General features: G+C 43.7%; 1 protein-coding gene and 1 long non-coding RNA gene across 3 annotated transcripts; one reads left to right on the forward strand and one right to left on the reverse strand.

Moving 5' to 3' along the window:
- The first annotated feature begins 18,346 nt into the window (after nt 1–18,346).
- On the forward strand, nt 18,347–58,875 carry ANKRD55 (ankyrin repeat domain 55). 2 transcript variants are annotated; one of them, XM_088652699.1, is made up of 11 exons: nt 18,347–18,718; nt 28,528–28,650; nt 32,189–32,319; nt 33,072–33,181; nt 37,894–37,954; nt 40,314–40,442; nt 44,037–44,221; nt 45,560–45,727; nt 49,395–50,056; nt 52,053–52,154; nt 56,786–58,875. In XM_088652699.1, exons 1-11 carry the CDS (start codon nt 18,679–18,681, stop codon nt 57,055–57,057), a joined length of 1,983 nt encoding a protein of 660 aa, XP_088508825.1. In that variant the 5' UTR covers nt 18,347–18,678; the 3' UTR covers nt 57,058–58,875. The 2 variants fall into 2 exon arrangements, with proteins under 2 accessions (XP_088508825.1, XP_088508826.1); XM_088652700.1 differs by having other exon boundaries at nt 18,521–18,718; nt 56,791–57,094.
- On the reverse strand, nt 39,612–60,328 carry LOC148684449 (uncharacterized). Its single transcript, XR_015945986.1, has 4 exons — nt 60,202–60,328; nt 59,584–59,733; nt 56,945–57,032; nt 39,612–40,522 (listed from the first exon to the last, which is right to left on the reverse strand). It is a non-coding gene; the product is annotated as an uncharacterized LOC148684449 (long non-coding RNA).
- Nucleotides 60,329–60,948: the final 620 nt, after the last annotated feature.

Genomic DNA, 60,948 nt, shown 5'->3' on the forward strand with positions numbered 1-60,948 from the left:
GGTACCATTAATCTATTTTTAAATAAACAGGGGGGGGGGGGAGTTTGTAATAAGTGCTTTAAGCTGAAGAGGAAATATCCTGAGCTGGAAAAGAACACCTATGTCCTAGCCAAGCTCTTTGAACCCTGAAAAGGGTGTATATAATAATTTATTGTGGATTCCCTCTCCCCCCCCCGAAAGTCTGCCAAAAACAAAACTCTTTCACAATCTTGCCCCTCTTAAAAGAGGATTTTAATAGTTGCTGAAACTGCATAAAAGAAGGAAATACCACTTGAAATCACTTCTCCTTTTAAAAAGGATTATCATGTTGCCATTGGGGAGGGCGATGCACAGCTTGGAATGGGCAATTTCCATCAGGACTATGGTGCAAGGGAGAAAGATTAGCCCCCTCCCTGCATTCTACTGGGCTCCCAACCTTGCTACAATAGGCAGTTACACATTTTACATAATGTCTGGTTTGACCCTGATTTTTGAGAACTTGCCATCTTATGCATTCACTTCTAAATGGCTACAGTTTTTACTTTGACCCCATGGCTGGTCCTACCGGCTCATTGGGTGGCAATGTCAGGTCTTTCCTTTTGTGTTTCTGGGTCCTCTGCTTTCTCACCTGGAGAGGCCTCCTGGTTGTTAGAATCGAGAGAGGGGCAAGATTGTTTTCTGCTGCTCCATAGGGTAGGACCTGAACCAAGGGATTCAAATTATGAGGAATGAGAGTCCAATTAAACGATAGGAAGAGCTATCTGGTGGTAAGAGCTGTTCAACAGTGGAGGAAACTGCTTCATAATGGAGTGGACTTTCATTTGAGGTTTGTAAAAAGAGGTTGGGTGGCTATCTCTCAGGGATAATTTAACCTATGTAAGTCTTACTATGTGGGAAAGCACATGATCCTGATCTTTGAAGAGTTTGTAAGTAAAGCAATGTTTAACTTACCAAACGTGTGGGGTTTTTGTCTGTGCTAGGGGAAGTGGGAAATTCAAGGAACGAAGAAAGGCATATTTTAAAGGTCTAACAGCCTACATTCCCACACTTTTCTTTGCTTTTTGTGATTTTAAATCTCTGCTGGAGGTCTCTCAACCAAAGTGTACTTGCCCCAAACCTGGATCTTGGCATCCAGGAAATTCTCTTTTTGTATGCCTATTTTTCCTTGCCAACCAACAGATACAACTAAGTCTAGTGCCATCTAGTGATCAAACCATATAATGACACTATCCACCCAGTATTTATAAGTTACGTGGTTTTAAAAAAATTAGTATGACATCAGGATATCATGACAAAAATAGCATCTACGTTGAGCACATTTCAGTGCTAGGATTCTTGAATACACTCTATTCTGTCCAGGACCCAAGGAACCATGCAAACAATTCCATGAGCCAAAAGAATCTTTGGGCTTGTGTTTCCCAAAAAACAGTATTATATACTGCCTAGCAAGATGCTTTTGAAACTGAAGGGACTTAAAAACCAAACATAAAAAATAAAATAAAAATGTCCAGTGGCACCTTAGAGACCAACTAAGTTTGTTCTTGGTATAAGCTTTCGTGTGCATGCACACTTCTTCAGATACCAAAAAAAAAAAAAAAAACAGTTTAGGGTGTGACATGAAGACAGGGTCTGATGAGGAAGGGTGAGGTGAAGACTTGTTAGCTGAGCTCTTAGATTTGAAAGGAAGTGATGAATTATTCACTGCTGTCTTTCTTCTGCTGTTATTAGATTATAGTTTTTTAATATATATATATATATCTTTGACTTAGATTTTATGGTCTTGTTTTCATATTTTATTATTGTAAGCCACCTGGGGCCTTATCAGCAAAGGGAAATTTATAAGACTGATGACAGGCAAGATAGGGCAACTTTATACATTCCTACATGTGAGATAGGTTACTACAGACTTATTTTCAAAATATATTTGACCTATATTTTTATCGTCTTGTTTTTATATTTTATTCTTGTGATCTACCTGGGGCCTTATCAGCGAAGGGAAATTTATAGGACTGGTGATAGGCAGGCAGGCAGATAGATAGGGCAGCTTCCTATGTTCCTATATGTGAGCTAACGTACCACAGACTGCATGCCATGGGCCCTCAGGCACAATTTTTACTATCCCTGTTGAAATAGGATATATTTTCAGGTGGTGAGAAACTTAGATATGGAAGATTTTAAAAAAATCAAGGCAATGCCTATTTTTCTGTAATGGCCTTTTTTTTTTTTTTTTGCTACACACTTTGTAGTGATTTCTACATTTTTCCAAAACTCTCTCCTGCTATCTCAAGCAATTAAACATTTGGATTAGCTGGATAAGGGAGGCCACAGAAAATGCATGATGAAAATGGAACAGATGCCCTGGAGGCATATTGTGCTCTGCTAACCTCTTGGTGCTCATTTTCTTCCCCACCCCCACCCCGCCTCTAGTTAGGAATGTACATTTGTTTCAGACTGGTCAGTGTTGGCGATGCTCTTCATGTGCACGGGAATCATCCAAATGAACTGTAGACAGTCTGTTCCTTTGGGGCTTTATTGCATTTCGGCTGATGTGTCAGAAGCACGTCTCACAAGCAGCATTATATAGTTCAAAGGCAACGTACCATATCATGGGTGAGGGTCTGGGAATTATGATTAATCCAGATAAAGTTGGGATTATGATAGTGGGGGCGGGGAACCCGCCAAGCTGGCTAGCAAGGGAAATATGGGTCCTGGAAATAATCAGTCCTATCTGTTAAGGACGGTATGTGTCCCAGCACGTGGGATGGAACGCAAGACCCATCAGACCCAAACAACATGGCCACTGTTCGGGGAGGACGGGTGTTGTCAGGGCAGGCTCAGGACATTTTGCAGCCTGAGCCAAGAAGAAGAAGAAGAAGAGTTAGGATTTGATATCCCGCTTTATCACTACCCTAAGGAGTCTCAAAGAGGCTAACAATCTCCTTTCCCTTCCTCCCCCACAACCTTACCTTCCAAGTCCCAGACTGCAGAATCCGGGACCGGCAGCCGTGTGACATCGGAAGTTGCGTCGACATAACTTCCGGTGTCGCTTTGCCCTTCTATGGGCACCAAAAATGGCCGCCGCCGGCTTCAAAAGCAGCTTCTACGCATGACCGGAAGTGCGTCGACGCAACTTCCAGTGTCGGCCTGCCCATCTATGGGCACCAAAAATGGCCGCTGCCGACACATTTTTTTCTGATTTGCCCTTCTATGAGCACAAAAAATGGCCGCCAGCAGGAGAAAATAACGGAGAAAAACGGGAGACGAAGTGATACGGGGGACCACCGGGAAAAGGTAAGTAAAAACGGGGGTTTCCCGGGGAAAACGGGGTACTTGGCAGCTATGCCCACAACCCTGTGAGGTTGAGGTGGGGGTGAGAGACTTCAGAGAGAAGTGTGACTAGCCCAAGGTCACCCAGCAGCTGCATGTGGAGGAGCGGAGACACAAACCCGGTTCCCCAGATTACGAGTCTACCGCTCCTAACCACTACACCACACTGGCCAAGCAACAAATGCCTCCCCCCCCCCGGCACCAAATGGAGACACAGAGATCTTTTTGCCACAGCCATGTTATTTCCTGAGAAATAAAATCCCACAAGCACCTCTTCCTAGCAGTAAAAATACAATAATAAATTAACTCTTTACTGCCCTTTTGAAACATCCAGAAACAGCTGCCTGAACCAGTCACTTCACTCTGCCTCATGGTAGGGCTGGGGTTGGGAGTCCAACAACTTCTGGAGGGCCATAGATTCTTTATTTGGGGGGGGGGTGAAGTCACCTGGGGGGACTTTGGGGCCCAGCAATGGCAAAGTGGCAGGTGTGGTCATAAGAAGAGGATCTGACCCAAGGACCATTTAGTCCAACATTTTGTTCTCATGGTGGTCAACCTATGGGAAGCCCACAGACAACCCCTGCTTGCAACAGTACTTACGATTTGCAGCAACTCAGAAGCATACTGCCTCTAACCATTGAGCGAGAACATGGTCTCTCCATGAATTTGCATAAGCGTCATTTCCAGCTGTTCAAGTTGATGGCCATCACTGCATCTTGTGAGAGTGAATAGTTTGAACTATGCACTGTGTGAATAAGTGGTTTCTTTGCTCTATCCAGGAGTGCCTTTGGCCTGCTTCAGTGTAGCCACTGCTGGCAAGACCTTTTTATCAGTTGCTCCTTCCCATTCCCCAAGGAACATACTTGCCTCTTCTTTGCTGGCTTTTAGGGACTTGTTCACATTTGAGCATTATTGAGCTTTTTCTCCATTTTCTCAGTTTCTCCACTTTTCCTCCATTCCAATTAGAATGGAGAAATCTATATCCACACATATTTGAATTGTTATACCATGTTGTTCTCCATTAACAATGATGTTACCTTTTCTGTTTTACTGGGGTCTGTCCATAAAATGCAAATTTCAGTGGCAGAACATCTGGGTGTTGCTTCAAGAAGCACTTTTGCAAAGGGCTTTCAGAAAGCTCTCCTGTTTGGGGCTCCACAGATTCAGCGGGAGCATGGGGTTTGGCTGAAGGCCCTTTGCAAACCAAATGAACACAGAAGCCATTGCACGTTCCCAAGTGTAGAAAATAAGTAAGTAAATGTGGAATCCGTATTGTGTTTCTTATGTTGATCCCCTTTTCGTTGGGCGAATATAAACCGCTTAGAGGTTTCTGCTAAAAAAAGGAAGCAGAATGTCAATGAAATAAACAGGATTGCTGCCTAAAATGCCTTCAAATTATTAGAGAGGAAAGAACTGATGATATGCTTGTGGTACATGCTTGAGCTGCATCTTAGCTCTTCTGTACTAAACAGAAAAGCAGACAACCAAATTGCCATGGGTCTTGCAACAGCTTTATGGTCTGCAAACATTCCTTGCTGTCCGAACACATGTACAAAGCTGCACAGGGAATTTCCTCCTCTGCCGCTCCTCCCCCAAACAAACTGCTAAACGGCATATATATATATATATATATATATATATATATATATATATATACATACATATATATATATATATATATCTGGTATAAATCTGTTTCAGAGATAACAAGACCTAAAGGAGGTGCAGCAGGTGCTGAGCATTGGAGTACCATCTGGACCTGTCAAATTCCAGTCAAAATAATCTCCTTGGTGCTTCAATGATGGGTGGAAGGGGGAATCTCGTAGTAGGAGCTCATCACAATTCCACTTGACCCACTGATCCCCCCCCCCAGGGAAACCCACTGTTTACCACTGAATTGGTGCAAACATCAATTGGGTTTTCTCCAGAGTGGCATTTGCTCTTATTTAGTGCCAAATAGTGGGTTTTCCATGGAAAAATGGAGGAGCAAATGCAAAATCATTCAGACTCGAGCCTAGAAAGCACAGGAAACTGCTCAGCCCTACCGTATACTCTCCAAGCATGGCACAAATGGAAATGTTAACAAGCCGTAAGTCTAAACCACAATTAATTGAGGCAGAGCAGGGAGCTTGAATGGAAGCATCCATGTTGTTTGTTTGCTTTTAGAAATTGCAACACCACTCTGGAAACATTGTTACAGGGCCTAATAATACCATCCAGACATTATGATCCAGAGTTATTCACCTGTATTTGTTTGTTTGTTTGTTTCCATTCATAACCAGATCCAGGGCCGGCTCTAGGGGTAGGCTGGGTGGTGCGGGGCGCCAGGGGTTGCTGCACGGCGAAGCCGCGCGAAAACCACACTGTGCGCTGCGCCCGCCCACCAGCCGTGGGAAGAAACGGGGCGGGGCGGGGGCGCCGGAGTGATCCGCACACCACGGCCCCAGGGCGCCAGACCCGCTTAAGACAGCCCTGACCAGATCATTCACTGAAAAATCCCAGGTAGAAAATACATATTGTTGTATTTCGCCCCAATCTCCAAGCAATGCAAGATTCAAAGGTTCTAGGCCCTTACACTTAAGGGTGGAGCTGTGGGTTAAACCACAGAGCCTAGGGCTGCCAATCAGAAGGTAGGCAGTTCGAATCCCCGTGACAGGGTGAGCTCCTGTTGCTCGGTCCCAGCTCCTGCCAACCTAGCAGTTCGAAAGCACGTCAAAGTGCAAGTAGATAAATAGGTACCGCTCCGGCGGGAAGGTAAATGGCATTTCCATGCACTGCTCTGGTTCTCCAGAAGCGGCTTAGTCATGCTGGTCACATGATCCGGAAGCTGTACACCGGCTCCCTCGACCAGTAAAGCAAGATGAGTGCCGCAACCCCAGAGTTGGTCACGACTGGACCTAATGGTCAGGGGTCCCTTTACCTTTAGGCCCTTTCCCAGGGCTTGCTTTCCTCGGAATGTGGGAGACTGTGGTGTCTTTAGGATATATGGATTATTTACACATATATACAACCTGAACCTGCAATGGAGGCATTAACACACCAAGAAAGTGTCGCTTCTCCCATAGCAACAGACTTAGCAGCAGAAGTCAGGCATGGATCTGCCTTTCAGCTGCCCAGTCTGTAGTCTGCTTCTAGCTTCTGGCTTTTGTCCTTCTAACTACCAGGTGAGGGAGGGGAACCCACCTACTTGCCCTCTGGCACAGAGTTACTTCCTTGTTACCTTAATGACCTACACCTAAGGGCTCTTGTGGCTCTTGCCTGGCTAATTCAACAATTGAATCCTTGCTGTGTCCAGGAATTAGAAGGCTCCCTATTCTCTTTCAGCCTGGGTCAACTTGTAGCTGAGGGAAGTCATTAGGACGTCTCTCTTGAGATCCAGATCACTCCCTGCCTGCCTTACTCATCCCTTCCGCTGCTGTATCTAGTTGTTCAGCATCCTGTTAGCAATGAACTCCAACCTGGCCTGCCTCTTGGGCTTCTAGTTACCTACAACTTCTCCAGCTGCTGGACCCTGCCAGCACTTGAGAGCTGAGGGCTTGGCAAATACACACAGCATGAAATTTAATCTAAACTGCTTTTGCCGGTGTTTTTACATGACAGTATATCCCTCTGGAGCACACTTCCTTGTGTATGTGATCACATAAACTGCAGGAAATCTGGAGAGAGACCAAGGGCATCTTCATCAGGTTGTGAAACTTCCTTACAGTATGTTTCTTGACAGGACTTTCCTGCTTGCTTTTAAATAGCACACTTCTTTCGTACAGCTTTCCTACTCAAATTCCCCCCCCCCACGGGCTTCCAAATTTTGCACTAGTGCCCCCTTCCTTTCAAACTGGAGCATAGACACCTATCACAGCATCCTAGGGAGAATCCTAACTATGGTCACATCCACAATGTACATTTAAAGCACATTTAGAGCACATGGCCTCCCCAAAGAATCCTGGGAACTATAGTTTTTTCAAGGGTTGTGGGAACTGTAGTTTTGTGAGGGGTAAACTACAGGTCCCATTATTCTTTTGGGGTGCTTTAAATGTATAGTGCGGAGTGGATGATATCCATATAGTTAAGCTGCATGTTTGGGTCCACTGACTTTCATTTCAACTTTGACAGATCTGATCTGCCTTCTTCCATTTGCTTTGAGCAGTTTCTGTAGTTCTAATATACTTCACTGGGGAACTGAGCCTGGCAGGTGGGCAGGGCAGAGACGCAAACTTGGAAATAATAGCTATAATCTAAACTGAAATACACCTCACAATAGTGGGGAAGACTGTGACCTGTGTGCTTGCTGAGGTACTCACTGATGATGGGTAACTTCAATGCTTTTCCTGTCCTACCTTCATATAGTTCAGTTGTCATGGAAAAAGGTGAGGTAAAAAGTAATAATGATGGTAATGATGATGATGATGATGCAGGAAGCATGCACAACCTAGCACTCAGACCGCCACAAAAGCTTTCCTCTTCACACTTTAATAATAATAATAATATAATAATAATTTATTATTTATACCCCGCCTATCCGGCTGGGTTTCCCCAGCCACTCTGGGCAGCTGCCAGCAGATTAAAAACAGAACACCATACATTAAAAACTTCCCTAAACAGGGCTGCCTTCAGATGTCTTCTAAAAGTCAGATAGTTGTTTATTTCCTTGACATTTGATGGGAGGGCGTTCCACAAGGCAGGCACCACTACCAAGAAGGCCCTCTGCCTGGTTCCCTGTAACCTCACTTCTCGCAGGGAGGGAACCACCAGAAGGCCCTCAGAGCTGGACCTCAGTATCCGGGCTGAACGATGGGGGTGGAGATTCTCCTTCAGGTATACTGGGCTTACTTTCTGCACAATACTACCTGGTCAAGGGGCCTACTTGGTGTAACCCAGGAATCAAATGCTACGGTGAGTCACTGGAGGCCAAGAACCCGCAAGGAAGTGTCTGTATTGCCTGGGTGTTTTTATCAACTGTGCTAGTCTGTTCCTATTCTCCTGAAAGGCAGTTCGTCTGGCACTTCCACCCTGTCACTAATGCCAGGTTGGATTCAATAACATACCAGCAAATCTAGGTTTGTGCAATCAAAGTGGGCTTGGTGCTCTTGCACAGCACCCCACCCACCCCCCGGCACCACACCAAAATTTCAGTCTCTGTGATAGTGAAAGTGATGAGGAAATGCAATGGAAAGTGTAACAACGGCTTGACACAACATCATATCACCTCTCCACAAATATCTGAATGAATGCACAATAATAGTTTATATCATCTAACTTCCTAGCAAACGTTGTGCAAACAAATCAGGATGCATGCTCATTCAACATGTTGTCTGGAAGTGAGCTTATTCAACAACTGTATCTCCTATAATCGAACTTCCCTTCCATAGTCAATATTAATACCAATTTTGATTTTGTTGACAGGGTGAGTGTGAACTTCCCCCGTACAATAATTTGGTTTGAAAAACATTCTCACATAGCATTTCAGTATTTTCATTTAGGTCCTAAACATGCTATGAGTTTGCTATTTGTTCTTTCTTCCAAACCCTTAGACTTCAGTTGCAGGAGCCCTTCTAATTAACAAGCAGTATTATCTAGATAATCTCATTAGATGCTATAAGCATATCCAGCCTACCAATGACTGAAAACATGTCACTAAAATACAGTTCCATTAGGAAGAACCGGGCTCTGTCCATCCCCCAAAATTCTCAGTGGGCAAAGCCGTGTCTTTTATGTTTGTGGGATCTTTTGAAAACAGTGATTAAGCTACTCTGTGCTCAGAGACCATTCAGGCAGCTTCAGCAACCTCTGTGTCAATAAGTCTGTACTGTATGTACACTCATAGTATGGCCAACACTTATAATTTATTAGACCTACTAAACATAGGAGAGGCAGAGCAGTGCTGGTCACGTGATACTTGGAACAAGAGCTGGAGCAGGAGAAAACAAGCTTGCTCCATCTTCCATGTGGTGACCCTTCAGATATTTGAAGATGGCTATCATGGCTCTTCTTAGTCTCTTCCAGGTTAAACATACCCAGCTCCCTCAGCTGTTTCTCATAAGGCTTGGTTTCCAGATTCTTGGTGATCTTGGTTGTCCTTCTCCAAGTCCTTCTTTTTCACAAGTTCTCCTTCTTCCTATCTACAGCTACTTCTCCTTCCTGCCTGATGCCCCCCCCCCATTGAATGCTCCAGATCACTCTGGACCACCCAACCCATGGTGATCTGAGACTGTCTCAACCTTACACAACCACTGTCTGGATCACTCTGAACAGGCCTGATTTAGCTCAGGCCTCAGCCCAGTCTTGTATACAGCCTTAGGTCTTATCACTGTTCCTCAGTGAAAGTCCTAGCTCATTTGTCAAACTGGGAAGAACCATCTGGATTTGACTGGCCATTTCTGCCGCCCCCCCACCCCCAAAAAAAATTTTCTTTGTTTTAAAAAGGAACAGGCGGGGGAGGTAATCATAGCTGCCAAGTTCTCCCTTTTTTAAAGGGAAATTCCCTTATGCTGAATAGGCTTCCTCACGAGAAAAGGGAAAACTTGGCAGCTATGGAGGTAATTGATTTGCAAATGCCTGTTGATTGCTGAGATATCAAGATATCAACTGGCCACCATAGCATCCTATAGCAGAGGATGCTGAACAGACCCAAATTTCTCTCTTGAACATAGCTGCCAAGTTATCCCTTTTTTTAAGGGATTTTCCCTTATGCTGAATAGGCTTCCTCGCGAGAAAAGGGAAAACTTGGCAGCTATGCTCTTGAAGCTCTTAATATATTGTGCCTTGCTTTAATTGCTTTTTTATATTACATTCTTTCAATAAATATATTTAAATAAATAAATATAAAGAAACAATTCCTTGTTCTGTCTTCACTGGGATCAACTTTGATAGCTTATTTTTCATGTTTATAGGTGAATTATTCATCTAGTTGCTCTTTTTGAAAACAATTAAAAAGCACTCCATTAGCTCAGGTATATGGTCATCCTCAGTTCAGTTGAAAAAGTTCATATGTGGTATGATTGATTATACAGACCAGTCTTATAGAAGGAGCATCACCTGCCTTGATTATTCCCCTCACCTATTGTTATAAGAAGCCTTTGGGGAGGGGTGGAGAATCTGAATAAAATCTGAATGAGTGAGGATGGGGTTTCTATTCTCCCCCTCTCCCTCTCCCCCCCCTCTCTCTCTCTCACACACACACAGACCTTCCTCATAATTTGAACACTAACCTTATGTTTGTCTTTCCTACTTGCATTGAAATTTAATAATTGTATAACAAAGCAAGAACAGTGCAAAAATGAAGGGGAAAACTACCCACCCCACACTGTTTAACAACAACAACAAAAACCCATGCAATTTTTGCAATTTTTGAAATCTATGTACATAAGCATACTGTACAGGCAATTTTGGTGTCAAGTGCATGAAAAACAGGTGAGAATACATTGTCTCAGAGTTCAACACTGCAATGTATATCTTTTAGGATATCAAAAAGAAGCAAAAAAAGTAGCAAAGAGCAGACCTTTTATGCCATCTGGTGGAACCTTATTTTATATGCATCTAATGACAATGTGCAAGGATACCTATCGATAGCTGCCTCAGGAATATGGAAACCATGAGGAGATATAGATAATGTATTTATTTTGTATCTTGCACTAATTGATAATTATTATTGAGGATTTAGCAAAGCTTATAAACATGAACCAAACAGATTCAAAGATGTCCATTTTCTGCCCACAGGCAACCTGACATAGATCTAATGTCACCCCATGAAAATCCTTCCAGTTGTGAGCTTTGATGGTTATTGTATGTTTATTTTATGCTTGGGAATAGGAATGCAAAATGGAAGTTTTTTATATTCTCTGTTTTTACATGTTTGTGTATTTTTATTACAACATTTTTTTCTTATGCAACGTGCTTCGGGATGTTTGTTCATACATACATTCAATAATCCAAAGAAACAAACCAAGCAAAATTCCAATCTAATCTACAGCTACTGACTTTGCAAATAATAGAATAACATTTAATAGTATTCGCTCCATATCATTTGCATGATACTCAGATGCATAAGTAACTTGTACAGTTTGGGGGAGTTAATAATAATCTTTGATCAAGAGATTAGTTTTAACACCAAAACAATTGAAAAAGTTTTTATTTTAAAACTCTTATAAAGTTGATCAGTTCAATATGTGCAGTTGCTACATGTTTAGCTTTCCTAAAAGCTAAATTTGTGGAATTTGGTTTCCCAAATCCTCTTTTGGACTGTTTTCCTGGTTGCTGTAAAGTGTTATAGTGTATCACATACCACATGACTGGTGGAGCCTCTCTTAATTTTTCAGAATTACTTGCTATAATAGAAACATTATTCTGACCAGCTCCTTTGGCCACTATTGCTGTTCTTCAGGACTGAAAACTTGTGCCAATCAAAGTCCGCCATCTCTTGGAATTCTAGAGCATTGCACACATTATAGAACTCTGAGGCAAAGACCTTGTCAAAACAGTGGTGGTGATTTCCAAAAAATTGCAACAAAAACTAAGCTGGAAAGCCCAGGCACAATATTTGCATATATGGCACTGGAGGCAAAGCCTACCATGGAACTCAAAAAAACCATGAACTCAAAAGTGAGGCCTGAGAACCATTGGCCAGTTATTCCTGTGGAGCAAATTAGCACCCCAGGAAATCAATAGCTAAACATTCACATGGTTGAAGTCCATTGACAACTAAGGCTGGAGGAAGGACGAAGACCATCAGTGGCTTCTAGTCATGAAGGCTGTGTCTGCAGGGGAAGTAAGAGTGCAATTGGCTTATTTTGGATGAGCTATAATCACAAAATTCTCCTCATTTGTTTTGCCTGAGATTTAGGAAAGCAGATCTAGCCAATTAGGACAAGATGCCAAAACCCCATTATCTACACTCTTGGTTTTATTTTATGATGGTCTTCCTTGGTGGAGATGTAATTGCTGCCCCATGGAAAGCTGTTTGCCTGTCTAGTATATTAATGTGGCTGTGATTGCCGAGTAGCAGACAGGAGTTCGTGATCTTTCTAATTCAGGTTTTATTTCATACATAAAAATGTGAGATATATTTTCCTCCAGTGTGTAAATGTTTCATACTGCAGCTATCATGACTGCAATTTGTACATTCTCCAGCCAATATGCACATTCTCCTGTTAGTATGCATAGACTCCAAGGTAAAAAAGGTAAAAGAACCCTGGACAGTTAAGTTTAGTCAAAGGCGACTACGGGGTTGTGGCGCTCATCTCACTTTCAGGCCGAGGGAGCCGGCGTTTGTCCACAGACTGCTTTCTGGGTCATGTGACCAGCATGACTAAACCACTTCTGGTGCAACGGAACACTGTGACGGAAAACAGAGTGCATGGAAATGCCATTTACCTTCCTGCTTGGAGCGGTACCTATTTATCTACTTGCACTGGCGTGCTTTCGAACTGCTAGGATGGCAGGAGCTGCCTGGGACTGAGCAACAGGAGTTCACCCCATTGCAAGGATTCGAACCGCCAACCTTCTGATCAGCAAGCCCAAGAGGCTCAGTGGTTTAGACCACAATGCCACCCACATCCTTTATAGTAGCCTTCATAGTCTCCAAGAAGCATTCCTTTCCTGCCGTTTCTCTAGTTCAGAAGTGTACAATCTGCACCCCACTCACCCGAGTCCCTCTAGCCTACTGTCATACATAGCTCACAACAAACCATTATGCAGCTTGTAAGCTTAAACAGCTAATAAGCTTTGCCAATTCATACCTTTTTGTGTGTTGAAACCCCGAAACCACCCCCTCGTTGATGGAATAAGACACAAGGAGACGGATATTAGTTTAATGTTATTGGGCAAATTTAGGCCACAACTTTATTGGTTACAGAATGTAAGCGGTATTGGCTTAGGAATTGGAATTGACCTGACTATATCTGACTCCTGCCCATCACGCAGGGAGTCCTGTAAGGGTCAACCACTGATAGGGGGAGCCCTGTCAATGCAAACCAACTCGAGCTCTCCCAGGGTTCCTGAAGGGGTCGTGGCATGGCCCTAGCCCCACCCCAGGATTCGGACAAGATCCACACCCCTGGGTTCCTTTAACGGAATACCCTTAAGCTTGGAGGGGCAGGTGATGGCCACACCTCCGCTCCCCCAACATAAGATCAACCAATGCCTAACCGCCAAACCTTACAAAGTTGTGACGATTGCTACGAGGTAGGTGAAAACCAAATGGCCCGTGCCAATTTGCCAAGTGGAAAAATTCCTACCAGGCCCCTCATCAGCGACCAACCAAGGTACATAGCAAGGGAAATGCCAAAACCTGAAAATTAGGGAGGGAGGTTGGGAGATTGAGGAAGCGAGCCAAGAGGAAGCTCTCCTACTCACGTCTCAGTTTAAATGGGGCCTGGCCACACCTCCCCAGCCAGTGGATTGGCTGGCTGGACAATGACATGGGAACCTCCAGGTGACGCGGGACTTCATCCCCTGCCCCCAGAGGGGAGTGGGTGGCCACGTGGTCCACCGCAACTCCTCCCTACTGGGAAGAGGAGCGGATTTGCTTTCCATTCCATTCCGTTATGATTGACTTAATCGTAGAATTGTACAGTTGGAAGGGACCCTGAGCGTCATCTAGTTTAACCCCCTGCTACGGTATGCAGGAATCTCAACTGAAGCATCCACGATAAATGGATTTGAGCCTTTTCTCCAATATTTTGCGTAACACAATCTTGCTGCAACAATCCTATAAGGTGTTTGTTCCCTTTGTTATGCAGGGTGCTTTCCATATTAGTTAATACACATAAACAGTGTCAAGATCTAACTACTCTGACTGTTCACTCTGTTTCGTTTCTTATTTGGGACAAAGCCTTCTCTGGTTTGCTACCCATAGCTCCAGCACAGTGGTTTACTTAAAGAGAGTGTTGCAACACTGTCTACGATTACAAAATCTAAGAAATTCAACTGGGAACATGCATCCTTTCAACATTCTTCAAAGCATCGTTGAAAAATTAGGAAGTGAAATCCAAAGAGGAATCGGATCCTGTTCCTCCTGCAGATGAGAGACCAGATTCCAGCTGTGTAATGAAAACTCAATTGCTACATACAAATTATAGATGAATGCCCTACAGGCTCTTTAATTTTTTAACTCTGTTTACTGAAGGTTGATACCACATGTCTATATAAAGGAAGACTCTCATACATTTTTATGTGTTTTTCAGAAACATTTAGAAGCAGACTGTCTCTGATTTGAGACAACTAAGTATCAGGTGCATATATCTCATCCATTCACCACATTTTTGAAAATTTGAGATTGATGTCCTTCATTCAGATTGATAGCCCAACCTGTCCCAAAGACATGGGATACTGCAGCAATAATCTCTCCCATGTAATGCTTCCAATGAGATTTTCACCCTGTCACTGTCCAGTCTCACTTCTTAATACTATTAATGTTAGTATTAGTGTAATCCATTATTCATCATCACTGAATATTTCAGTCCCAGAGCTGCTGAAGATGGAATGAATCCAACTAAATTTTACTCAGAGTAGACCCATAGAAAGTAATGTTAGTCATGACCATTAATTTCAATGGGCCTACACTTAGTAGGACTAGGACCAAATACAATGCAATGAAATCAAATAACAAAAATCCAAATGAAAATAAAGATGAATAAAAAATTAAATGGCATAAAAAGTCCAGTGAATACAAGAAATAGATGAACAACTCCATCATAAAATCAGATAGCAGTGAGGACAACAATTAAACTTTTCAATTTAACCAGAAAGGAAACGGGATATATAATGACTAAAACAATCAAATGGCCATAGGCACACTTCCCATCCCATCTCTCTGTTACTATTTTTTTAACATGGATAACCTGTGCAGGGAATGGCATGGAGGCTGCAATTCTGCAAGTCCAGCCACTGAAAGACATCAGAGTAGCCTAAGCCGTAACCAAATACACTCTGAAATGCTGCCTATATGGCATACAGTCAGCATCTCTGTGGTATTCCCATTGTTTTCAACTTAATCCTTTTGCTTCCTCTGCTCCTTCTTGGAAGTGCTTGTTAAATTGGAAAAGTAAGCCCCTGACTTGGAAGTAATCAACAGGTATGGTCCCAGTTGCTGCTATTTTTATTTATTTATTCTTTTGCTTTCCTTTTGATGTGGCCTCTTAATCCAGGCATAAAGGTCCAGCCATGGACGACTCTGGGGTTGCGATGCTCATCTCGCATTATTGGCCGAAGGAGCTGGCATTTGTCCGGAGACAGCTTCCAGGTCATGTGGACAGCATGACTAAGCCACTTCTGGCGAACCAGAGCAGCGCACAGAAACGCCGTTTACCTTCCTGCCGGAGCGGTACCTATTTATCTACTTGCACTTGACGTGCTTTCGAACTGCTAGGTTGGCAGGAGCTGGGACCGAACAACGGGAGCTCACCCCATTGCGGCGATTCGAACCGCCAACCTTCTGATCAGCAAGCCCTAGGCTCTGTGGTTTAGACCACAGTGCCACATCCTAAAATGAGACTAGAAAATGGGATTGTAACCCTTTGCTTTTGTTTTAATCATTCAACTCTACCACACACCCTTGGGGCATATAAACCAGCGGCTTTTTGCCTTAGCAACCAGGGATTTTGAGAATCCTTAAAGAAACCTCATTCTTTCCACCCAGGGACACACACACCCCACCATTCCTCTCTTCTAACTTTCATTTCCTATCTCCTTAAGCTGCTGAAGAGGTACAGTACTCTCAGCTCCAACACATCAAGGCACCACCTCAAAGAAATAAGGAAAGGTATTTTAAAAATTACTCCTTGTCTGAAAACATGGAGAGCTGATGCCAGTCTGTGTCAGTGCGCTAGATAGACCAACAGTCTGCTCAGTATAAAGCAGCATTCTGTGTTCCTAGCCTAGAAGAAGTGCAAAGGGTTTTGCAGGTGACTCAGGGACTGCTGCTACTGCACTGCACTGCACATCACTTGTAAGGCGGCAAAACATTCAGGAGAAGATTCCAGGCTGCTTCAAGGAAAGGGACTGAAGCAATCCAGGCTGGAAAAAGGTGTAAGGGGAAATTAATGGCTTCATGTGGCATTTCACCCTTTATTTCCAAGTGATTTTGCAAAGCAGGTTCATTATTTAGTACTACATAAATGGGTTTGGGGGTGGGGAGTAAGTCACTCATGGCATCACTTAGGGTTGCCAGGGCAACAGCATCTCAGTTCTTCAGGCTCACACAGGGGTGGAGGGGTGTGCAGGTGATATCACAAGACTGCTAACTCTTCAAAGACAAAGACAAAACAAAACCTGGTACCAAGGTAGATAGCCAGCAGTAAAGAGACAAGAAAACCAAGCTGTGTGAAGGCCTGCAAGACTGAGGGCAATACGTGACGTCCTATCAAGATTAAATCATGCTTTGGTTCTATTTAAATGAATAGGGCTTAGTCATGATCCAACTCACTTGGCCCCCTACTGCAAGCCCCCGCCCCCCCAAAAACCACTCTTTTAATAGGCTTTTTCCCTCTGGAAAAAATACAAAGGATTTTTAAAAAGAAAACAACTTATGCAACATATTTTTTATTTAAAAAAGTGGTAAGTGAAACGCTTTTCATAAAGCCCATTACACTGAGAGTAGAGTTCCTCATTCTAAGATTCAAAGGCAGTTATGTTAATACATTGCTACTGCATTTGTGAGGATTACTAAATTATGCTCTCCAGCTTTTCATAGATGACGACGGAGACATACTCTCTCTACCTCTCTTTCAAATCAGAACCAGTGAAGGTGGTGAAGGTCCTGTGTGAGTGTTTGGAGGCGGTTGGAGGATGGATGGCGGCTAATGGATTGAGGTTGGAAGGGAGCAGGCCTTTTCTGCAATGGCTCCCCACTTGTGGAATGCTCTTCCCAGCAAGGCGAGGCTGGTGATTGATTGATTGTTTAATTTCTATACTGCTTAATACGGTATATTTAAAAGATCTCTAAGCAGTATACAAAAAAAATGAAGCAACAACAGGTAACTTTTAAAAATATTACAATAACACATAGTTACATATAGAAATGTTACATTAATGCATTTAAATATATAAATCAATATCAATTCATTTTCCTTCTGACGCACCCTCCCTCACAGCCTCCAGGTTCTCACCCAGGCTCCAAACAAACTCTCAGCTCACCCACAAGATCTCAGAAGAGTTCATGGAAACAGTGGACATCACCGTAGTCTCTCACTCTATGCTTTTTATGTCTCTATATTGTAAACTGCCCCGTGATCCTCAAATGAAAGGTGGCGCTGAAATTAAAGAAAGCATTAATAGACAATACTGAGCTTGGTGAGCCAGTGGCCTGATTCAATAGAAGACAGGTGTCTATGTTTCTATGTGGGGCCCAGGGCAGATGTAAATGCAGGCTTCAATGCCAGGATGCTTGGACCCCAGTAGCTGCCGACAGCTAACGGAAGAGGAAGGGAGCTGATTTTCACCCCTTTCCCTTCCCACTGCAGTCCCCACCCCATGCTCCCTTCCCCCACTGTTCTGAGTATTTGCCCAAATCTCTGGAGCTGAAGGCAGGGGCTGGAAATGGGCATTGCAAATTTAAGCAGGAAGTAGACGTCAGCAAAAACTGCCTGCCCTCCTCTTGCTTTCATGGAGATGTCTCCTAGAACAAAAGTCTTACAATTGGATCCCACCCTCTGCATTGCATGCGACTTTCAGTTTGAACACATGGCAAGCTATATTAGAAATCAACAATCCTGAAATCATGTATATTAAACAATGCATGTTTAATATAATATACAGACTGCCATTCTAAATATACCCAATGGGCTTTTTCCAAGTAAATATGCATAAGATTGTGGGCTGATTAACCCAGGTTGCTAGGTATTTAGAGTTAGTGGGAGGGGGGAATATTGTTAATGGGCAGCAGAGTATACCCTTGCAATATTCAGAGAGAGAGAGATGACTCTTTTTGCCCCAGTACATGCTGTTTCACCTGAGTAAGGAGAACATCAGCTTGCAAACGGCACCGCAAGCTTTGCACATGCTCTGTCTGGCGCGATGGATTCTCATTCATCTGCGGAGACTTCAGTTTAAGCACGGCATTCTTGCAGCTGACGCTGCATTCTCAGCAGTGCCCTTCTCAGACACAGGATGAAAGATGGTTTATTTTCCCTGTGAAATGATGGTACCTTAGGTCATTTCCAATCAACATTTCGAATAGGGTCTTTTACAGATGGAAGATATTGTTCTTTGTCCATGACTGGAGTGTGGTTGCCTTTCTGATAAGCTGCAGCCATAAAGCAAATTTAATCCAGAAAGGAAGACTGGCGGCAGCAATCATTGAAATGCGTTGTTTGCTGGTGTGATATATGGGCTATTGCTACGGCGATTGCAGAGGTGAGGGGGGAAATGCAATAGGCAACCATGGATTTTAGTACTTCATCAGTGTTTGATCAACAGAAAGGTAAGCTGTTTGTATTTAATGCTAATGTTCATTCATGCTCATATGCCTGTTGCTGTTGCATTCTCATTCACATCAGACAGAACATTTCATGTTACATGTGGGAATTCTTAGACCATGTGAATTTCATGTCGAACTGTTCAATTCAACTATCTGCACATGTTGATTTTAAAAGGGGGATCTATTTCAGTTTGTTTTAAAGGCAGCCATTTCAGTATGCTACAGTATGGAAATGGTTAACCAAAAGAGGTACGTTCTACTGAGAAAACTGACTGTGTTTGACATTTTCCTCATATTTGACAGGAGATTTCTACTTTTACAGCTAGTTTATCTGCTTTCTGGGTTTCTTAGGCTTCTTGGTTTAAATAAAATATTATGAATTAAGTGCAAGCAGTTGAAAATTCAGTGGCTGGAGGTGCTCTCATCTTTCAATAAATCCTTAAATTAATGGCATGGGTACTGACAAACTACAAATGTCCAATTGTATATTCCAATCCGATAAGCAAAGGTGCATTTTATCCAGGAAAGGTTACTATAGAAATAAAATCGCTTGCTCTAGTGTGATGGCAGAATTTTATTTCTTGGATTTCAATTTAATTTACTCCATGATTCTTTATTCTAAATGCCCGATTCCAAAATGTCAATGACTTTTCATATGACTTCTGTACCCACCAAATGATCTGAAATCACGTCAGGCATTGATATTGCACCAAATAACAAGAACGAAAGGACAAGGTGTTGATGATCGTCCTCTGGTCTTGTGTTTGCACCTGCAAGTTGTATATGTTTGCTAGGAAAGCAGAATCAGGCCCATAGTGAAAAGCATCTTGGCTCTATGACTTCGTGAAAGGGCACAAGCATAATGTTAGAAGAATGGATGCTATCTGCTCAGTTTCTTTGCCATGTCAAACCAGTTGTATTATTTTATCTATAGACCAGTTTTCCGTGCTGAAGTCTCTGCACTATCTATTAATTTTTAAGAAAAGGCTAGTCATTCTAATCCACTCTAGTCACTGAGATGGGCATGCAGAGCTCTTCTACCTACAAATGCTTCTCCAGTTAATTTGACCAAGGGAGCAAAGCCATGAAAGATTTCCTTTGAGTATGTGGATCTGCCCACGTCATGAATGTGAATGGAGACAGAGTGTGCATAAAAGCATAAGAACTGCTGTATCAGACCGAAAGTCTATGCAGTCTGGCACTCTCTATCTCCAGCAGCACCCAATCACACGCAAACAGGAGAAGCTGACAAGCAGAGAATAATGGAGAATCCTTTGGTTCCCAAGCATCTTGGAAAAAGGAGTGTCTAATAGCCTAATTCTCTTGGAATAAAGAAACTCATTTCCCAGCTAATGAGGCTAAAAGCCACCGACGTACCTGTCCTTCATGAATTTGTCTCATCTGTGCCTAAAGCCATCAGATCACTAGACCTTTGCATCTTCATCACATGGCAAGGAGAGGGGGGAAGATAACTCTGGATCCTGGAAAGTGCCTCTGAGCAGGGGCGTACCCAGGATCAAAACTAGGGGGGGCAAGGGGCGGGGCCAAGGCATGGGAGGGGAGGGGCCACAAAGTGGGAATGTGGGCGGGGCTACAGAGCCCAGGTGAAAATAAAATAAACAGTAAAAACTACAGCAAACTGATCACATATTTTAGGAAGGGGTCCCCAGAGTTGTTGACCTTAGGGAACTGACACCACACTTGCGTATTATACCCCAGAGGACAGGATCACACTTCAAAATGACCTTAACAGATTAGACAACTGGGCCAAAGCAAACAAGATGAATTTTAACAAGGAGAAATGTAAAGTACTACACTTGGGCAAAAAAAAAATGAAAGGCACAAATACAGGATGGGGGACACCTGGCTTGAGAGTAGTACATGTGAAAATGATCTAGGAGTCCTGGTAGACCACAAACTTGACATGAGTCAACAGTGTGATGCAGCAGCTAATAAAGCCAATGCAATTCTGGGCTGTATCAATAGGAGTATAGCGTCTAGATCAAGGGAAGTAATAGTACCACTGTATTCTGCTCTGGTCAGACCTCACCTGGAGTACTGTGTCCAGTTTTGGGCACCACAGTTCAAGAAGGATACTGACAAGCTGGAACGTGTCCAGAAGAGGGCAACCAAAATGGTCAAAGGCTTGGAAACAATGCCTTATGAGGAACGGCTTAGGGAGCTGGGTATGTTTAGCCTGGAGAAGAGAAGGTTAAGGGGTGATATGATAGCCATGTTCAAATATATAAAAGGATATCATATAGAGGAGGGTGAAAGGTTGTTTTCTGTTGCTCCAGAGAAGCGGACACGGAGCAATGGATTAAAACTACAAGAAAGAAGATTCCACCTAAACATTAGGAAGAACTTCCTGACAGTAAGAGCTGTTCGGCAGTGGAATTTGCTGCCAAGGAGTGTGGTGGAGTCTCCTCCTTTGGATGTTTTTAAGCGGAGGCTTGACAGCCATATGTCAAGAATGCTTTGATGGTGTTTCCTGCTTGGCAGGGGGTTGGACTGGATGGCCCTTGTGGTCTCTTCCAACTCTATGATTCTACATCAACTAAGAATGTGTTATCCCTTTGGTTGATATTTTCCTTCGATGGTCTTGAGTATTTCTTAAGTTGTCCTATTATTTTATTTTTTCCTTTTTTACTGTAATTCAAATCTCAAATGTTTAAGATGAGTAGAAAACATTTAAATACATTTAAAAAAACCTTTTCAGTATCCAGAATATACTCTCTTTACATGCTTGCTCAAAAGTTAAGTTCCAACTTATGTTTGAATGAGATGGAAATAAATTGTTGGTTCTGGGTCACTATCACTTTTTGAAGGTACACATTAAAAGTGGATTATACATAAAAAGTCTTTAAAAAGCCTAAGGGAATGTGTGCACACGCACATGCATATATATAACATATATATGCCACCACTCAATTCACTCTACCACTTGAGCAAGAAAAACTTAAAGAACTGTAGGTTAATTTTGAATAGGGAGCTACTACTAGCTAACTCAATCACTATAGAGCAAGTTTTCAGCCTGTTTTCCACTTCCTCACCCCAACTCCTACCAAAGCATGTAGTATGACAGTGTAGTCTGGCCCATAGGATGAGCCCTGAGTTGTTAAATATATATAATCAACCCCCAGTTTCCAAATTAAATTTTACTAAGATTACAGCTGGAAATATAAATTCTACAGCAATTTACCTACAGCAATTTACAGCCCACTGAATTTGGCAGACTTACTTCTGAGTAGACATGTAGAGGATTGCCTAACATAGGCTACTTACAGCATAATCTTAAAAAGGATTCTCAAACTTTTTTTGTAGAAAGGAATGATCACACATGATGTTCAACAGGTGATATTATTTCCTAAGAAATACTGGTAATCCCCATGTTTAACTTGTGGAATCAGGGGAGAGGATTGATGGGAAGAAGGATTTTCAAATTGGGGGGGGAGGCAGACGTGAACCTGAAGCGACGGCGGCGAAGCGGAGAAAACCAGCGGCCGCCTAGAGGAGAAGAGGGAAGTCTGGGGGTGGGCGGGGGGGGAGAGAAGGGAACCAGGCTTGGATCGGGGCCTCCGCGGAGGTCTGGAGCGAAGCCCCGGCCTCCGCGAAGCGATCCGAGGCTCCGTTGCTGCAGCGGTCTGGCAGGCGCCGAACAACTCCCGACGTTCGGGAGACCTTTGAGCACAGCCGCGCTGTGCGCATGCGCCCTGCACGGCGGCTGCCGGAGTCCACAGCCGCGCTGTGCGCATGCGCCCCGCTTTGCGCGTGCGCAAAGGTCTCCCGAACGTCGGGAGCGTCAGCCCTTGCCCCCTCCCACACAGCGCGGCTATGGTGGACTCCGGCGGGCGCCTCAGGCGCCGCACGGCTCGGGCACAAGAGACTGCTGCGGGCGCCGAACTCGCGCTCCGCTGGGCTGTCCTCCGCCTCTGCCCACCAGCCCCCTGGCAGCGCCACTCTTGCCCGCAGCTGCCCGACCGGCCCTGCCTCTAGAGTAGGGCAGCGCCCCCCCTGCCCCGCGGTGGGTACGCCCTTGCCTCTGAGGATGTGCAGAGGGGATGCCGTGCCTCACTGAGGCTTCTACACGTTTGAAATTTAGGGCAATGATAGAATTAGCACCTCTCATTTTATGAATTAATCAATTTATTGCTTTTATCAATGCCCACACCTCTGCAAAGCTGCATGTGAGGACTAGCTTTTGCCTGTGTGCCTCCGCACTTAGTACTTGTCATCATCTGGCTTTTTTTTTTTGTATTCAGAGACAAGGCAGACAATAGGGAGCAACCCATTGCGCTTCCCACTGTCCTCCATTGACCTCATCCCGCCACTGGCAGCCCCCACTGCCCCCGGTATTCGACAGTTTCTGCCAGGCTTCTCAGCATTTGGATATCACATGTTCATCATGCACCAGAAGATAATAGCTTGCAGTTTGCCTGCTTTCCGTCCCTTTCCACAGAAGTATCCTAAACTATCAGATGCTATGGGAATGCTGAGAGGAAAAGGAGAAGGATGGGGGGAGAAATGCAAGCATTTTACCTTTGGGTGTTCATGAAGGACAGGAATAAATTAAAACCTGTGCCTGCAGCTGTTTGCGAGAGAGAGAGTCTTTCTTCGTGAAATCCAGAGCTCGAACGTGCAGTTGTATGCATGGGGGGGGGCTGTTATTAGACATTATTATGAATGAATGGGAGTGAGATTGAAGGGATCCTCAGTGTGGTATCCTCTGGTAGGCCGACTCCCTTCTCAGAGCTCCCCACCGCCTTGCTCATGAGGCTGGTGGCAGGAGGGGAGCAGAGGAAAGCAGCTACAAAGCTTCTCTGGTGAGCGCAGTGGTAGCTTGGAGCCACCATGTAAATGACCCTCCGGTGCCCCGATACAGTATCACTGCAGTGCATTGTGGGAAATCTAAATGGTGCTCCTCTCCTCTAGAGCACCTGAAAAGGAATGTCCATCAGCAGGGAGCCCTGCCAGGTCAGGTGCAAATGTTTGTTTACTTATTTATGTTTGTTTAGTTATTGTCAGGGTTGTTAAGACTACTCCTGAGTAACGACCTTTCACATACTTGTCTTTCAAAAGTCTTTATTGGTGCACGTTATTTACAGTGTAGTGAGCTGTCGGTTTCATGTCTTCTCATTCCGTATCAGAATCCGGCACTGCCCCTTTTCGCGACTTTGACCAACATAAAAGCCTCGGGACAGTGAATCTCCTCCCCTTTCTCCTCCTCCTTAATTCCGGTGTTGGGGGGAAGGGTCTACGATCTGCTTTCTCCCTGTCCACCCTTCCCGCCTCTCTCTCTTCCCGCCTGTGGAGCAGGGGCTCTCCCATGCTGCCAGAGTCCTGGCACTCCTTCTCCGTCTCCTGACTAGCCCCTTCAGACCCCTTCAGACCCCGCGCTTTCATGACTGCTTGGAGACGGACTGCTCCTGATGAGAGGGGGGGTTCTCTATAATCCCTCCCCCTTACGGTTATTTATTTATTTATTTGTTGCATTAATATCCTGTAGCTCCAAGTAGCTCCAGGTGGCAAACATGGTTCTCACACCCTCCAACTGGGACATGCCAAAAACTGGGTCATGCATCTTCTGGGGGCGGGCTTCCACACGAGTCATGTGACCCACCTGTGATTGTGGCCTTACAAGATGTGCTTTTTTTAGGGCTGGGGGGTGGGGCTGTGACACCAAAGGTTGATTGGATGGACCCAGAGTGTGGTGAATGTGTCTTTACATGACAGTGGGTTGCCTACTGCCCTTAAACAGGAGGTAATGCATCCATTCCTGAATATGCCCACCTACCTGTCTGCATCTTGGGTAAGGTGGTGGACAGAGGGATGGCTGAGACCCTGCAGGAGTTCCTGGAGAATATGAATTCTTTAGATCCATTTCAATCTGGGTTCAGTTTTGGGAGTGAATCAGCCTTGGTCACCCTGATACGTGACTTCTATCAAGAATGAGACAGGGGGAGTACAGCTCTGTTTCTGTTTCTCAGTGGCTTTTGATACCACTGAGCATGGCATCCTCATGGACCGGCTCTGTGGGATGCATATTGGGGGCACTGTTCAACAGTGGTTCCACTAAGGGTCATGTCCAGAGAGTAGCATTAGGAGATTGTGTTTCAGCCCCACAGGGTCTGTGCTGTAGTGTACTACAGGGTGCAAATTTGTCCCTAACGTGACATCTCTATTATGTTGACCCTGTCCATCCATATGAAGCCACTAGGTGCGGTCATTCAGACCTCTGAGTCAAAATGTCATCAGCATGCTGGTGACACATAGCTCCTCTTCCCCATAAAATCTGAATCAGTAGAAAGAGGCTGTACATGATCTGGACCGTTGTCTGGCTGTAGTAGACGAGGGCCCATAAACTAAACTTGAACCCTGGGGAGATGGAGGCACTGTGGGTTGGTAGTTTTCGTGTCTGGGACACTGGCACATGATCTGGGTGGGATGGCACTCTGGACATAACAGAAACGGAGTTTGGATATATCTTTGTCACTTAGATACCTTCAGTACCTTTTGCCAGCTTTGGCTGGTGCACCTACTATGGCCATTCCTGGACAGGAAGAGTCTGGCCTTGTTACAAGAGTGGGAAACCGGTTTTGGAAATTGTTTTAAATTGAATTAATTCAGTAATGATTTGTAATAATCTGGAAAAATCAATAAAAATAATTGGGGGACTGTGGCTAGCACTGCCCGTGACAGCACATGGCCCTCTGGCTCCATGCTCTAAACATGTGCATTTTCAGCGTATCTGAAAAGGGATGCTTTGAAATTGGTAGCTCTGTGCATGCCACATAATCAGGATCCCCAGTCAATCAGGGGTCTATTATCACATAGAACTCCTACAGGGACGAAGCTGCTCTAGAGTAGGGACCCCTTTGCAGATGTTGTGCTGAGCAGGCGTATGGCAAGGGATGGCGCCAGCAGCATGGTCCCACTGCCCCCCCTCTTCCCTTGCATCTCCAACAGATGAAGATGGTCAGAAGAGGGCTTATACATATGTGAATGTCCTATCCCACTCTAAATATCAGCAGCACAGAACATGTGATTTCTTGAGCACTGACCAAAGGCCACAGCACATATAAATAGTTTCATCTGAGTCAAAGGACCATTAGTTGCTAGGCTACCTTTCTGCTTACCAGAAAGAAAAGCGCCTAGTCTACTTGACAGTTACTGCTGTTGGCTGCAATCATGCAAATCGATGGGAGAGGAGGGAGGGGATTGGCATAAATCTTTGCAGACTTCGATGCCTTTGAGACAGCAGCAAGTGCTGAGCAGCAGCCTTATTGTGGATTCCTCTTGCGTAGAAATCACAGACTAACTAAACCACAGGCTCTTACACTTCCTTCCCACTGTGCATCCTCTTCTGCACAGGCCAATGAAGCACTGCAAGATGACAGCGCAGGCATATAGCATGGGGCAATCTTCTTCTTCTTCTTCTTCTTCTTCTTCTTCTTCTTCTTCTTCTTCTTCTTCTTCTTCTTCTTCTTCTGCGATCACTCATAGCTGAGTAAGATTGTCTTCCATAAACACGTTTTTAACAATGGGACCGTGAGTGACTGTGGAGGCCAGTTCTGGATCCACACGTCCTTCCACAGTGGGGACATTGATTTCCAGGCGGGAGTTGATCACGGTGTGGATTTCCAAGTGTGCCTTCCTCTTAGCACGTTTCTCCCTTGCGTCCTGAGATCGAGTTTCTTCAAAGCCCATTACACCTTTGGTCAGGGCCGTCTTAAGCATACCTGTCGCCCTGGCGCCCTAGTGCGACGGATCCCTCCGGCGCCCCCACCCCGTTTCCCAGCGCGGCTGCCGCCTGGAAGGCCAAACCCCTGCGCAGCCCAGCCTGGCCGTAGGGCTGGCCCTGGGCCAGGGGGCGCTGCCCGCCCCCTGTTGCAGCGCCCCTGCACGCGGCGGAGGTGGCCCGAGGCCTGTGCGCCTCCGGAGAGCGGCCTGAAGCCGCTGAACAGCTGAGAGGCGCGCCTGGGGCGGCCTCCGCCGCACCTCTCAGCGGACACAGCGGGCACAGCGGCGCCCCTGGTGGTTTGGCACCCTGCGCCACCGGACCCAGGCCTAGAGACGGCCCTGTCTTTGGTAAAGGCTGTTCTCCAACTGGAGCGCTCACAGGCCAGTGTTTCCCAGTTGTCAGTGTTTATACTACATTTTTTTAGATTTGCTTTGAGACACTCTTTAAACCTCTTTTGTTGACCACCAGCATTACACTTTCTATTTTTAAGTTCGGAATAGAGTACTGTAGTTGCTTTTGTTACAGAAATTGGGTGCCACCCCCAGTCTTTGCCGAGTGGTAGCGAGGTTCCAGGGGGTTCCAGGTGTTAACCCAGGGCATGTGCCGCTTTGGAGAATTGAAGATGCAGTGGAGACTGTATTATACAGTACCATAACTGCATCAATGGACTGCCAAATCTCAAGAGTTTGACCCCCGCTAAACATGTATGTATGTACATATTTAATCTCGGGGGGGGCAGGGGCCCCTCTCTGATGGCTAACAACCACAAAATAATATTTTAAAAAACGTTTAACTTCTTTAAAAATTAAAGCACATTGAAAGCCTATATAGCAATACTAAACTAATACTAATACCAGCAGAACCAGCATTAAAAATGTATTGAACTCTCAGATTCTAAAATTTCCGGGTTGAAAAGCACCTCCACTTTCACACACACCCCAAGCCAGGTAGAGCACACAGGGCCTCTACTCCAGGCACGGGGATCCTGGCCCTTCCAGATGTTCCTGAATCACGACTCCCACCCAACAGTCCCAACCTGCATGGCCAATGGCCAGGGATGATAGGAATTGTAGTTCAGCAACATCTGGCAGGACAAAGGTTCCCCACACCTGTTCTACACCAAAGATGTCACAACAGAAAAGGCCTTGCCTAACTGCATTTTTTATTTTTATTTTTATTATTTGTTACATTTATACCCCACCCTTCTCACCAAGGTGCCCATGGTGGCAAACGCTTCTATGGTAGAAAAATAGTTAAAAATAAAATATAGCTATATTTTAAAACAGTTTAAAATATCTAAAAGCATTTAAACACGATGAAATAATTATTTATTTAGAAAAACTAATAAAAAACAAAGCATGTGTCTGAATAGGCCTGCTGAAACAGAAAAGTTTGAGTTACTTTTTGTTTAAAAAGTGACTTATAAGTGCAAGTCATAATTCATAACAATCTAGATCAGGGGTCACCAAACTTACCGCGCTTCGGGCCGGTGCCTGCAGCGCCGATCGCGCAGCAGACCTGAGGGCGGGGAGCACACAGGAGTGCACACACTATTTTCTGGCACACTTCCAGGACGCAAGAGCACCGGAAATAGCTTGTGCACATGCGCACGGGCCTCCTCCAACCCGGAAGTGCGCCGGAAATGACGCTTGTGCATGCGCGCAAGCTATTTGCAGTGCTCCTGCAACCCGGAAGTGGGCAGCCGCACCACGCCAGTAAGAGCGGGCAGCAGGTGGCGGGGTTCGCCATGGGCTGGATAAATGAGTTCTTCGGGCTGTATCCAGCCCGTGGGCCGTAGTTTGGGGATGCCTGATCTAGATCATGATCTGCAGCTTCCATCATCACCAAAGTACATTAAAGACGTTTGGATTCGAACAGCAAAATGCCTGCCTGCCCTTTTATGTTAGGATTTGCTCCTGCATTGTGAAATGATGTTTTTCTTCCTTCTTCTATGTGACCGTCTTTAATGTGAGGGCTGTATTTAACCTTGTCATTGATCTTCTTGCAACCCCGCCACCACCAAAGACAAAAACAAAATCTTTTGTTTTCCCTGCCGCTTTTATTCCCACAGGCGATTCGGCAGAAGAAATCGACCTGACTCTGGTATATCAAGCAGCAGCTAATGGGGATATCAACACTTTGACGGCTGTCATTCGTGAAGATCCCTCAATACTAGAATGCTGTGACAGTGATGGTAAAGCGATTCTTTCTCTGGTTTTCAGTTGCTAAAAGTTGTAACTAATTGCTATGGTTCTGCTGTTTTTAGCATCACTTTCGACATCACGGTATCACGGCTAGAGACTTCCTTTTTTACAAGTGAAAGAAAAGGGGTAGCGATTACAGTAGGTCTTTTAAGACACATTCTTCCTCCTCTCTGTTCACAAAAATATATGGCCCAATCATATATTATAGCTGCCCAACTCCCAGAAAGCGAATTCTTCTGTGTACCTAATAACAAGCTGAAGGGGTTGAAACTCAGCAGGACAGCACTGCTTTGTATGCAGAAAGCCTAGAGGTCAAATATTTATTTTTGACATTTATATACAGTCATACCTCATGTTGCATTCCACTCTTGTTATGGACTTTCAGCTTACGAACACGGCAAACCCAGAAGTATTTACTTCCGGGTTCTCCGCCCGCACATGTGCAGAAGCGATCTGCGCGCTTCAAGCATGTGCAGAAGCGCTCAATCCCGCTGCGCACATGCGCAAAAGAGGAGCTCAAGTTGCGGACTTTTTTGATGCGAACAGCACTCCAAAACAGATTGAGTCTGCAGCTAGAGGTACCCATGTACCAACTTTGGGATGCGGGTGGCGCTGTGGTCTAAACCACTGAGCCTAGGGCTTGCCGATCAGAAGGTCGGCGGTTTGAATCCCCGTGACGGGGTGAGCTCCCATTGCTCAGTCCCAGATCCTGCCAACCTAGCAGTTTGAAAGCACGATGTGCAAGTAGATAAATAGGTACTGCTTCGGTGGGAAGGTAAACGGCATTTCCGTGCGCTGCTCTGGTTTCGCCAGAAGCGGCTTAGTCATGCTGGCCACATGACCCGGAAAAACTGTCTGCGGACAAACGTGGGCTCCCTCAGCCCGTAAAGCGAGATGAGCGCCGCAACCCCAGAGTCGTTTGCGACTGGACTTAACGGTCAGGAGTCCTTTACCTTTTTATACAAACTTTGTCTTCCAACAATCTCAAGGTGCTACATGGTTCTCTTCCCCTCCATTTCATCCTCACAACAACCCTGTGAGGTAGGTTAGGCCCAAGGTCACCCAAAGAGCTTCATGGCTGAGTGGGGATTTGAACCCTGCTTTCCCAGGTCCTACATAGTAGTCCTACACTCTAACCATCCACACCACACTGGCTCTCAATTTCCACAATCCCCAGCATCCCCAGAAAGGCCTTGGAAAACCTCTTGCCTGAAACCCTAGAAAGCCACCTCTAGCCAGAGCAGACAAGACTGGGCTAGATGGACCAATGGTCTATTCAGTATGAAGCAGCTTTGTATGTCCGTAACTGTAATCCTAAATGTTCACAAGCAGCAAAGCAATGCAGACTTACTGTAACTGTGAGAGATTGAGAACTATATACTATTTGAGAACCGAAAGGGTACAGTAGAGGGGAAATGTGTGGTAGCAGCTCTGGGTTTGTTTGTTTTCAGCGTAGGAACAATAATGTCATCTGTAAGAGTTTCAGGACAACTGTTCTGGTTAATGAATGAGGTAACAACAGGACTGCTTTACTATTGCTTGTGACAGTTACACATACGAGAAGTCAGAGGACCAGCAGGGATGGGGGAATAAAGAAAAGACTGGTGAATACTTTCCTTTGCTTTGATGGCAAACTTCACCCTAGCAGTTTAAGCAGTATTGCTTTTCTGCAAGATTGTTTGCCTTGCTGGATGAAAAATAAAGGTTGCCTTTCAGCTGGCTGCGGATCTTTTGTTTTAAAGCCTGCTGTGTTCTGTCAGTTGAGCTTATGAAATCTGAAACACCACTGAGTTCAAGGACACTTACGCCCAGGTGAATTTTAGCAGTATCAGTCATTCTTTCTTGTATCAAAAAACCCCATGCTTGTGGGGATGTTTCCAGCTTAGCTAGAATTAGCTACCTGAATTACTAGTTTTCCGTATGCAAGGAGCTTTTGACGTGCTTCAAACAACAGTCATTTGAGTTCCTGAAGTAGCATAGTCTAAGGAAATCTGCACCCAGGAAGGCTGAACTGCATGATTTTTCTGAACATTTGAATTACCGGTAGCTGCTGTTGTGTAAAGACATACCCCCCCCCCGGCTGCCCTGAATGTCCAGCACTGTGGCACAACTCTGATGACCAGCGCCAGAGTGCCAAATCGGAAGGTGCATCCCTACTCATGTCCCAATTTGGAGGGCAAAAATGTTGGAGGGTATGTAAAAGAGCTATCTGTACATTTCTGTGCCACTCTACGTAGCTTGGTGTTCACGACAGAAGTGTGGAAGATGGAAGCGAAAAAGGAAAGTAAGAGGCCAGTGACTAGTTCCCCAATTAACTACTTGGATCTAGTTAATTAATAAAAGCTGCACCTAAAAATGAAAGTCATTAGGCTGGTCTTTCAGTCACGAAACATTGCTTGCTACATCCCCTATGGTTGCTGCTCCTCATTCCACAGTTTTTCCTTTTGATTTGCCTCATTCAGTTTCTGTGCAGCTTTTGCACTGCAGAGGACAAAATTTGCCAGCATGCAAAATGATCAGTGCATTAATAGACAAGGGATAAGAGACAAAATGGTTGGCAAATGAGAGGCATAGAAATATCCTAGGAGGTAAACAGTGATGTGGAATAGTAGGTATATCATATGTGTTGCAGGAATGACTATTATGTGGGGCTTTTACAACATGAGAGCTGTGAGAGGAATTCTGGATTGCAGGAAGCCACGGTTTGTGGGTCTAACATCCTATTCCCCCCCCCCAATCTCTGCCTCACTCTCAAGCCAATAGTACTGATTCCTATGCCTAGGGGTGGGAGAGAAATTTGATTCAGTTTAAAGGTAAAGATGCCACATTTTCACTTTCCAAATAATACAGTATGTGAAATGAAATACAGCCATCTTCCAAAATGTGCATTTCCTGAATTTTGCAGTGACGTTTTTCAGCCAAGTCGGGTGTACAAAAAATTATATACGAAAGGGCACATTTTAAAATGCATATATTTGTGAAAATAACACACACACACAAATGCATTCTGTGGGCTCCTTTGGGAGGAAGGGTGGGATAAAAATAATAATAAATTATAGTTATAAGTATAGGGGAAATTACTTTGCAAAAGTGCTTGTGCGTTTTAGTTAGGACTTAAAATAAGGAAACAAATAGTCTGCAACCCTAAGTGAAGCAGTTTGGAGCCCAATCTCCCCCCAATTTATTCTGCTCAATGGGGGCAACTGGTGGGTAAGGTAAGGCATGAAAATAAAAAATCTTGAAAGGGTAGTGGGTGTAATTTACTTTGGTATCTGCCTCAGATTACTTCCCTTCCCCCTTTCTCCCCCCTAAGCTAGCTAGATACAGAATAAACACACATCAACTAACACAGTCATATAATATAACTAACTTATGTGGAGTTTGAAATTGGACTCTCCTGAGAGGTTAACAATACTTCCAGGAGTGCAAGCACTTTTTAAAGCCAAATGAAGCACTTGATATACTATACAGTCCATGTGTTTTTGTACTAACTGTGCCTTAAACGAAAGACATTTTTTCCTTTCCAAGGCTGTACTCCCTTGATGCACGCCGTCTCAGGACGCCAGCTTGATACAGTGAAGTTACTGCTGAAGATGGGAGCCAATATCAACACCCAAGATGCTTGTGGCCGCACGAGTTTATCTCTGGCAACCTACCTGGTATGGAGCTTTCCTTCCCCTGTACATAGTTTTTAGGAAAAGTCAACAACAACAAAAGCAGCATTGTGGAACTATTATAGCATATGATTAATACTGGCAAAATATGACATTGTCAAAGGGACTGCTAGCAGTTTAAATGAGGTGTCATTAAAAATGCATTTGTTAAAATTGCAACAGTTCCACTAGGGTGTTTTTTTTAAGCACACACATCATCTTCTGAAGTAAACATTTCCTTTGCCCAGCGTTATGTAGAATATCTCTTCATCAGAAAAATTGTCGTTCAGTAATCGTATGCTGCTGAACTAGAAATTGCAAAACAGAAGGACATGTCCTATAGATTCTACCTCCTGGTTGTTATAAATTATTTCATTGCACTGGAAATCATTTTTTGTATTGTGTTCATGGACCCCCTAGTTCTATGGACCACAGGTTAAGAACCCCTGCTTCAGCAGATGTAATGCCATGAAACATCAGGAAAGGTAGACCTACAAATTAGCACAACCTCTGAGGTCTTATTAACTCAGTATTTAAGTCCCAAACCTAGAAATATAGATTGCAGTCCTATGTCTACGTCTTACCTAGGAGTAAGACATGCTGGAATCAATGGGACTTGTTTCTGGGTAGTCATGCAAAGGTTGCACTGTTACCTTTTTAAAAAAATGATTGTTGAAGCAAATTCATATCCAGTACACATAGTTAAAAAAAAGTCTGCTGGAATTTGAACAGCCTTTTTCTTTTTGATTCACTTTCAGGGCTGGCTGGAAGGTTGCGTCAGCCTGCTGAGAAATGGTGCCAAACAGAACATCCCAGATAAAAATGGAAGGTTGCCACTACACGCTGCCACTGCTGATCCCAATGTCAGGTATTCTCTTTGAAATCACCAGACAGCTACAGATAATTAATCTTTTAATAGATCTGTAATCTGTAGCTTTTTCATTATGGCTCATAGTGGTTATAGCATGGTCCCTCTTAGGTAATAAAAGAGGTTGATAAGACTCATTAGAATTTCAGCCTTTTTGTATTATTAATCATACTTTTCTACCTGCCTGGGCGTCCTGTAGTAATAATTAACTGCACATAAAGGGTTGCTGGTGAAGGTTTTCACAGCTGTGGTGTTGCTTGCTGTTGCGGCTGTCTCCTGATTGAAGTGCAGAGTGTTTGAGGACCAGGACATTCGCAGGGAAACCAAAGTGCTTGTTTACAAAGCTATTGTACTACCAACCTTACTATATGCTTGTGAAACATGGACCACTTATAAACGCCATCTCCAACTCCTCGAAAGATTCCATCAACGGTGTCTCCGAAAAAATTTTACACATCACTTGGGAAGACAGGCGAACTAATATCAGTGTACTGGAAGAAGCGAAGATTCTTCAACATCAACTTTGTTGGACTGGTCATGTTGTGCCTGATGATCGTCTTCCAAAGCAACTACTCTATTCCGAACTTAAAACTAGAAAGCGTAATGCTGGTGGTCAACAAAAGAGGTTTTAAGACTGTCTCAAGGCAAATCTTTAAAAATGTAGTATAAACACTGACAACTGGGAAACACTGGTCTGCGAGTGCTCCAGTTGGAGAACAGCCTTTACCAAAGGTGTCATGGGCTTTGAAGAAACTCGATCTCAGAATGCAAGGGAGAAACATGCTAAGAGGAAGGCACGCTTGGCAAATCCACACCATGATAAATTCCCACCTGGAAACCAATGCCCCCCCTGTGGAAGGACGTGTGGATCCAGAATTGGCCTCCACAGTCACTTATGGACCCATTGTTAAAATCATGTTTATGGAAGACAATCTTACTCGGCTATGAGTGATCGCCAAAGAAAGAAGAAGAAGAAGTTGCTTGCTGTACTTGAACTCTGGGGTGGTATTTAATGCAAGTTTTATTCAGAGTAGACCTATTGAAATCAATGGACCCTAGTCATGCCCATCAATTTCCATAGGTTTACTCTGGCTAAAACTTACATTAAATACCACCCTAGGGTCTATCAGTCATCAAAGTACAGAAGAAGTGTCTGGTGCTGCTACTGAACTTGTGACCAAGAGAGGTTCATATACAGCCACTATTCCTATGAAGGATATCCCAATGGAGCTTCACATATATACGGTACTATAGTTTCTGCAAAAAGTGCAATTGCGGTAACTGCAGAAACCAATGAGTGTTCATGAGTACAGCCTCCATATGGAAAAAAAACTAGTTCATGCAAATGCTCTTCCTATTTAGAAATGTCTCTCTGCTGGGTGAACAATGATCAGGCATTAACATAATCCACACAAGAAACCATAAAGGGGGATTTAAGCCTCTTGTTAGTTTCTTCAGGATTGTGCCAAGGTAAGTAAACAGCCACAATTCCAGACAACCACATCCAACACTGTGCAAAAGGTTGATAATTCAACCAGTTCAATTCTGTAGCTAAGATTTGCCTTAGTTTCCTCAGTTGTGGAGAACCACTGCATGGAACGTTTAACAATACCAACAAGAAATCACTTGATACTCATGTTATCAAGATAATCCATCAAATTATTGTGGTTCTTATGGGCTGTGATCCTGTGCACCGTTGGTTTCTGTGATGCAAATGCATGCAAAACCAAAGACAGTGTCATTATTTTTTAATTTACGGTAATATTGATTTCCTTGAAGCAGGCAAGAAGCAACGGTAGCACTTGCTTCATTCTGTGCAAATCACAGCTTGATTTGGACCCATGTATGCAACAACACCTAATCCATTTTAAGGAAACAAACAGGATGTTACCAGTGTGTGTGCTACCTCTGATGAAAATATTGAACATTGTGCTTCCATGAGTGTATCATGCACCCATTATGCTTCACAAACCGCTTCCATCCACTTCTCTCAAGCAATCTCAATTTTCAGTTGCTTTTCTAATTTTCTGGCATCCTCGTTCTTTTTTACACACATCATTTGAACAGTACTCTTGGAAGGTTTCAAGGCAACCAAGAGGGCATTATCATTAAATAAAACATCCATAGAATAGGGGCCAGCACTGATATTTGGAAAGGGGGCGGTAATTTAGTTTAGCAGCAACAAAGAGAGATCCCTGCAAAATAAATTTCTACAGTCCCCATGGTAACGGGCAGACCTTTGGTCGGAGCAGAAGTGTGCCAGCTGTTCAGCTCCTTTTCATCTGTCTTATTATCCCAAATCAGCAAAATTAGATCTTCTGAATATGATCACTCCATTACCAGAAAGCACTGCTGAAGTGCCACAGATCTTTGCCATGTCCATTTGTTTTTCTCTTCATCTTTGCTCAACATGGCAAGGAACACAAACAGCAATGCCCATTTAAGAAATCAATGTGTATCCAGAAGAAAATATAAGAATATTAATAATACTTTTTTAAAAAAAACTAAATTCAGCACTAAGACATCTCAAATTGTGCAGCATAAGGGTGTGTTCTGATACTTGTATAAAATTCAAAACATCATGTTACCCACATTTGGTGGGGGTGCAGGGAGCAGCCCAGGAAAAGGGAAGAAAAATAAACCGTGTTGCATGAACATGAACTCTGTTCCATGGATGGAAAGAAAGTTAGGATCCAAGCCACCCTTTCTATCTTTCTCCTAACACAATTGGTGTGTGGGTGTGATAATTCCAAAACTTTTTGAGTGATTGACATGACCATTTGAAAATCCCAATTTATTTTCTATTTATGGAAAGATAGTTACACACAGGTAGGATCTGTTTCATAAGAATAGTTCTCATTTCGTGAACAAACTCCCTTCTGCTCATGGACAAGTGCGAATGATAATTTGTCAGTTCAGCTGTAGTGAGGTCAAAGTATAGTTTGTCTAAATAACTATTTGAAATGGAGCATGCAAGAAGGAAGCATGTGAAACAGGGCTTGTTTCCCATGGTGCTAAACTAAACTAGGGGTCGGCAACCTAAGGCCCATGGGCCACTTGTGGCCCATGGGGGTTGTTTAATCGGCCCATGTACCCCCCCCGCCTGCTCAGTCGGCTCCCGTGTGCCGTGCTAAACTGTTGCAGAGCAGAGCGGGGACCGCCCTCTGTGACACTGGCCGGCTTCCCATTGGCTGCAGGAAGCTCCTGCAGCCAATGGGAAGCTGTGCATGCCTCCTGCGCGCCAGAAGGAGCACAGGAAATAGTGTTTGTGCATGCGTGTGTGCACACACACACACTCCAGCCCACCGCGGCGTCTGCAGGAACGTGAACCTGCCCAAGCCACAAAAACTTTGCCGACCCCTGTGCTAAACCTTAGTTTGAGTTATGGTAAATGCAAAATTCACATTGCCATAAATTAATGCCTATCTTGCCATATCTCTTACCACCAAAAGGCAACCATAGCTGTCAAGTTTTCCCTTTTCTTGCGAGGAAGCCTATTCAGCATAAGGGAATGTCCCTTAAAAAAAGGGAGAACTTGACAGCTACGAAGGTAACTCAAATAAAAAACATCCTGGAATATATTGCTGAATTGGGGCAAGTCTCTATTTATATAGATTTTTCCCAATGGTGGTATTCATATCCATGAAGATCCATTTTCCATCTTCCAGTAGGTTTTGTTTCATTTTGAAAAAAATAAAATTTTATTTTACGCTTTATTATTGTTTATATTTTGAATGTGATATATATGGGGGCACCAAAATCTTTTAAGTGTTTAGGGCCTCTCAAGGTCTTAACCCGACCCTGAACATAGTCAGATAATTTACCGTAACTCGAGAACAAGAGGCACACTAGGGCACACAACTTGAGCATTCCCCGCTTTGCTCTGCCTATCCTAGAGTAAGAAAACAAATCCTGGAGCAGCTGCCTTAACCTGGTGTGTGAACCAGCACTCGTGCTTTGTTTCACCCAAATAAACCATGAACAGGGAACCAATAATGACCCCTGGTTTCTTCTTTGTTTGCAGAAAAACCACAAGCCCTGGGGTTTGCACATAATGCTAAGCCAGTTGCTTTCTCCCCTTTAGCAAGGGACAATAGAGGGAGGAGTGCTCGACCGCGTGATAATTTTTAATTTATTTTATATTCTTTATTGAAAAATAAAAAGAACAAAATACAAGTGCCGAGTAAGACACACAAAAAAGAAAAAGAAACAAGCTCTGTCTGGTTAAGTACGATAACAAGTCCGTCCGCCCCCCTCTCTTGTAATGGACACAATATCTTTTTTCTGTTTTGCTTTCTACATGGGTACTATTTCTTGTTTTTTAACACAGTGTGATAATGTGACACTGGATCTGAACCATTTTTGGGGAAGTATGTGGGGCAAGGCCACTGACTCTAAGGTTCTAACTTTTCAGCTTATACAGTACTGTTAAAAACATACGGCTAATTAAATTAATTAAAGCTTCAGTAAGTTTACTGTGCTAACCAAAGGCCGTGACAAAAGCATACCCGGTAGAAACACAGACAATTAATTAAAGTTAAGTACATTTAGGTTCCATTGACTTGGAAGTGAAGTGAAAGTTAAGCACATGTTTAATTGTTATGTCACTATGACATAAAGGTGCTTCGTTCTTACTGAAATGGGACCATGACTTTCTCTGAATTTGGTTTTGCCTTTTATTTTGACGTGGAATGTCACTTTGTCCTCCTCAGGCTTTTATCTGTGCTGCTACAGCAGTCTGATCTCAGCGAAATCAACCACCAGGACAATGAGGTAAGCAAACTAGCATCCCCTAAAATGTACTTGTTGTGTGGTGTATAAGGATTGCTATTGACGGGTGAAGGCGTGCTTCATGCTTAAAAATCTGAGGGCCGGTTCACAAAGACATTTAGCATCCACTTGGCCACTGCTATTTTTCTAGAAAAAGAGGTGCCGGAACTCACCGTGAATGCTTCCCTTGTTCTCTTATAATGGCAATAGTACCCAACTGAGAGGTGCCAGAACTGAGTTCCAGTGAGTTCCGGCTGGAAAAAAAAGCCCTGTACTTGGCACTGATGTTTTCTGTCCAGACTGCACCATGCTTGGTGCAAACAAGCCAACTGAACTGTTTTCAATGACTGCAAACTAGGATTGAACACGTGGACATACTGTTATAGTTTGTGGGGGTCAGTCTGGATCAGGGGTTCCCAAACTAAGGCCCGGAGGCCGGATGTGGCCCAATCGTCTTCTAAATCCAACCCGCAAACGGTCCAGGAATCAGCATGTTTTTACATGAATAGAATGTGTCCTTTTATTTAAAATGCATCTCTGGGTTATTTGTGGGGCCTGCCTGGTGTTTTTACATGAGTAGAATGTGTCCTTTTATTTAAAATGCATCTCTGGGTTATTTGTGGGGCATAGGAATTCGTTCATATGTTTTTTCAAAATATAGTCCGGCCCCCCACAAGGTCTGAGGGATAGTGGACCGGCCCCCTGCTGAAAAAGTTTGCTGACCCCTGGTCTGGATGTTATCAGTAGGTCCCTTCCAAACATGTGATCCTGTATTTGTGAAGTTATAGTCTATAGGAGGAAACCTGCTGAACTGGTCAGACCAGTTTCTTTGTAAGATAATGGCCTTAGCTGGCAAGTTAAGTACTTTCATTTACATGTCCCAAAAGATTGATTGCCCTGTGGCCATAGAGACAAATGAGTGGGCCTTTTCCCAGCTCACCTGGCTGGCTGCCATATCATCCTAAGAGGGATAACAATAGGTGAAGGGGAGCTGTGTTTATGTGAGTTTTGGCTGGTGCTGGAAGCTGGAGACACAAAGACTTGTCTTGCTCTGTGCTCCGGGAACCTAATGGGGAAGCAAGACCTGTGCAGTGTTAATGCTGTGGTCCCTTCCATCCTATGTTCAGGTTGTATATGTGTACAAATAAAGCCACCCTAGACTGGATCTAGACACATCAAAGAAGTGTTTCAGGAAAACGCATTGTAAACTTTGTATGATAAATCACGTTGGCAAAAATGGAACTCCACAGCGCCATCTGGTGTCACAGTGTTATAATGCATGTACCACAGACTTTTTATTTACCAATCTAGCTGAGCGAGTCCCCAGTCTCCATTCCAAGGAAACTGCACCCTGGGTAAGCACTGACACCCTGGAGTCTCTTATCAATTAGAGATTGGGGGGCACACATTATTACAATTGCCTCTATATTCAGAGATCTGTGCCATTGCTTATGTAGCCATAATGGCACCACGCACAAGACGGAGGTATTAGCAGAATCAGGAAAACACCCAGATTTGCAGATGTTAAAAGGGGAGGGGTTAAAAAAAAGCCCAGTGAGGACTAAGCATGGCCAAGGAGTGCTGGGTTGAGGCACAAGGCCCCTCGAGATAACCTGTTTATCATTCATCCTGATTTGCTCACACAAATCTTACACAGTGGTTAGACTATGTCTGGCTTTATTGAAGTTTAATTCTAGTTTGTTTATGGGGTGGTTATATCACAAGGAGCATTCATCCTGATTTGGTGGCTGGGTGTTTAGACATCTTCCCATTAACCATCCATTCATAGAATCATAGAACTGTAGAGTTGGAAGGGACCCCAAGGGTCATCTAATCCAACCCCCTGCAATGCAGGAATCTCACACTTTTCAATACATAGCTCTGTTGCTTTCCTAAACCCAGTGAGTTTGTTGCACTAGGTCAGGGTTGGGGAACCTTTTTTCTCCTGAGGGTTACTGGGCAATCATCTCAAGACCACATGCCGGGCCAGTGAGAGGGGCAAAAGTTGGTGCAGCAATTAATGTAAATGTTACTTTTGTCCAATGGGCTAGTTTCATCACACATTCAAACGCCCCTCTCTATCCTCCATCCAAGCCAGGAAGAGACATCACCAGAGTTCAAAGACATGTTCCAGGCAGGCAAAGGCCTTTGGGGTGCGAATCAGGGGTGTGAATACCCCCCCCCCGGCTGTAAATCAGTGCAAAGTCTCCACAGAGGTAGTGTTAGGTCCAGGCAGGATGAGGGTTGCTTTTGGCTCCCTCATGGACATTGGCAAATCTATTGTTTCATAACCTTATTATCCCTACTTCTAGGGCTGTCATTCATTGCCCAAAGCTTTGATGTCCTCGGTTGTGATTTTCAGGGGATGGCGTCTCTTCACTGGGCTGCATTCCACAATCGACCCCAGCACACACAAATCCTGCTGCATAAAGGAGCTGATCCAGTGTTGGTGGACAAAGATTTTAAAACAGCTCTTCACTGGGCAGTCCAGGTATAGTACAGCTGTCAACCTTTTCAAAAAGCAAATGTGTCTCTTCACTTGATCCTGTTGTGTTTCATAATGTGAAACCACTGGAAGTAAAAACAACAAGAAGAACAAATGAGTAATCTGTAAGGTGAGCATGGGAAGTATATATTTCTCAGGATCCCAAATCTGCCTGGGGATCTATAGAACATTTTTCATAAGAGTTAATCCAGTTCTGTTACTCAGACACACCACTTGTAGCTAGGGAAGCAGAGGAAAGAATGCGACCAGGATTGGGCCATAAGATAAGGACAGAATAAATAAAATGAATCATTTACCCTCTTATAAAAATGCATAGAATTATGTCACTGTTTGTTTTGAATATGTCAGCGTGAGTTACGTTCATATACCCACGGCTACCTTCAACATTCAAAGAAATGAGTCACCTTTGTAGAAACTGGCTCACCACAAAGGATGCTTAATGACAAGAAATGTAAAAGCACTGACTTGTGGTTGAAAGAGGGATGGAAATGGAATGTACCACTGGCTTAAAAGACACGTGCTGAGGTCCAAAAATATGCATTTGTGCAAAGGCTTCAGCCAGGCCCCACAGCGGCATATAGTGTAATTGGACAAATGCCCAGCATGAACAGAGAAGTGCCAAGCCAGGCAGCTACAGCTGCCATCAACACCAGTATCCACAATGCCTCTGGGGTCTGCCTCCAATTTAGTATCCCTTTGTGGTGGTCCATCGAGGCCCAAAGTCGATCTGAGGAACTGAAGATGGAAGCTACAGGTGCCTGGCCCTGGCACTGTTTTTCCAGTCCCCTTTGGGAGCACAAAACTAGTTCGTTGGCATACCCACCAACTCCCGGTAAGAAAAATCTGGGATCAGCAGCAGCCCGGCACCAGCATGTCTGGACATGCATAGAAGCAGCTTCCAGTACCGGCTCTGCCTGATTTCCGGTGCCCAGACATGGGCAGAGCGGCACCCGAAATCGGTTTTGTGCATGTCCGGACATGCGCAGAAGGAGCCTACCTGGCAGGTAGGAAATCCGGGGGATTTACGGGATTTTTCTCTATTCGGGATAACAGCGGGAAATGGGTTTAAATATGGGGGTTTCCCGCGAAAAACGGGAGACTTGGCAGCTATGTTCGTTGGATCCTTGGCATCATTTGCTATCTACCCATTGGAAGCTCTCTCTTTTTTTTTATGATGCTGCCAGGAAACATAAGCAGAGCTGGGTGAAATGCATACGGTTGAGCAATCTAAACTATATTTCAAACGGGCATTAAAAATATTTTATTTGCGGTGCAGTAATACTCAGAATGGACTCTAGGCTCAGATTCCTCTTGATAAAAAAGAGCAGTGGAGACCTAGGGTGTCTTTGTAATGTTTGCTCTACAGTATTTACAAATACTCAAGTGGAGCTTACGTGGAGACAAACAAATAGCAGATCTGCAGAGAAACATGGAGACTCCAATGAGCTTCACCTTTGGCTGACTCATAGCTCTCTCTGTCCCTTTCCCTGTAGTATCACATTCAAAACACAAATCTGCTCTTTTGCAGTCTCTCTGGCCCTACCCCTCAGCTGTAAATGTGTCATGTTCTCTAAGCTCTGGTGGCGTCTCATTCAAAACCATAAAGAGATTCCTAGCTACCAGGAGAACTTAATCATTGGCTCCCATTGATAACATATAAACTGACCATTCTCCACTATTCAGAAGCAACCCACCCAACAGAAGAATGATTAACCAGCACTTGTAACACCAGTTTCACAGATTTGAGTAAGAGAAGCAAAACAGATTTAAAAGGCACTAGTTATAGGGACGCAGTTAATGGGACGCAGATGGCGCTGTGGATTAAACCACTGAGCCAAGGGCTTGCCAATCAGAAGTTTGGCAGTTCGAATCCCTACGACAGGATGAGCTCTCATTGCTCGGTCCCAGCTCCTGCCAACCTAGCAGTTCGAAAGCACGTCAAAGTGCAAGTAGATAAATAGGTATTGCTACAGCGGGAAGGTAAACTGCGTTTCCGTGTGCTGCTCTGGTTCACCAGAAGCGGCTTTGTCATGCTGGCCACATGACCCGGAAGCTGTATGCTAGCTCCCTCGGCCAATAATGCGAGATGAGCGCCGCAACCCCAGAGTCGGTCACAACTGGACCTAATGGTCAGGGGTCCCTTTACCTTTACCTTTTAGTTATAGGGAGGGAGGCGTTTATCAAATCTATTGTAATAAAGTGAATATTCTCACCCTGATTCCTCAGGTCTGAAGAACCACTTCTCCCAACATCTCTCTTTCTCCTCTCATTCTCCCTTGATTCACCTCCTAATCAATCATCTGGTTTGTCATCCTGGGATGTTGTTGGCTCCTGGGGTGCCCCTTGCCTTCTAAGTTCATTTCTGGGCACAGTTCAAAGTGCTCCCACTAATGCTTAAAGCCCTAAACAACCTAGGCCCCAACATATTTGAGTGACCCCCCCTACAGACCCCCACTGGGGTGTTAAGATTAGCAGAGAGAGCCCTCTTGTGAGTTTGACTACCCTCAGAAGTTCAGTGGGGTGCTAGCTCAGGAGAGGGCATTCCCTGGGGCAACCCCTAAGTTGTGGAATTCCATCCTCACAGATGTGTGGCTGCCACATTCACTATACAACTTCTAGCAAATGTTGAAGGCATGCCTCTTTACCATGGCCTTTGACCCTGATACGTGTGCTTAGAGGACCCACCCTATTCCGGTGACTGTAATTTGTTTTAAACATTTTGAATACTGAATTTTAAATTGTTGTAATCTGCCCCAGAACCTACTGGTGAAGGACAGGTAGTAAAAATAATAATAATAATAATAATAATAATAATAATAATAATAATAATAATAATAAAGCAACAAGACTGAACTCATAGCAACCATTTTGATGAAGTGGTACTTTCTGCATTAGAGAATACTGTATTTTTTCCACATCTCACAGTCATTTGTTGTTTGTTTGTTTGTTTGTTTGTCCGCCCCCCTTCCTCCCAAAAGAGCTCAGGGCAGGAAACAAACAAGTTAATAAAACAAAGTTTCTAAAAACATATCCTGCTGCCAACGGGAATTTTTTCCTACCGTTAACAACAAATTGTCTTTTAAAGCAAAGTTACCATTCCGGGGGGAAATACCGCTGAAATTGCTCTATCATGAGTCTCAAACACTGATTGAAGCTATATATCGGTTTAAATTTAATTAACAGACTGGTTGAAAGCTAAATATATAGCACATGCCTTTGCGGTGCAAGAGGGAACACCACATACAGTGGAACCTCAGTTTGCAACTACCTCTGTTTATGAACGCCTCTGTTTACGAATGCCGCGGACCCGGAAGTGTTTACCTCCGGGTTCTGTGGAGTTGGATGCGCAGATCGCTTCTGCGCAGCTTGCGCATGTTCAGAAGCGATCTGCACAGCGCGTGCGTGTGCAGAAGCGCTCTATCGGGGAGCAAATGCCTCCGTTTATGAACGCCTCCATGGAACAGATTGCGTTCGTAAACCGAGGTTCCACTGTACACACAAAGTTAGTAGGAGTAGTAGTTGCTGTTGTTCATTACGTCTTCTTCTCCGCGAACACACACATATATGGTTGGTTTTCAGAGCGGGAATCGGATCCTTTGCTCTATCATCCTGAGCCACCGCCAGGGTCCCTCGATCATAAACTACGACGATGAGAATGGGAAGACTTGCCTCCACATTGCTGCCGCTGCAGGATACAGCGACATTATCAGTGAGCTGGCTAGAGTCCCAGAATGCAACCTGCAGGCCCTCGACGTGGATGACAGGTGACCATGGAAACCAACTGAAAAGAGCTGCAGAGCTCTGGCAGGGACCCTCATTGTTTTTTGACCTACAGTCAAGGAGGTTTGGCGGCTTTCTTATGAAACGTGTCCCCTTATGAAATGATACTCTCCATGGATCCTCCTTGCTCAGCAACAACTCAGCAAGTGGGTTCCTTAACCTTTGCTGTTACGGTTCTGCAAAGGAGAAAAAGCAAGTGTTTTTGGAAGGCGTTTCTTAACATGTTGTTTGCTTAAATGTTGGCCAGAGTTGATTTTGTGCCACCACAGCTCACTAGGGAGGAGCCTTGTGAGTTATTATCTAATAAGTAATAAGGTAAAGGAGGAAGTGCTTCTTGCATGTCTGGGGTTTAAAAGGGAAAGGTTTACAGGGTAGACGATGAGAATCTCAGGTAGGCTTTTGCCCTTTCAAACAGAGGGCTCCTTCAAATTGCGAGCCATCTTCTGACAGCCCTTCAAATAGAAGACAGTCCCCTGTACAGTGGAGCGCATGGCCTCCCTAGGTCCCAGCAGCTCTCATTTTATTTTAAAAGTCTACTGTAAAAAGAAGAAAAGCCCACAATAGATAAGTATTTGCGTTTTTAGAACCAAAAGTCAGTATAGAAATGTTTTATATATATTTTTAAAAGAGTTTCAAGACATAAGGAGATCCCTTTTTTTTAATTGTTAAGAATGTTTTAACACTATGGTGTAAAAGCATATAATATCCATTTTATAAAATAAAATAAAGCTCATGGAAATTATCTTGGAGCACTGAGGTTAAGCAGGTATAGACTGGGTGGTTTTTCTGGATTGGAGACTGTTAGGAGCCCCATGTAAAAGTTGAATACAGAAATTATAAACAAACTTTTTAAAAAACAAACCTCTCTCCAACACACCATTTAACACAAATAATTAAATCTTCAAATATTTGTGCTGTGATGCAAAACTTCGATCTCAGTACAAAGTCCTATTGGCAAATCTCAAATTACATCCGAGTGTGAGATCTGCAAATATAATATTGGCTGTGCTGCCGAAATCCAGGTTTCTTTGGCTGCTTGATGTTGAAATTCAACTCTTTTGAAGTAGAGTCAGAGGGACAATGGAGATGGTATTTCATAGGCAAGTATCAGGAAGATTAACTGGACCTGATTGCATCCCATGAGCTCCAGGAATTTTACAAAGTCGTGGTTTATAGGAAGTGGTGAACTACTATGTTGCCTCTGACATGTAATTGCATTAAAATGAACAGTTGCCATGTCTCAAAAATCTTGACTCCATACAGGCGCTTGACTCCTCAGCTGGTTACAAAGCTATAAAATGATTTATTTTTCTGCTCTCTAGGACACCTTTGCACTGGGCTGCAGCAGCAGGAAAAACTGACTGTGTAAAGGCCTTGTTACAACTGGGGGTGGATTGCAGCCCAAGAGACATCAATGAGAACACCCCCCTGACGTATGCTATGTACTGCGGGCACACAGCATGCATCAAACTGCTGTCCCAAGAGAACAGGTAAAAAGCTTCCCTTTTCACTTCTCCTCCCAAAATAGCAAATAGGAACAATTTTAACCTTGGAGCTTATCAGGTTGTCCCTTACTGTAGTTTTCACTGAGGGCCTTGACCCTGCTTCCCCACTCCCCACCCAATGTAATAGCCACACCGTTGCAAACGGAGTTGCAATGAACATAGGAAGCTGCCTTATACTGAGTCAGGCCATTGGTCCGCTACCTCAGTGTTGTTGGCACTGGCTGGCAGCACCCGTTCAGAGAACGAGACATGAGTCTCTCACAGAGATGCCAGGTGCCCATCTGCATGGAAAGCAGATACTATATCACTGAGCTGTGTCACTTTTCCAGATTCTATTTTTGAGTTGAAACTATTCTGTGAGGTCATTTTTTTAAAAAAGTAAATCCTCCTGAAAATTCATCAGCATTTTACAGTTAATTTCTCCCAACAAACACGTTTTATGTTCAGTTTTCACTAATGTTCATATTTTTGCAAGCTATTTCCCCTAATACTGTATAATGTGATTTTGCATGTTATTCTCACCAATATAGTCACTTTCACGAACATTTCCCCCTAATATATGTATTTTTGTAAACATTGGTCGGCAAACTGCATGGTGAAATTCAGATAAGTGCAAAATTCAAGCAATAGCCGTGTTTCAGTTTGCATATTGCTTTAGAAAGTGTGAATTTGATAGAGATTCTGCTTTAAATGAGACCTGAATCAAATTTCTTCCTCATCCCTAGTTGTAACAGCATTTGTGTTGATTAACGAAACTCCCCACAATACCAGTGCCATTTTGAGAACTATCTTCATATTGTCTTATTGTGTTTTTAGACTCAAGTACTTTCTACTAAAGCTTAGAACAGGGGTGTTGAACTACATCATCCCTGACCACAGCCCTGAGGGAGGTGGAAGTTCACCAATATCGGGAGGGTCACAGATTCCCCATCCCTAGTTTAGAAGCTGTGAGGACACTGTCATTATATAATTTCATCACTAAGTGATTGCACTTAGTTGCATCTGGGTGGAGCATGGGTAGGCAAACTAAGGTCCATGGGCCGGATCAGGCCCAATTGCCTTCTGGATCCGGCCCGCAGATGGTCCGGGAATCGCTGCATGGATCGCCAGTGCGCACGTTCTTTCCCTCCTCCTCCCTCCCTCCTCCTGGCTTCTCCCCGCCTTGCCTAGAGGAGGAAGGGGGCTGGGCTTTGTTGGTGCCAGCAGCAGCAGTGCTCGAGCGGCTGCCATTTTAAGCAGCCCCTCTCCAGAGCCCTTTCGCACGCTGCTCATCATCCTGCCACCGCCAGCCCCTGCCACTCGCAAGACACAGGTAAGCAGCCACTGGGGCTCGTGGTGCTCTTGCATCATTTCCCCCCCCCCAAAAAAAATATAGTCCGGCCCCCCACAAGGTCTGAGGGACAGTGGAGCGGCCCCCTACTGAAAACTTTTGCTGACCCCTGGGGTGGAGTCAGGAGTTGGTGCTGCTATGCTCTTGTTTAAAAGAGATGATAACGTTTTTGTTCTGTAGCTTTCCATCAGAGAAAGGCACTGGTTTTATTAACATTTAAGTAGTGAACACAAACAAGGCTACCTTCCTCTCACCTCACTGCCTCACATATAAAACAAAAATGTACCTTTTGCTTTATATGTTTGTAGTTGCAACCCCAGGATTTATATACACTATACATTTAATGCACACCCAAAAAATCCTGGGAACAGTAGTTTGCCCCTCACAGAGCTACAGTTCCCAGCAACCTTAACAAACAGTGCCCTGATTCTTTGAGCGGAGAAATGTGCTACAAATCTGCTTCAAAGGTATCAGGCAGGATTCAGCAAATGAGTCCTATCAATGGAATCTCTGAGCAAGGGCAGGTTATAAATCTGAACTGGAATTTGTGAGACTACCTGTAACTAGAATCAGCTAGTCATACAGTCTTTGTTCACTGCTTAGCACATGTTCTAAATTAAGTTCGGAAGAAACAAGCCCTAGATTAGGTTTCAGTTTACATAATCCTCAATCTGATACATATCACATTCAAAGAGTCATGGACTATATACATATAAGAGAGTTCTTTAGATATCTAAGTGCAGTTTGAGAGATCTACCTTTGCATGAACATTAATTTTTTTCCTGTCCCTTAATAGTATCTGATCAAACATGTTTTGCAGGTTTTAGTAGTACTCCAAGAACCTGCAAGGCCTGTTTTGCCAGAGATCAATTGAAGCAGGCAAAATTATGTATACCCAATGAGTCTATCATATCATTATTAGGTGCAGCCTTAGAGCTGTGGTGGTTGTCCATTTGTTCTGGTTTATTGCCAGATTCACTTGCAAAAGAGGTTCATGGTTTCCTTTAAAATACCACCACGTACTGAAAAAAATCATTCTGGATACAAGATGTAACAATCACACAACTGCCCTACTAAATGGAAATGCACTATGAATCCTCTGTGCCTTTTGTATTGATGTGTCCATTTTTGAGGACAGTAATCTATGAAGGTGGAAATTTAGCAACGTTCTCCCTCCCCCCCCCAGTCTTTCTCTGCCCTTCCCCACCCTCCGGTTAATGACTACAGCAAGCCTTCTTTCCTGTGCTGTGAAGTGTGAGAGTGAAAATGCTTAAGCCTCTTTTCCGATAAATTTTCAGCAAACTACACTTCCTGTAAAGGTTTAGCAGAAGTTCACTACTTTGAGAACAACACTCTTGCTGCAACCGAACAAAGTTTAGGATATTGTTTGTTTGGTTGGTTGGTTGGTGGGGGTTGAGGTAAAATTATAACCCACTCCCAGTGTTATAGAGCTGCAAAGCTATGTTGTTTGTTGGTAAATAAAATAAAAATAAAAAATTCCATTATGCCGTAATCCTGAGATCAGGCATTAAAATTGTATAAATGTAGCTGGTTCTCTTAGCCAGTTTGTGAGCTTCAACTTTATCTACGTGTAACATTTCATTTGTTAAAATAAACTTTTTTTCGAATATTGGAGAATGCTGCTGGGAAATATGTTTATCATGACTTAGCAGACATATCAATAGGTCTAAAAATAGCATACCAGTTGAAAAATGAATGTTAATTCTGCATACTTTCACTATTGCAAGAATTTTATATGCAGAAATGTAGAAACATCCTTTTTAAGTCTAAGAAGTCACTATTGCACAAATTATGGGAATGGACTGAAATTCTTAAATTAACAGCTATATTGAAAGACCTAATAGGATTATGTTGCAAAAAGCAACATACAGACATGGATCCCTGTGACTAAATATATTAGACAGAAGTTAGTTTTTAAAGGAACAGAGGAAGAATTAAAGTATTCTGAATTACTTTTTGTATGTTTGGTATGTTTGTGTGTGTTTTTGTGTGTGTGCGAATAGATTGGGGTTGTATAATAATAAACAAAATGTGTAGTGTTAAACCTGATTTTTGAGAATAGAAGTATATGATCTTGTGAAAATTGCAAAAGTCGAGATATAAATTTGTGGGCAGAATTGCATGTTTTAAATATGGGTATGGTGGCTGACGGTGTTTAATAGTATTTTGATAAAAATATTTTTTCAAAAGTCTCAAGTTTTGTTTTTGTTTTTTAAGTAGAGTTTCTAAAGCGCGATAGTTTTCTTTTCTCCCCATGGATATTATTATTATTATTATTATTATTATTATTATTATTATTAGATCTGAGTTTGTCCATCAAGTTTCCAACCAGAACAATAAATTCCTGAAGAAGGAAGGCAAATTCAGCATGCTTAACCAAATCTTCTGCAAAAAGAAGAAGGGGGATTGGAAGTCAAACCCGAAAGACAAGAAAAGAGAGAGATCTCAGAGGGACGAAACCTCGGAGGTGGATGACATTATCACCACATTTGACTGCATTATGGATGCCAGCTGCAAAGGCTCCTCTGAGGAATGTGTCACATCGATTGACTTCAAACGAAGAAGCGCGGACACCAAGAAGTACCTCATCTCAGAGAATAACCCCTCGGACTGCAATGGCCTTCCACCAATAAGAGCTCAGAGTCTCCCGCCCATTACTGTGGGTCATTCTTTTTTAACAGCTTCTCACACGACAACCCCTAGCATGAATTTGGGTACTGACATCCACCATTTTGTACACCAGTCCCAAAAAAGCAGAAGTGAGCATGATTTGTCAGATCAAAGGAGTAGCCGTCAAACCCTGGACAATCCTTGGAAAGTTGACACTAACCAAATACTCACATGTAAAGTTTGGACGGCAATGCCTTCTGATAATAAACTGATAGGCGGATTGTACCCAGAAAGATCCAGTCATGTGCTGTTGTGCCCTCCCCACCTGCCCCACCTGCCCAATTCTCCATCAGGTAATTTCTCCCTGCTCCTCTCTGTATTTATTGCATGCGATCCACGAAGGCCCATAAGTGCCTAGCATGACATCATTGCATGCAGCAGTCAGAGCTGTTCTTCTTGTTCTCAGTATGAGAGTTTCCATACTGAAGAGTCAAGCCCCTATTAAGCTGAACTGTGGCCTTTTTCTTCAGAAGTGGGAATGAATAAACCCCACGCAGTTCACACCATTCTCTTCCACACACTTGTCATCCATCCCCTGTTTGGACATAATAATGCATATACCGTACTCTTTTAGTTCCCAATACTCAAACTGGGGGATCAAGGAAGTAGGGTAGTTTTGTTTCAAATAAGGCCAGATCCACCCCAAGCACTGGTCTAGCCATAGCATTACTATAATACCATTTCATTCTTTTTATATTACTTTTCAGTAATAAAAATTACAGTTTTGTTTTTAATAATCAAATTCTTAATTTAGCGCTACCTTCTGCATGGATGGCCAAGTTACAATGTAAGCCTTTATTCTGCACAGATATCTAAATTAAGGGGGGGGATTTGCACATGTACTAATGTCCCCATTTGTGAAATACCATCCTTCTTTCTATTCGTCTGATGCCAAACTTCACAGTTATTAGGAACCTGGTAATAACTGTTTCATTTTCCCAGCCAGGTTTTTTTAGCTGGGATGGATGAGTTTGAATATTTTAAATATACAGTGGTACCTTGGTTGTTGAACTTAATTCGTTCTGGGAGTCTGTTCAACTCCTGAAACCATTCGAAAACCAAGGCATGGCTTCCGATTAGCTGCAGCCGCTTCCTGCACTCAAGTGGAAGCCGCGTTGGATGTTCGGCTTCTGAAAAATGTTCACAAACCGGAACACTTACGTCTGGGTTTGTGGTGTTCAGGAGATGATTTCTTCAGGAGCCAAGCTGTTCCAAGTACCAAAGTATCACTGTATAGCATAAAATGCAACCACAAAATAATAGCAAATGGTTGTGTGTATCTGCAAGGCATCTGGAATGGCTTCTGGTTTGTGTTTTTAGAAATGAGCACTTGCTGGATTTAGAACTGGCATTTATTCCAATGACAATGTCTGTGGTTAGTACTGTGGGATTATTTGTTACACAGTTTTACCACTGGCACAGGCAATTTCTCTTGGATTGCTTTCATGAATATCATGGCTCAAGCATGCACAATCTGTTGTATTTCAATTGATACTTTCAAAAGTTGGAATGGAAACTCATGAAAGCTGTAAGCTTACACTGGTGAGATCTCTACTGAGAACTAGTTCCTTGGCTCACATTCTATAGCAAAAGTTGGCCATCCTGGTACATTTTAGTATCACAACTGGTGAGCACCAGACTGTTGTTCATGATGCAGATCTTACAAGGTATCACAAAACCTAAAGTGTGGTTGGGGTACATGTTCATCATGGGTTAAAAAGTCCATATTTTGCTGTCACTGCAAAGCTCTTAAGGAGTTCCTGAAATTTAAGGCCAAACTAGACGTAATGTGAGCAATTGCCTGTGATTTTTATTATGCTAGCCAGCGGGTTTACTAGCCATGGTGGCTGTGCCCTAACACCAGTTTAAGAAGCATTATGCCTCTGAATGCCAATTGCTGTGAATCGCATGTGGGCAGAATACTGCTGTTCTCATGTCCTGTTTGCCATATGCCTCTGATTGGCCACTATGAGCACAGAATGCTAGACTGGACGGTTCTTTAACCTGATCCCCCAGGTCTCTTCTTAGGTTCTCTGAGAGGGTGCTCTAACTCTTTCCCCTTATGCCCTTTCCCCAAGATGAACCATGCCTGCTTTGAGGTAGGGAGACAGCATCACCATCTGCACGTCGGATAATACTGCTTTGTTGATCACTTGGGATCAACAATCAACAGAATCAATCTGGGCCCTCCTTTCCCCCTGCCCTCAGCCCCATATCCCACCCTTGTTAGGCTCAGTGTCTTTTCAAAACAAACATAATTTGTGTGTCTGCATTTTCCTCCCATTTCAGGGGAAAGCTTTCAACAAGCAATTCCAGAACGACCCAAAGTCAAAGAACTAACACCCATTCGGAACAACTTGGCTCCCATACTAAACCACTGTGTTCAGAAAGGTAAGAGTATTATCTATGTGTGATCTGTAAAAAAAAGATGGTTTACTGGCCACTTCCTCATCCCCCGCCCTCCAAAAATGCTTAATCCTGATAATCTAAAAAATATTCTGCAAAGCTTTAGGTCAGGTGTGGGGAAGCTTTGGCCTTCCAGATGTTGCTGAACTATGACTCCCATCATCGCTGACTATTGGCCATGCTTGCTGGCGCTCATGGTGCGACGGCGCGACGGCACTTTTCCCCCTGGCGCCGTTGGGCCTGCCCTCACTTAAATATAGTGCACCCACCTCACAGAACACCAATTAGCCAAATTCCTACACTGACCTGCACATCACCCCCGGACGTTTGACGGTCTATTGGTGATGTGCCAACGACAAACGAAACACTTTCAGTCACTCACACACCTCAGACCAGGATATTGTAAAATAAAACAAGATAGTTTATTGAATGTTCTTATGCGTATTAGTTACGGTACAAAGCTTAAACGGTTTCAAATCACAGATGTTTCCTATACCGGCCTATTACCTCTAAATATGAATTACCGGCCTATTACCTCTAAATATAACTAATAATAATTATCACTAATCTCATAACACTGTATCCTGTCTGACTATCTCCCTATTTAACAGCCACCACAAATATAACCAGCTCTTATCTTCACACCAACTCTAACCTGACTGACTTCAACCAATAACTCCCTTCAACAACCCTATCTCCAACTCTCATCTCCCCTCCTGCCTGCCTGCTTCTCCCTATATACACCCTGCTTCTGGCTGGAGAGCTCCCATTGGCCGTTTCCCTCCCTGGCAACTTAACCCCTTCCAGGCCCTCTAGAGGTGAAACGCCACACTACCCCAAATTATCTTGTGGGGGACTTGTGTAAGGGGAAACTTAATAATTTGGAATCTCGGGCAGGATTTGTTCAAATAAACAAGAAAGATTTTATTAAACAAAGGAAGCTTACGACACAACGTGGGTAAAACATAGGATACTTCAGATTATATTGTTATTTCACTTCAGTTCTTCGTCAGTTGTTGCGCAGTTGTTGCCTCTTAATACTTTGGTTCTTAAACAAGGTGGTACTTCCTGCAGTGGCGGAGGAAGTCTCTCTGGCACCCGGGGCGGGGCACGCATGCACAGCAGCCCATACGGACACCTCGCGCGCACCCTTGGTCGCTCTGCAGCTGGGGGGAGGCAGAAGGCTATCTTGTCACCCCCGGGGTGCCCCTGCCCCCCCCCTTCATATGCCCCTGACTTCCTGTCAGTTACACACCCCTTTTACAACCCTACTCCTGAGGTACTCCAAGTAACAGACCCAAGGGATCACCACACCCCTCTTACAGTAACTGATTTGGGAGTCTTCTCTTTTTGTAGAAGAATCTCTCCCCTCCTGACTGGAATGAGACCTAAGTAGACTGTATCCTCACAGCTTCTACTTCTCTTGGCTCAGCCTCCCAGTTAATTCATGGCCTGCTACTCTTACAGAACACCACACTGTCCTTCACACAAAGCTCAGAGACTCCTTTCTCTGGCTTTTGATACACCGTATATTTTGTGTGTATAAGACTATGTTTTTTCCTAAATTTTTGAAGTTTAAAATAAGGGGTCGTCTTATACACGGATAGTGCATAGTGCATTTTCTTAATTTTGAGTCCCCAAAAATAGGGGGCATCTTATACATGGAAAAATACGGTATTCCTCAGAGTGGATGTTTCTACCCAGAACCAACTCTCTCTCCTTTCACTCCCTATCTCCCAACCTATTCTCCCAACCTCTATCCCAACCAAAAACTTTCTCTCAAAATCCTCCCCCTTTCAACGCCCCCTCCTGGAACCCCGGCCAATCATAAGCTGTCATTCGTTAACCATTTGCTGGCAGGGGAAAAGAAAAAGAAAACACTTGGTGAACCAACCTGCCCAGCAAAAACAAGCTGTTCCGTCACAATGGGAGCTGTATTTCAGCAACAGTTGGAGGGCCAAAGGTTTCCCAGAACTGCGTTAGGTTGTGACCATTGCTTATCCTATTCTTTATTTCTTACTATCAGAGCCAGTACTGTGCACCAATAAATTCCTGTTGCAGTGTAGGAACAGCAGGCTATACTATATTGTAGTGGTGGTGTTGTTGTTTAGTGGTGTCCGACTCTTCATGACAGACCTTGTAATATTGAAAGGCTGGGTGGAAAATGTTCAAAACAAACGTTGGTGTTTTGTCTGAATCACTTAAAACTCCTGCAAACAAAGTGATTTCTCCAGTAGTTTACCACAGGCTCAATTTCCCCCAGTAGTCAGCATGTTGCTTCAGTGGTTTACAGTAGCAAGTGGTGAGGCAAAATATCAGTTGCCTAGCTAGCAGAAGCACTCTATTTGGAGCACAATGTTTGCATGGCTTTTCTGGGTTGTTGTTTTTTTAAAAAAAACACTTTCCCAAGTTAATAATTATTCTGTTGTACAACCACGTTTTGAAGCTATAATGGGGAACTGTACTGTGATCTGAAAAAATAGGCAATACTAGCTGTCAGAGCAACATAATCTAAAAACTGTCAGTCTGAAACCACATCCCGATAAGAGCCAATGCAATATCGACAGTCATGTGTGACTTGCATTTTGATTAGTTGATTAGAGGAGCTGAGAACCTTTTAAATTAAGCACAATGTTGATTAGTAAAGGCATACCAAGATTAAATTTCTAGCCATTTCCTGCTATGGAGAAAGGGTTCCTGCCAAGACAGAGAGAATTTGAATTAAGTTAAATTCAGGTTTAAATGTATATTATAGTAAGAAGTGAACTGCACAAAAATACATAGTAGTGATTTTTTAAAAATCAAATAAAGAAGGGGTAGAAAGCTGTATAGCTTAGGAGAAAACTTTAAAACCTGAACATTTTAACAGTAAAAATTAAAGAAAAACAAAGAAGAATGGGTGTAAAAAGCAAAGAGGAACCACTTAAAAATAGAACTGCAAAAGAGAAGTATGTTATTCAGTGTTTATAACAAGTAGAATTGGCATAAAAAGAGAATAATGATGTCTAAATGTTTCAGGAAATGATATTTCCACATATCATTCTTTGTATGAAAACTTGTGATAAGTTCTTGTTGAAAAGTCTGGAGCAGCAAACAGCTGCACTTTTGGAAAATGTTATAGTGAGGATGAAACCTACTCAGTAGTATTGGAGGGAATGGCTCTCATTGTCCTGGATCCCACAGAGCAATAGGACAATGAAATCCAGAGAATGGTGGGATTTGGCTAGTTCAACAGTAATAACAACACAGACACATCATTTGTGTATCTGAAGAAGTGTGCATGCACATGAAAGCTCATACCTATGACAAACTTAGTTGGTCTCTAAGGTGCTACTGGAAGGAATTTTTTTATTTTTTGTTTCAACTACGTCAGACCAACATGGCTACCTACCTGTAACTTCATTTAAAGATGTTATACACCAGACACCTAGTTTTCAAAAACACCTTGCTGTCTACCAAGGTTATATGGTCTCAGCAGCCGCTCCCAGTCACCAGTCTAGCTGCCGCATTCTGGATTAGTTGTAGTTTCCAGCTCACCTTCAAAGGTAGCCCTAATAGAGCTCATTGCAGTAGTCCAAGCGGGAGATAACTAGAGCATGCATTACTCTGTCAAGACAGTCCGCGGGCAGGTAGGGTCTCAGCCTGCGTACCAGATGGAGCTGGTAAACAGCTGCCCTGGATGCAGAACTGACCTGCGCCTCCATGGACAGCTGTGAGTCCAAAATGACTCCCAGGCTGCACACCTGGTCCTTCAGGGGCACAGTTACCCCATTCAGGACCAGGGAGTCCTCCACACCTGCCCTCCTCCTGTCTCCCACAAACAGTACTTCTGTCTTGTCAGGATTCAGCCTCAATCCATTAGCCACCATCCATCCTCCAACTACCTCCAGGCACTCACACAGCACCTTCACAGCCTTCACTGGTTCCAATTTAAAAGAGAGGTAGAGCTGGGTATCATCCACATATTGATGGACACCCAGCCCAAACCCCTGATGATCTCTCCCAGCGGCTTCATGTAGATGTTAAAAAGCATGGGGGAGAGGACAGAACCCTGGGGCACTGCACAAGTGAAGGCCCAGGGGTCTGAACACTCATCCCCCACCACCACTTTCTGGACACGGCCCAGGAGGAAGGAATGGAACCACTGTATAACAGTGCCCCCAGCTCCCAGCTCCTCTAGACGGTCCAGAAGGATGTTATGACATTCTAGATGAAACTGCAACAAGGGGATACCAGACACACCCACCCCTCCATATATCATGGTTTCAAATCAAAATCTACATACGGGGTTGACATCTTCATCAAGCTGTCCAGTAAAACCCCAGAGGCTGCTTCTTCATCACAACCAGTTCAGACCTAATTAGCATATATGCAAGAGGCAAGTACCCAGTCTGCCCATGGAAAGCAAGAACAGTTGAAGTGTGCATAGTACAACCGTTTTACAGAGGAGCAGAATGCCAGTATTACGATGGTGCATCTTAAAGCAGTTATGAGCAAGTCATGCATACATATTGCCTGCAGCATAGCCCACTAAAGTGCACTAAAAAGTATGCATTTGACAAGCTGCATTATCTGTTGGTTTGTTTTCTCACTTTTCTCTCTTTGCTTTCTTCCAGCTCAGCTACCACCCAGCCAAGCTTCTCAGGGTGTCAAGGAGACAAAGTCATTGTCTTTAAACTCCTTAAGGACTGGCGCCTCTGTTCTCCCGCCAGCACTTACCACCAAATCCCCCAATGCAGGACTCTCTCGGAGTAATTTGCTGTACTCTTTCTTACCAGTGCTGTCAGCAGAGCCTCTCCGAGTCCTGCCTGCCATTCCAAGCCAGAAGGAACCCAGCCTCGCAGAAGCACTTAACCAATCGCACTGCAAATCGAACAGTGACAATTAGCTCAAGAATCCAACTGGCAGATAAAAACCATTTGTACACATTGCTTTCAAATCCATTGTCAATCAGAGAGTTAGCAAACAGACTGTTTTAAAAATCAAGCAGCACTTATCGCAGCAATCTATTGGGGGCATTTATTTAACTTAATAATATATTGGGAAAGTGCTAGCAAATGTGCTGTGGAAACAGAAGGGGGGACAATGAAAACAGTTTTTCTTAACTTTGTCATTTAGGCCTGGGAGCCAAGCAAGAGTGCCTGTTTCCAGTGTCCAGTCAAATGTACTTAATATTTAGCACATGTAGATCTCTTTGAGGTCTGATTTGCATACGGTGCCACCTTCAAGAGGCCACTCAAAAGGATCTACCTGTGCAGGACAGGTACTCCAAACATCAGGCATTACATTCAACTGAGTTGTAGGACATACCTACACAGCATTTATATGCCAGTATTCTGTGGCCCAGATGGCAGCCATGTTCATGTGCAAATGCTCCAATCCTATCAGTCACCACACGGGCTAAGAACCTTTTAAACAGGATGTCTCTTATATAAAGCATGAACCCAGGTAAGTGCCTTTCAGAACTATCCCCACACAATGGTCTTGTTCATTCATCATGATAGGCTACAGGTTGTCTTCAACCATGGTTTAATTAAGAACACCCCTGCCCTGCTAATATTCCCTCTTGGTATTTTTCTGTTTTATGGCTCATGGTTTGTTTGAACCAAGAAAATCATCCAGGTTCAGATGATGAAAGCCATACTATGGCTTATTTGGGTGCCGTGGGGGGGGGCCAGATAAGCAGGAGAGGAATCAAGGGGAACAGTATGGCAGGAAGCAAGCACATTCATGATTAAAGAATGGTTTAAGGCAAACAGGCTTGTTTTCCTGTGCAAACCAGGTGAAATGGCTGACCCAGTTCAATCATCTCTAATTCCAACATCTTTGCTGGGATGCTTAACACAGGCATGTGACCTGCACAGTGAGAGGAAAAGAAACCTAACAAGGCCACCCTTCATTTTCCTTCCTTTCTGCTTTCCTTCTAGAAATAAACAAATACAGTAATGTTGTTCCTTTGCCAGTTTGTGTGGCTAGAAGAATAAGGCATAACTATACAAACAGATTTTCATACTCTTATCTAAAGAAGGTCACACAGACCTATGGCCAGAAAAAATCCCTTCCACCACCATCCCACTTCCTGCTCAGAGGGATCTTCTCCTTCTTCTCAGGTTACTCCTTCTCTGGAAGTTCAGATCCTTTCCCTCCACCTCACAAAGGTCATGGTTATTCATCAATCCCTTTCCATCTTCATTATATCTAGCCTAAGTATGTAACTACCAACTAAATTCATAGGGAAATGTCTAAAATCTCTCCCAGACTATTCTCCCTAAATCTGAGGGTCTGTGCTTGGGTGACTGACCTTACACCCCAAGCCCTGCTGAATTTTAAGCTGACAATAGGCACTTGTAGATGCCCTCTTGAGAAAGCTATCAACATCCACTACTAGCCAAGATATCTCTGCAGACCCTCCAAGTCTCCCTATTTTCCAGGGACGTTCCCTGATTTAGAGAAGCTGTCCCGTTTTCTTATTTGATCCCGGAATGTCCCAATTTTCTTTAGGTTGTCCTTATTTTCATTGGAGAAATGTTGAAGGTATGGAGTTATGTGACCCCTCAAGGTGTATGAAGGCAATCCTGTATAGGGAAGGTTTTTTAAATGTTTAATGTTTTATTGTGTTTTTTTATATGTTGGAAACTGCCCAGAGTGGCTGGGGCAACCCAGTAAGATGTGTGGAGTATAAATAGTAAAAATTATCACTATGGAATGGGATGTCCCTATTTTCGTTGGAGAAATGTTGGAGGGTACGTCTGTGTGGTATTGCAAGTGACCACAAGCGGGGAGAGTGCTGTTGTACTAATTTACTTCACGACATTTTGTTTTCCTCCAATTTTAGAAAATCTTAGTGAGATTTTTGCAAGCTGATTCCAAGCAAAATAGTATGCTTGGAAACCTTCAGGCAATGATCTGTCATTTATTCTCCAAAAGCACCACGCCAGAAATGTTCATGACTTCTTTAACCAATGTAGCACAATGCCATCATTTTGGTAAGTGAACAAGACAACTGCATTACAGTCTGAATCTCTTCATTTAGAAGGGTGTATCCATTTCATTTTATTGGAAGTGATTGTGGTTCTTAAGCAATGACAGACAACCTTTTTATATGATTTTAAAAAAAACGGACACCAACAAACCAGCTGGTCCTTATTTACACTACTGCTAATTTGTTGCCAAGAAATGCCTCCCTTGTAATTTTGTAGGAATGTATTTCCTTTTTTTTTTATTGCAAAAATTGTAATTATGTTTCCCAGAATATTTCTGAGACAAAGACCAATCCTCGCTGAATCGGAGCTCCATCACAATTACCATACCTTCCCCCATCCTTGAGTACAAAGTTCACCAAGTACATCAACAGGGGCCACAAGATGAGCAGAAAACAGTCACGGAAACCTGAGAATGTGGATGGAAATTATACCATCAGTTGTGCTGCATGTCTTCAGAGTCTGCAATGTAGGGAGAGAAGTTAAGCTTCACCATCACCACCAATTGCCTTCTGTAGCCCCAACTCTCAACAGCTGTTCTCCTAGTTCAGTTCCAAATGAATGTTTTGGATGGAAACACAGTTCTGGGTTGGAGAAAAGAGAAGCAGATGAGGGAGAAATTAAAGGTAGAATGCAGCACATAAGACAGGGATGAGCAACCTAAGACTCTCCAGACATTCTTGGACCCCAACGTCCATCATCCTCAGCATGGACAATGGTCAAGGATGATTGGAGTTGTAATCCATCAACATCTGAAGGGCTGTATGTTCCCCATAAGGGAAGCATCAAGTGCCTTCCTTCCAACTTCTACTTCTGCTCTGAAAATTGTGCTTTCCCAGTCCTGTTTTGCAGCTGAAGAACCCTGTGCTATGTGGTGAAACTCTGTTCCCATCCACCCTGTATCATGAGAGCAGTATCATGCCACTTTAAATAGCCATGGCTTCCTATAAAGAATCCCAGAAACTTGCTGAGAGTTGTTAGGAGGCTCCAATTCACAGAGCTACAATTCCCAGTGTGGTTTAGCAATCAGCCCCTCTTCCCAGGCCACTTACATCTTGGTAGCATAGGTGGGGGTTGGTCACTGGCCCCGAGAGGGTTTTCTTGAGCCTGCAGTGTGTCCATTGTGGCAGGAACTATCCTGTTCTTACTGGGCTCCTGAGAAAACAGGGACTTGCTGGCAGCAACCAAAGCAGAATCCAGTCCAAAGTCAGAGCCCAAGCAAGCAGAATCCACAACAAGGGTCAGGTGAGAGGCAAAGTCACAGCAGTCTACAAACACTAGAGCTATTTCTTGTATCTAAACAGAACTGTTAAGTTCCCTGAAATTACGGTAGTTATTTCCTCAGTTATGTTCTTGGATTTGTGTATTCAGTTCAGGAACAGTTTGTACATGTGCCTTGCCAAAGGTTACAGTAGAAGCAGCTATTGGAGAAAAGGCACTCATGGATGGAATGCTTTTGTTGTGTTTTGTTTTAAAGCCTGAGACTGTATTGACCTGCAAACAGTATCAGTCATGCCAGGCAGGGCAAGGCAGCCTCACCCCTGAGGTTCTTCCAACTGATTGGTGCAGCGGCAGTAGTGAAGGAAACTATTGGTGGCCATCAACTTGCTTAACATTTGCACCGAGATGTTCCCACTTGTTTGTCTTCTCTTTCATCATTTGTGCCTGTTTCTTTCTCCACATCTTCAATGTAGACTTAATTCATGTATGTGATACACAAGAGAAACCACTCAACAGGAGTTATGGTTTGCCAATTTAAAATAAGAGTCCTCCCAAAACCAGCTCCAAGATCACAACAT

The sequence above is a fragment of the Zootoca vivipara genome, chromosome 10, assembly GCF_965207765.1.
Source record: "Zootoca vivipara chromosome 10, rZooViv2.hap1.1, whole genome shotgun sequence".
NCBI classification, from domain to species: Eukaryota; Metazoa; Chordata; class Lepidosauria; order Squamata; family Lacertidae; genus Zootoca; species Zootoca vivipara.

What these genes read in the sequence shown, in the direction of transcription:
- ANKRD55 (XM_088652699.1), top strand. Translation starts at nt 18,679, where the DNA reads ATGGATTTTAGTACTTCATCAGTGTTTGATCAACAGAAAG. An exon ending in TCAACCACCAGGACAATGAG is followed by an intron (nt 37,955 to 40,313) that starts GTAAGCAAACTA and finishes TGTGATTTTCAG; the next exon opens with GGGATGGCGTCTCTTCACTG. An exon ending in GCCCTCGACGTGGATGACAG is followed by an intron (nt 44,222 to 45,559) that starts GTGACCATGGAA and finishes TCTGCTCTCTAG; the next exon opens with GACACCTTTGCACTGGGCTG.